Source organism: Astyanax mexicanus, chromosome 4 (assembly GCF_023375975.1).
Source record: "Astyanax mexicanus isolate ESR-SI-001 chromosome 4, AstMex3_surface, whole genome shotgun sequence".
NCBI lineage: Eukaryota > Metazoa > Chordata > Actinopteri > Characiformes > Acestrorhamphidae > Astyanax > Astyanax mexicanus.
The window spans coordinates 1,273,270-1,334,217 of NC_064411.1; the positions used below are offsets into that span (position 1 = coordinate 1,273,270).

General features: G+C 37.8%; 1 protein-coding gene across 1 annotated transcript; it reads left to right on the forward strand.

Annotated features, from left to right (window-relative positions):
- The first annotated feature begins 45,689 nt into the window (after nt 1-45,689).
- Nucleotides 45,690-58,092, forward strand: LOC125801639 (uncharacterized). The gene is made up of 6 exons (XM_049478417.1): nt 45,690-45,753; nt 53,127-53,426; nt 53,779-54,033; nt 55,426-55,466; nt 55,629-55,745; nt 57,997-58,092. Exons 1-6 carry the CDS (start codon nt 45,690-45,692, stop codon nt 58,090-58,092), a joined length of 873 nt encoding a protein of 290 aa, XP_049334374.1.
- Nucleotides 58,093-60,948: the final 2,856 nt, after the last annotated feature.

Below are 60,948 nucleotides of genomic sequence, written 5' to 3' on the forward strand. Positions count from 1 at the left end.
ACAGAGTTTGGCCGTGCATTTGTGTAAATGAGTGGCAGCATTGTGTTTTTTTTTTTATTTTTTAAACAATATCTTTATTCGATTTTTAAAATGACAGCAGTTGGAGCCGTTTCTTGCGTATATTCGTGCGTAGACGTAGCAATGCCAGATTAGCATTAGCATATTTGTTATGGAGAACGAAAAATTACAGTAAAAGTAAAATTAAATATATGCACATATAAATAAATAAATACATATACAAATAAATACACACATAAATTATTCTATATATATAAATAAATACATTTTGTCATGAGAAAGGACACTCTTAAAATTATATCAAGAATCACTTTCCATATTTCCATGCATGAACCTTTATTTGTTCTGCATTTATTTACTCATTCATTTATTTATTTCAACATTTCTTTCTTTCTTTATTACTTTCCACATTTATTCTTTTATTTAATTCTGTATTTTTATGTTAATTAGGTAGGCGGTCCTTTTCTAGCTCTAAAGCAGGATTGGTCAACTGGTGAATCAGACAGAAGCTACAGGTTTCTGAATACTCTTAACGTGCTGGGGTTCCACCTCTGCTGATTTAGTTAAATACACAAATACCGCCGCTGGCTTTATCAGACAAAACCTTATTTATTTAAAGCATGATGAGCAGATAGCTAAAGAGGATTTAGATTAATTATATGATTTTATTTACAGTTGTTGTGTTGGTGCAGAAAGAAGGACAACTTAACTTGTCTGTAAGCCAACAACTGCTTTACTGAACTCTCAATCTCCACATCATAACACAGCTCTACTTCCCTTCTCTCCAGTACTAACCCTTGCAGTTTTCTAGTGCCCTCTAGTGGAGAAAAGGAGGAATATTCAACAGTGCATAGTACTAGGGTATTCTTAACTGCATAGTAACCTAAGAACACAACAACAGTATCTGCTTGGCTTTATTAGTGGAGTAAACCAGCGATTGGGTGCCAAACCTTAAGCAATTTAACATCCAGTTCTTATAATTCTGATGAAGAAATGTTTACTTTGTTTCCTGTAAACCTAAACTCTGCTATATAACTCTATATAACTCTTTTCAGTTAATGATGTTTTTATTCTGTGTTCTCATGTTCCTCTAGGAACCAGAAGTGGAGGAAGAACCCCATTATGTAGACCAGATGGGTGGACCTACATCAGTTGTGAGATTTATTATATAGGCTGTTAATATTGATGAATAATACTCAGTAAACATATGACCTTGCTCCCTCAAGTGTTCCAAATTATTAGGAACGTGATATTTGTGCAAACGACAGTCAAATTCTGTTTTACTGAACAAACTGAATAATAATTATTTTTTAATGAAAATTCTAAATGCACTGATCCACGTTATTACGCACAACAGAGTTTTAAAAAATATTAAAATGCAAATATTCATTTTTTACATTTGTAGCGTTAATTGGTCACATTTACTGAAATCAAAAGCTATTTCAATCTAAAACATCCTCACAGGCCAAGTTACCTAAGCTTTTTGAACCACCTTCATAATCCTTGCTTATATTGAACTTGTGAGTTTTTAAAGAGTTTCTGCATGATGTCAGAATCTCCTCTCAGATCTGCTGTTTAGATGTGAGCTGCCTCCACCCTCACAGATCTGCAGCTTGATGATGATGCTCCACTCTAAAGCTTCACTATAGGCTTCAGGAGGTCACTTTCCATATTTCCATGCATGAACCTTTATTTGTTGCTGTTTCTGTATTTATTTACTCATTCATTTATTTATTTCAACATTTCTTTCTTTCTTTATTTCCACATTTAATTATTAAATTTAATTAATGAATATATCTAAACATACACATGTAGTACATATATCAAATATAGCTCTCGTGTCTACAGATCTACGATGAGCCAGTAATACTTAATGCGAGGGATCCAGTGAGTAATGGAGCATCAGGACCCAACACTCGAATCATGGTAAACATGTTCAGCCTTTCAGAGATTATTTTATAACTTTTCACAGTTACAGTGATTCTGAGCAGAAGATTTATTAATACTAAATTAATAGATGGTTTTGCATATTAAAATAGGTTGTGTATCTGGAGAATCTCCTGTTTGATGTCTGTGATGTTGTGATATTTGCGATGATGCTCAATTCAAATATCCAGCTTTTAAAAATGTGTGTGGAGAAGATCCAATTTTCTAATTTTCCTTTGTGCTCAGCATTACAGAAGGCACTCTTTATTTGGTTCCTTTTTATATATAATATTAAAGGGGACATGAAACATTTCAGTTTGTATAAGTTTTCTAAGGGATTAAATATAATGGAATTTATTTGGGGGGGATTTTTGTATATAAAATGTTTACACACTAAATTATAATATATTTATGTTTGCTACGTTTGAGCTAGGGCGCCGCCATGTTGCCCGTGCAGCGCTAGTGACATCACGAGGTTGGTTGGTTTAAGATCCCAGGCATATAGCTAGAGGAAAAGCGCTTGTTGTTTGTGGAGATTATGGATGAAGACTAAGCTGAACTAGGCTAACATGGAGCATTTACTCAGAGATCTTTCCTGTATAAACCTGAGCAGAACTTTTCAGATGCTTTTCTGAGAGCGAGACGTTTTGGAAGTGTTAGAAAGCTTACTGGGTACTTAGCTTCATCTAGTTAGTGTTAGCTAGTTAGCTAGCGTTGGCTAGCTATGGTGAGATAGCTAGAAAAGTAGCTAACGCTAGCAATGTTCTCTTTAAATTGTCATTTTATCTGGACTTTCGGTAACGGTACCTCTCGCTGCTCTGCTGGGTGAGCGCGTTGTTCTCGTTCCGTGCGGCTACAGCTGCTGCTCTCATAGTAACGTTACCCTCAGTCTGATGGTCTGTACATCTCAGCTGATCAGAGGAAAAATAAAAAACGGAGGAAAAAAGCCTCGGACTGCAGCTTATTTATCCGGCGCTAATGCCCCTGACTCAAACCCCTCTCCTTCACATAGTCCTGGTCTAGAAAGTGTTCGCCACTAACCCCTAGCATTGAAGCTAACTGGAGGATTCTCACGCTTCAGCGCTGCGAGCCCCGCTGAAGGTATGAAAGTGAAAGTAAATATTTCTCATTCCTCACCCTATTAAGTTTCACTACTCCCAGTATTACTACACACAGGGGCAATACAAAAGTGCCCCCCCGCTCTGCATTGAGTTTTGGTTTGGATTTTATTATCTATTGAGGAATTAATTTACGGTATTCTCATAGATTATAGTAGCGAGGCGTTCGGGAACCAACCTCGTGACGTCACTTTCAGCACTGGGACAAGATGACGCTGCCCTTACTTAAAAAAATAACATTTAGATTGCTCATTATTTTAATTCCGCTTCACTGACAACTATTAAACTTATCAGATTTGTTAGAGTGAAAATACATCTTGTGAATTATACTAAATACTTGAAGTGTGTCATTTCCCCTTTAACTGTAGGGATGCACCAAATGTTTGGAAACTGAAAATATTCTGGTTGGTGTTCGGTCGAATAAGAGAAAAGACCAGATAATTCATACCGAACGCTGACAAATTTATTTACTGGTAGTGAAATTGCAGTGTTTACTCTAACGACACACCCCCACACTGCACAGCCAATCAGGGTTATAAAGCAGTTAATCACACTCTTATCTACTGACCTCAAGCTAATCCATCACATTGTTTTCTCAGCTAGCCTAATCCTATATGATCTAACGTACCTTTCCATCTAAAGGTTTTACACCTGGACCTCACAGAGTTTGGCCGTGCATTTGTGTAAATGAGTGGCAGCATTGTGTTTTTTTTATTTTTTAAACAATATCTTTATTCGATTTTTAAAATGACAGCAGTTGGAGCAGTTTCTTGCGTATATTCGTGTGTAGACGTAGCAATGCCGGATTTGAACTTTTAAAACACTGCTGATCTCTCGCCAGATTTTGGATTAGCATATTTGTTACGGAGGACAAAAAATTACAGTAAAAGTATAATTAAATATATGCACATATAAATGAATAAATACATATACAAATAAATACACACATAAATAATTCTATAGATATATAAATAAAATAAATACATTTTGTCATGACAAAGGACACTCTTAAAATTATATCAAGAATCACTTTCCATATTTCCATGCATGAACCTTTATTTGTTCTGCATTTATTTACTCATTCATTTATTTATTTCAACATTTCTTTCTTTCTTTATTACTTTCCACATTTATTCTTTTATTTATTTCTGTATTTTTATGTTAATTAGGTAGGCGGTCCTTTTCTAGCTCTAAAGCAGGATTGGTCAACTGGTGAATCAGACAGAAGCTACAGGTTTCTGAATACTCTTAACGTGCCGGGGTTCCACCTCTGCTGATTTAGTTAAATACACAAATACCGCCGCTGGCTTTACCAGACAAAACCTTATTTATTTAAAGCACGATGAGCAGATAGCTAAAGAGGATTTAGATTAATTATATGATTTTATTTACAGTTGTTGTGTTGGTGCAGAAAGAAGGACAACTTAACTTGTCTGTAAGCCAACAACTGCTTTACTGAACTCTCAATCTCCCCATCATAACACAGCTCTACTTCCCTTCTCTCCAGTACTAACCCTTGCAGTTTTCTAGTGCCCTCTAGTGGAGAAAAGGAGGAATATTCAACAGTGCATAGTACTAGGGTATTCTTAACTGCATAGTAACCTAAGAACACAACAACAGTATCTGCTTGGCTTTATTAGTGGAGTAAACCAGCAATTGGGTGCCAAACCTTAAGTAATTTAACATCCAGTTCTTAAATTCTGATGAAGAAACGTTTACTTTGTTTCCTGTAAACCTAAACTCTGCTATATAACTCTATATAACTCTTTTCAGTTAATGATGTTTTTATTCTGTGTTCTCAAGTTCCTCTAGGAACCAGTTCCAGCCTCTGTTCCAGTGGAACCTTCAAAACCAGAACCCCTTTATGTAGACCTGACTGATGAACCCACATCACCTGTGAGATTTATTATATAAGCTGTTAATATTGATGAATAATACTCAGTAAACATATGACCTTGCTCCCTCAAGTGTTCCAAATTATTAGGAACGTGATATTTTTGCAAACGACAGTCAAATTCTGTTTTACTGAACAAACTGAACAATGATAATTATTTTTTAATGAAAATTCTAAATGCACTGATCCACGTTATTACGCACAACAGAGTTTTAAAAAATATTAAAATGCAAATATTCATTTTTTACATTTGTAGCGTTAATTGGTCACATTTACTGAAATCAAAAGCTATTTCAATCTAAAACATCCTCACAGGCCAAGTTACCTAAGCTTTTTGAACCACCTTCATAATCCTTGCTTATATTGAACTTGTGAGTTTTTAAAGAGTTTCTGCATGATGTCAGAATCTCCTCTCAGATCTGCTGTTTAGATGTGAGCTGCCTCCACCCTCACAGATCTGCAGCTTGATGATGATGCTCCACTCTAAAGCTTCTCTATAGGGAATATATATATATATATATATCTGTTATTATTTTTTGTTTATATGTTTCATTATATGAAAGAGCGGGCCTTATTTGCCTATAGGCCTTATTTGTTTTATTTGTGGTGTTCATTTGTTTGGGGTTGGTTTCTTTAAGTGTGTATATTGGGACTTTTCAGTTTTCGTTTGTCTTTTTGGTTTATTTTATTATTTTGGGTTTTTGTGGTCTGAATTGGTTAGTTTTCTTTAATTTTGTTTAGTAATTTCTTTTCTTTTTCATCTGTTTTGTTTAATATTATCTCTTTCTGTTTTGATTTCTCTAACTAAACGAACCTGGGTTGTTTTTTATTTACAGTTAGTATTTACTAATCATCATTTACTGATATGAAATTCCTGGGGTGGTGTATTGAGATTATAATTAAAGGGTATTTCTTTATAACCTCATTTTAGTGGCTATTTGTCTGTTATAGCTTTTGTTCTTATTTCCACGTGCATCATTTATATAGAACTGGAGCACTATGAAAATACATTTAATTTTTTTTTTGTGAACATGAGGAATGAATTCCAACCCGACGACCCAATTAAAACCTGATTTTTTTTAAGTGGAGCGTCAGAATTACTTTTGTTTTTCAATCTGTTCAGAATGGTGTTGAAGAAGACCTATTATTTAAAAAATAAATTGTATTAATAACAGATTTCCAAAAGATTAAAACACCAACAATGCGAAATATGATCCACAAAAATTGTCTGAATGACCCTCGTCCAATCTAATATAATTTAACATGGTTTAAGAATCTAAAATACTTTCTTAACAAACGAACATTTTAATATTTAGCATATAGCCTGTCCAAAAACACAAAAACGGCTATGCCCTGCACACTTATTAAACCAAAATAGGCCAATAACAATAATTTATAATTAATAATTTATTGATTAATAATTCATTTTTATTTATTCCAATTTATAAATATATAATTAACAATGTTTAAGAATTTCTGAACAAACTATTTTTTTATTTTATTTTAAGCATATAGCCTAATTTTATAGCCTTTATTTTAAGTGTATAGCAGCTTAACACACTGTCACTGTCTTTTTTGAGCACATGGCATTGTTTTGTTATTGTTCTGTCTCCGCCCTAGCCCCGCCCTAGCCCTGCCCAAGCCATTAGTGTTGTCACCTTGTGTCTCATTTGTAACTCCGCCCCCTCATTACTTCCACAGGTGTCCCTAGTGTGTGCCTGTGTATAAATACCTCATGTGATCCATTGTTCTCTGTCGTGCTTTTTGTTTGACTGTGTTCGTTAATCTTTCCAGATCGTGTTTAAATGTTTTGTTTAGCCTCAGACCTGTTGTGTTGTTTGTCCTCAGTGTCTCAGGTTTGCTTTATTTAGTTTGTTTATTTGTTTGCTTAGTTTGCTTGTTTGGTTCAGTATTTTAGTTTATCCTCTGTTTCATAGTGTTTTGTTTTAGTTACCTTTTCTTTTTATACTCCCTAGTGTTCCTTTCTTTGTTAGTTTAATTATGGATAATAAAAAATACTTGCACTTGCATCCTGCCTCCTCCTCCTTGTTACACACACTCTACGAAGCCGACACACGTGTTGTTTCTATCAACAATTAACTTGAATTAGCTCCATATCTCTGACTGTCCTTCGCATTGGACCAAATTTAGCTCACCTTATGTAATGTTTCTCCTCACTTCAGAAGGCTCCGTTTTGTTGGCTGTTTAGCTACACACAGCTCTGCAAGACAAGTGCGTAATGCGGAGTGGAGGAGCGCATGTGTGAGTTCGGGTCGAGAATCGGGTCAGGCTCGGGCTGATAATCTAAACTCTACTGCTGTGGAAGCTCGAATGATGCGCTGAAAATCATTTATTTTTATTTTTGCAAATCCTAAAGACGCCTCTGTTTACCAACCGTAACTATAGAATAAAATACACTTAAAATGTGCACAGTAACTATTAGTTACTAGCTATAATTTTTCTGACATTTATAAAGATTTATATTTATGCTTTCTACACGGATTTACTCCTAGATTAACATGGGAGATGTTTTGCCGTTTGAGAATTAGACAGATATACACCTGATATTTATTCTCACGCATTCTCTCTCACATCGTGAAAGTGCAGTTTTGGAAATAAAATTGAAAAGAAAAAAGCTCTTTGACTGAAGATAAATCTATTTTCACTTCGCTATTATTTAACTGTGTTACGCTCCCACTATTTTATAGGCCATGGTCTATTGCAGTAGAGCGGAACCAGTAACATTATTAAGATATGGATCGCTTAAGATGGAATTTGAAACTGGTATCTAAGGAGTGAATTGACTGGAGGGCAGGCAGCTTAAAGCAGAACAAGTAAGTTAGATTTATTTTGGCTTTTCTTTACTGTACACTTATGCAGCAACAAACAAGGGAAACATCAGATACTGACATGAGATGGATTAACCTCACCTCAGAAAGAGAAGATAAACGGTACCAAAGGAAAGAACAGGGGTGGGTTTCCCGAAAGCTTCGTAACGCTAAGAACTTCGTTAACTCGTACTTAAGATTAATCGTTAATTAAAGAGTGTTTCCCAAACCCGTGCGTAACTAAAGTACTACGTAAACTCGCTCGCAGATTAACGAATGCCCTCAGCCACTCGTTATTCTCAAGAGCTTCTTTAGGGGATCTCGACCTGCAGTTCAGCACCTTAAACAGGGACCGCCAATTTTGAGGGAGAAAAATGACAATTTCCGTGGTTGAAGCAATTATATTATATTACAATTAATAATAATCAATTATATAATTATTATATTATATTATATTGTATTATATTATATTATATTATATTATATCATTCCCCGTGTCTGCGGGTGCTCCGGTTTCCTCCCACAGTCCAAAGACTTCAGGCTAATTGGATGTCGGATAAAAATTGCCCCTTAGGTGTGAGTGTGTGAGTGGATGTGTCTGTGTGTCTGTCTGCCCTGCGATGGATTGGCGGCCTGTCCAGGGTGTATACTGCCTTCCGCCCGATGCCGGCTGGTATAGACCCCCCCACCCCCCGCATATGGAATTATCTAGTAAACAAAAAGGTGTATGGCCTTCAAAATCCTCTGACCTACACTGTAAAAAAAAAAAATTTTTACAGAAAATAACCGTTGAAAAAAACAGTTTTTTTTTGTATTTTATGTAAAAAGAGAATATACCTGAAAATAATAGTAAAAACATATATTTTAATAAATCAGCTGTGAAAGCACAGTCAAAGTCTGTAAATTTAAATGACCAGAATCCTCCATTTTTTAACTCAACTGTACAATTTTTTTAAGGGTTTGAATGTTAATTTATGGGGGTCTCGGTGTACAAATACACTCACTGACGTATAAACACAGTATTTGGTGTAAAAATACACTCATTGACGTATAAACACAGTATTTGGTGTAAAAATACAGTCACTGACGTATAAACACAGTCTTTGGTGTAAAAATACACTTGCTGACATATAAACACAGTCTTTGGTGTGAAGATACACACCAGTATTTCTACATTTCTTACATTTTGCTGTAAATAAGAAGTAACATTACAAAGCCATATGAATATTAATTTAACAGAACTGTCCCATAAAATTACTTTCAATATATTGTAATACAAAAATAACTGCAAATCTTATTTTAACAGCAATTAACCTTATTAAATGTGGAATTATAGTGAAATGTTAATGATTTATATGCACTATGTTTAAAAGTATTTGTTAACTTATACAAATTATTGAATGCCTGTTCCAGTAATTTCCATGGTCAGGTGTATAAAACCAAGCATCTATGAATTCAGACATTTAGAAACATTAGTAAAAGAACTGTATCCTCTCCTGTCTGCACTGTTTTTAAAACATAAGTGCAGAAATAGCTTGTTAAACTCATGCATTGGATAACAGTGCAACAGAACTGAACATGCTTGCATTGAAGCATGTGCGCATACATACACTCACACAGGCTTATACAACTAGACATACATTTTAAAGTTTAGGGGAGCCAATAGAGGCTGTTTTGTGCACTACCTTTGCTCTCTACAATTTCATTCCCTATTGTTTTTATTATTATTAATATTATTATTATTATTATTACTGTTATTATAGCACCACAAAAATAGGCTGATGACACAATTCACTCCAGTACAAGGAAGTTTCACTCCAATAAACTTCCTTGTATATTACTTGGCTATTTTAGCCTATATATTTGAATTTAATTAATTAATTTATTTCATGGAATGACCATTAAAAAAATGTGACATGAATTCTCTATAAAACCCTTCTTGGCTATCTGACTAAATAATTAAAACTATACTAAGTAATAACAAAAAATCCAGCCTTTCCCATTGTGGAGATGTGCAGAACTTAGATAGGAAATTAGCATATATACATAATTTTAAAAATAATAATAAAAGAAAATCATACTTTTCATTGCTCAGGCAAGCAGTTGGAGAAAATTCATTCTCATAGCTGTTTAATATAAATGTTACCCTTATTTTACCATATTTTTTACCAGTAGTTTACTATTGTTTTATTGTTATGAGGGAATACATCATAAATAATTACAATTATAGCATACTTACAATTAACAAATTACTTTATAATATTTCCATAATAATACCAATAATATATAATAGTAATATATATATATATATATATATATATATATATATATATAATACAAAATACTACAATAATATATTACAATAATAAAATATCTATAATAGTATTATAATATTAATAATATATTAAAATAACAATAATTATAGCTAATCTAGCAAATTCACTCAATGTCCTGTTCTAAATGTTACCATTGGTGCATGACAATCCGTGTATCATTCGTTCATTTGATATTCAATTGAGAATCAAAATCGGAAAATTGAAAAACCAATTCGTTTTTTCGTTTTTGAATATAATACCAAAAAACGAATAACGGCTTGTATTTTGTATTTTTATTTGGTTATCCAAACAAAAATTGGAAATTTAAAAAACGGACCAGGAGCCGAATTTGATTTTGATTTTGAACTTGACCCATTTGTGTGCCCCGGAAGTTACTGATTTGTTTATTCTTGGTGGGTTTCTGTTGCGCGGGAGTTCACTGCAGTGTTATCTACACAGTCTGTATTGCTGTAGGCTTTGGATGGAGTTGAGGATGGAGAGTTTTATCTTGTTCAGAGGAACTAAACGCGTTGCAGTGAAAGAAGACGATATGACAACAGAAAAAATCGGCAGGATCTTTCAGGTGTTTGTCTAACGTTCCGTAGCTAAATGTCATATTTAGTTAATGTTATTCTGTGAATTGCCGCCTACATACTTTTTTATATACGTGACTAGCTGGCTAACTAACCTAGCTAGCTAGCTGGTTAGTCTATACATGGTGTAGTAAAGATCTTTAATTAGGCCAGAATGTGGTTCCAGTCCGGCCATGCTGCCTACAGCAATACAGACTGTGTAGATAACACTGCAGTGAACTCCCGCGCAACAGAAACCCACCAAGAATAAACAAATCAGTAACTTCCGGGGCACACAAATGGGTCAAGTTCAAAATCAAAATCAAATTCGGCTCCTGGTCCGTTTTTTAAATTTCCAATTTTTGTTTGGATAACCAAATAAAAATACAAAATACAAGCCGTTATTCGTTTTTTGGTATTATATTCAAAAACGAAAAAACGAAAAAACGAATTGGTTTTTCAATTTTCCGATTTTGATTCTCAATTGAATATCAAATGAACGAATGATACACGGATTCATGACGTCACCTGAAGAGTTGCTCTCCTTTTTTGCTTACATATGGACTATTGTTTGAGTATCATGATAATCAAATTTGTGTTCGAAAGCTGCATGATTTTTGTCACTCTAGAGAAAGAATGGTCTTCATGTTAATCTAACAACAAACTTGGAATGCAAAAATAAATAACATTTTAATTATAATATTTAGGTCTAAACACAACATATAATTATCATGTCAAATGGGTCAGCATTCTTATCTTATTTTAATTATTAATCAGAATTAAATTAGTTTTCACGAAACAGTAAATAGTTCTATGATTGGGCAAAGTCGTGATTGTCAAAACGGTTGAGCCAATGAAATCCTGAGAATCTCTCGTTTGAATTTGAGCGCCAACTTCGCCTATAGACGTCACGTTCAGTCCGCCGCTGACACGCCCATTTAGGAGATTGGCTTCAATCCACTAGAAGAGACAACTGCAGGCTGTGCAGAGGGAGACGTTCTGGTTGTATCTGAAGTGTTTGGGTTCTACCGTCGTCACTCTGGACGTATTTAGTCATTTCTGGTGAGTAACAATCTGTACTTTTATTTTTTTATGAGCAATTGATAACAAAATATGGCTAAAAAAAACTTAAATTAGCGAGACAGCTAACTATTAGTTTAACTATTAGTAGTTAAATATTAACTGGCTGCAGCGTTAGCAGCTATATCTCCTATAATGAAGTTACTTTTAAAATAACCATGATGAATAAGTAAAACATTAACGTAAATATTTATAGAGGCCCTTTCTATTTGGGAATTTAAAGCAGAAGCAGGACACACACACACACATATACACATATACACACATATATATATATATATATATATATATATATATATATATATATATATATATATATTTGTGTGTGTTTGTTTTATATTATTTAACCTCTTAACACGCCCTGGCCCGCCGGCGGGCCAGAAAAATATGATATTTAATATCTGGCTGTGTTTATGAATAGTTATAGGTTCAATATAGACACCCAATATACCATTTTAAAGCATAGAATCTCTGCTTTTCAGATATATAGCCTATTTAGCTGTATCTCCTTTCAGAAAATAAACATTTAGGGCGAAATATGCCTTGGTTATGAAAATATTAAATCATAATTTTCATATTTCCGTTTATCGGACGTCCATATTTGATCGAATGCGGACATGTTATACACCATTCGAACCGCCTGGCTCTCCGGAACTGTGCTCCGTTTTAGTGTAGGATGTACGGTCCCTGAATTAGAGCTGAAAGAGCGCGTTGCAGCGCATGTTCAGAGTTGAAAAATGCACAGGTTTGGTCCTGTATCTACCTACAGTCACTCCCCCCACCCAACACCCATCAGCGCGTCCCCCACTCTCTTACCTTCAAAACGAGTCCACACGCAAGAAAATCCATCAATCCAGTCTCCTATAATCCACAGTTATATCCACCCCGCGCGAGGAATAATGTGAGACGGAATCTTAACTTTAATTACGAATTAAAAGCATTTTATTCGACGCTGCTCCGATTCTGGCCCACAGCCAGACAGGGCGGAGCCTACTGGACATGACGGTATGAGAATGAGGTCTCTCAGCCAATCAGGTGGCGAGCTCGGCCAGCTGAAAGGCTAAGCAGAGCCATAGAGAGAGAGAGTTGCGTCAACTCCGTTCACTCCAATGGACCAGTTTTTTACAGCAATGGCGGACCGTGGAGCCTGTCAATAGTTCCCGGAAGTTAGCAGCAAATACTATCAGCACAGTGAAGCTGGAGCAGGATACACCATGTGTGGTCCACTTTTACAGGTTAGTACGCTTAAATAATCTGATTGTGTTTTATCAGGACATCAGAATCAAACTAACATGTGCACTGAAGCATTTTAGTGAATTAACCCCCTCTTAAAAAGCAGATTTAGGGGAGTAAATCTATGCCAGGACAACGCGAATACAGTTACTGGCATTTAACATTTAATGACTGAGAGCCTATTAGTTGTAAATTCCTAAATATCTTAATATATTATATATCCAGATAGACAATGCTGACCTAACTAAGTAAATATCTAATATATCAATATATTATATATTCAGATAGACCATGCTAACCTAACTAAGTACATATCTTAATATCTAATATATCAATATCCTATATATCCAGATATACCATGCTTAACTAATTAAATATCTTAATATCTTATATATCCAGGTAGACCATGCTAAGCTAACTAAATATTGTAAATATCTTGTATCTCCAAATAGACCATGCTAAGCTAACTAAGTAAATATCTTATATATCCAGGTAGACCATGCTAACCTAACTAGCTAGGTAAATAAAGCTTAACTCTATTCATTTCAGAAAGAACTTTAAACACTAACAAGAGATAAATGCTTAATAAATACAGACTGCTGTGGAAACTAAGTACTAAGTAGTACTGCAGAATTTAGCTAAATGATAGCTACCTATTGCTCAGGTAGCTAACGCTAACTAGCTATCTTACTGTTTGTCTTAGTAACTACTAATTTAACAGAGATATGATTTAAGGTGATATGACCAATATTTATTTTATTATATATGTTTGATTAAGGATATAGGCTATATTGTTAACAGTAGGGAAAAACACTTTCCAATGCATGTGTAATTTAAGATAGCATAATTAGTTATGTTTAATAGTAGTGCATCTCAAAAGAAATGTTTAATATTGTTTAATTAACAGTCATCTTTTGTATTAATTATGCTTACAGTGACACATCTAACAATTTATATTTTAAGTTTTAAATTAAATATTTTAGGGATTTATTATTTCTGTTTTTTTCATGAGCTTTTAGAAAAGTAAAACAAAAACAGTTTTGGGATATGTCTCTTTATATGTAGTGATTATAAAATTTGACAGATTTTTTTTTAATAAACTATGATAGAAAAAAATTCATTATATTCAGGTTTTCTGAGATGCACTAGTAATAGTGTGCCAAAAACAAACCCAATAAATATAAGTGTGTGTTATTGTTTGTTTTATATAAATAATAAGTAAATAATGAATAATAAGTAAATAATGAATACAAAATATAACAACTTTAATACAATCATCTTTCTTGTCTTCATTTTATATTAAATAATAATAATAATAAAATGTAGATAATGTTTCCAAAATGTTTAATTGTATTCATGTATTAAATGCAATCATGTCTCAATTTTCTTATTCTCTTCCTGCTTTTGTATTCCCCAGGGTTCATTCTTCCGAACTACACAAGTAAACCCCATTTTATGTAATCTGTGCTGATTCTTTGGTTTATTTACATGTGCAATGTACTATTTTCCTTTAGTTGATTTACATGTGTTCTGTACTTTGTTTTTCTGTATGTAGCCTCTCTATATTCTGATATCAGTCTTTAAAGTTATATATCATCTCATGTTTGTTGTAAAAATAATAAAGCTGTTGCAAATAATGTGGTTCCTCTTTCTTAATCCAAATAATTCTGCATGAAATATTCAGGTGGTGACTTAAGAATATTTGCAGATCTTTGTATCCTTTGATTAAATTATTTTTGCAGTAAACTCTAAATATATGCAAGCCAAAACTTCTCCATCTTCTTTTGAACCTAAAATTTTACTTGTAGCGACTGCATTTGCACAGTGTCATGAAATTAATATTAATTAACATACAAATTTAGCCTATAAAAACTCTCTTATGGATTACAATATTGGATTCACACAGAATAACATAAGCCTTAAATAAGTCAATATATGGTCACAATAATCCTCAATGAATTATCTATGTATAATGAAAAAAAAAAAAAAAATAATAATATATATATATATATATATATATATATATATATATATATATATATATATATATATATATATATATTATTTCATTATACATAGATCATTCATTGAGGATTATTTATATATTATTATTAGTGCCCCAAAATCGCAATCTCTGTGTTTATGGGCTCAAATTGCCCACCAAGAACTTCCTGGAACTATCTGAAATCTCCATGAATCACGTGACCATCAAGGATTTTGAACTTCCGTTGTCGCGACTCTCTCTCTATGGCTCTGGGGTCAAGCAGCTGTCATGAGCAGACGGCGTCTCTGGAAGAGTGCGGAAAAATTAAGATAAAAAGCTGGATTTAAGTGATAAAAACTGCAGTTTTAGCGAGTAAAGCCCTAAAGCTACCTAAACACTGAGCTGGCTGGAGCTGAGAAACACTCTGTGTCGAAGGAGAAGCTTTATTAGCTGAGAAACACGGAGTTTTACATCTGTGAGGTAATTTAATAATATTCACGGCGATAGGCGACTATGCTAAGCTAACCATGTATTTCAATGGGATTAATGTGATGCCTGTGCTTAAACGAGTCAATATAACCTCTAAAAATGAATTCTGACACGCGTTACTGAGACACAGATTAAGAGTGGGCTCTGTAGAGGCTGAAAATGTGTGTTTTTGTGTTATTTGGGTTTATATTTTCAGCCTGTGTAGGCACAGGTTGGGCCGCGGGTGACCCGCGAAAATCGCGCGCCACATACACGCGCGCAGCACAACAGGCGCGTGCTGCAGGAATTTAACCCCTCGTGCCCCAAGCGGTGCGTTTATCTTTATTTTCTCTGTACTTAAGTTCCAGATATAGTAAATATGTTCAGTTTATAGTTAAAGAAAGTGAATATGATGTGAATATGTGTAGTTAAGTGTAGGCCTGTCACAATAAGAATTTCTATATATTTTATATTTATATATCGTCCCAGAAATTATTGCGATAATACAATATTTATTATAAAAAAACATTTAATTAAATATTTATTTAAAAAAGCAATAAATGCCACTAATATAATAACAGAATAGCGTGAAAAAGCAATCAGTCACTTTTAAAGACACTTTTAAAAATGATTACCATTGGGCATCAGGTCCGACCCCTCATTTTCTGTTTTCAAAAAAAAAAAAAAAAAAAAAACTATTTCTAGCATTGGGCTTTTTTTTATCTAATTAACATTTTGTGTTGTTGTTATGTATTTGGTGTGTTTAGTTTTTGTTTCTCTCTTGGATTGTAATTGTAAAGCATTTTGGTTTTAAATGTGCTTTTTAAATAAATTTTACTTACTTTACAAAATATCTGGTAAAATTTGGTGAAGGTGGGATCATTTTAAAAGTGCCATGTATATATATATATCTCGCCGAACTACAATTGTTTTTTTCCAATATCGTGCAGTCCTACACACAACCAGTGTGTATTTTCAGAACAGAGGGTTTTTGGAGAAGCTAATAATTACCGTAATTAACAATTTGTACATTTTAACATCATGAGAGTACCACGATCCCTAGTGAAAAACAGTAGATTTAAAGTATACTAATTATTATGCTATAGTGCACTAAAGTGTTCTTGTAGCCAGATTATTAATTAGGATATTTAAAGAGTGATAAAATTGAACATTTTTTTTGTACTTATTATACTTTAAGTCTTACTAAGTAAAGTGTACTTAACTGTACTAAAATGGAACTATTTTAAATATACTTAAGTAACATTTAAGCATTTAAACTACTTCATGTATGTAACCAAATATTTTTTTTTATTTTTATATATTTATAATATATGTAATGAGTAGAGTATTACAACTATCACTATTTATGATACACCAGGTATATTAGATTAGAAATGTACTAAGAATTGATGTTTAACATATGTGATCTATATTTACATTAGAGTACAAATATTCTTCTTGTTCCCGTCTTTTGTAAGTAGCAAACTTCCAGTACATTTTGTTGGATGTAAATATATATTTTAATATACTGTACTACAATTTCCGTGTTACAAATTTCAATGTAGTAATTTAATTAACTTTCTAAAACATTACAAGATTCATTCACTTTAAGTGAACTACTTGTTTTTAACACACTTTGCTAAAAATGTACAAAAGTATATTTGGAAATAAGTATTTTAGAAGTATATTGAACTACATTTAACTAAAAGTGTACTTCATAGTAGTCTAGTAGTCTAAATACAGTACAGTATATTGTACTTTTTGAAAAGTATGATCAAAGTTTACTTTCAAACATTTGATGAAAGTATTATATTTTACTTTTAATATATTTTACGTAAATACCTAAATCTGTTAGTATATTTACAGCATACTTACACATTTCTCAATATGTTTAAGTACAATTAGATATATTTTTTTTCAACAGGGGTAATTAGTTATTATTACTGTAAAAGTTACTGTAAATTATAGGCACTGTGATTAAATATACAGTTTAAATCTACTAGAGCTTCTAGCTAATTTCTGTGTTACTTAAGTAGTTTTTCTGAAGCTAATCAGTTCTACAGATGTTTTTCTGTAATATTTTAGTACTAATATTATTATTTATCACAAATAGGTTTAGTTAAATCCTCTGTATTCTTACCGACATAAGAAAAGCTTCTCAAACCGCTGCTTTTTTACATCGTCCTACTGGAAGAATACAGCATAAACCAGCAGACCAGACCAGTACCAGACCAGTTTAGAGCTTTTAGATGAAGATGGAGTTCATACTGGTCTGAGCTGTTTCTCTGAGACAGATCTCTCAACATTTTGATTGGTTTCATAAAGACATGAAGATTTTTGATATTTGGTGTAAACACCAGATACTGTTCTGTTTTATCTGTTTATGATTAACGCTGTGTATTTAGGCCTGTTTCTGTTTGTAATTGCGAAGTATTGCCAATAATTCTAATAAAAAAACCTTTTGATGAAGAAATCCAAACTTCTGCAAGCTAATGAACATGATTGTATTCTTTAAAGCCCCAGAAATGTAAATAAAAACTGTGTAACACCTAATCTAATATAACGCTGAGATAATGTGGCGACTGTAAAAAATAAATACAGCACAATATTAAGGAAATACAGAGACTCACCAGCAGAGGGAGACACACAGAAACAAAACGCCCTCAGTGTTCAGTATTAATCATTATCACAATAATGTTCCTTTTGTTCCTCAAAACTGAGTTAAACAACTTAATAGTTTTAATACTTTTTATTATTATATTTATTCAGAATACACATCATTCATATTTTCTATTGTATGCATGTGTCTATCCCGTTACAGTGAGCTGCACAGCAGTGTTAATTGTTTTAGGGAAGAGTTTAGTGCTGCAGATGTGTTGAATGGTTCGTGGTGACTGTTTGTTCTTGTTCTTTTTAAAGATACCATTGTGGAGTTTTTTAAATTTGTGATAAAAAAAAAAACAAAACTGATATTTTACCGTGGCACTGTGAACAGTTTAAGCTCTACCCCAGCTATGGAGTATGGAGAGAATATGAGAAATATTAGGGTAAATATATATTATTGATTAATGAACATGCAGCAAGTCTCTTCAGACCCTTTAAATTTTTTTATTTTATTTTTTTTACGTGGAGCAACTAAAGTCTGCTTTATTTATGTATAATATGAAGGCATTTAAAATAATAACTCTAAAAGTTTTGCTATTTCTCATTTTACTGCATATCTGCAATATAATATGCACATACACATACATTACAGCAGATCAAGCCCTGACAGTGTTCTGCCTCTGCACTGAGTTTAGTTTAGGATTCAGGGTATTTTTATTCATATTAGACTGAGACATTGAGACACTTAGACATATTGACTGTGTGACGTCAGCGTTTTGGAAAAGCTCTGTTTTAATGAATTAAAAATGCTGTTTTTGGGGGCAGCAGGCAAAAACTCTATAGACTATAACCATCACAATTAAAAAATATAGATTTTTGATAAAAAAAAATGAAGCACAACAGCTAGCTGCTTTCATCGTTAGCACCACCTGTAGCGCTGACCCAACACTAAAGAAATGAGAAAAATGACATCAGCATGTTTAAAATCAGAAACTGCCTAAAAAAAGGTGGTAAAATCCTGCGGCATAATCCCAACTTTATCATCAGTAATGATCAGTGTTGGGCATGTTACTTTGAAAAAGTAATTAGTTATAGTTACTAGTTACTTCTCTAAAAAAGTAACTGAGTTACTCCACTATAAAAGTAACTAGTTACCAGTAAAAGTAACTATTGCGTTACTTTTGTGTTACTCGCCCCCGTAATCCCCCCCCAACTCTGACAGGCAGAGTAATTAGTTAGATTACTCATTACTGAAGAAAGTAACGGCGTTAGTAACGCCCTTTATTTTAATGCCGTTACTCCCATCACTGGTAATGAATGGTAATTCAGGAGTGTTAAATTACAGCAGTTTGAGGCGTATAACATCTTAAAGCTCATTAAATATGTGAATAATAATGTCGCCATCTGTCCTGTAAAATAGAGTCCTTTAGAGTCCTTTATCTGGCAATTAAATATTGCTTCCCATATTGAACCAATATGCAAAGTGATTTGTTCCATATTTCCATATTTTATATATATATATATGGTCTGGACTCGATACCCTGCTCCTGAGTGATGCTACAGTATTAAAGTTTCATATTTATGATTTATGTTCGGTCCTTTACTCCTCCAGACCAACAGCGTTCTGATTACCGGCTCCGTCCCGCCCGCTCACCAAGTCTTACAGCCCTATTTTAGTGATCTATATCACATCAGTCAATAATATATCACACAGCTGGATTTTGGTGCATATCTGTGTATTTTTAGTATCATGAGGGTGCAAAAAATATGCATTGCGCAGCTCAAAACATGAAAACGTGTGAGATAGCAAAGAGCATCACAACGCACCATGTGCACGGTGTACGATAGAGACCATAGTCTATCTGTAAACTGTCTTACTTTTTAGGATTTTGTGATTGGGACACAATAACATTTAATAGACAAAATTTTTCATGTTTTGTGCATCATGATATACACTGGCATGAATCAATACAAACATGCAAATACAAAATCTTGTAATTCCTTTATTTGGTAATTAAATGCATTTTTAATTGTGCATTGAGCAATACAGGACGCGATTTGTTCTGTATCTCCATAAATGTTCAAAACACAGGTCTGTCACACACACACACACACACACACACACAAACACACACACTAAATCTAACAGTTTGTGGGTGTGTGGGCTGTTGTCATGGTTCAACACAGAAGGAAATGTGCTGTTAGTGCAGGGGTGAAATAGCACTCAGTACCAGGAAACCACAAATCAAGTTTAGTGGGTGAAGGTTTATTAGTGCAGCATCACTGAGACACATTCTGTGATCATAAACAACATGTGACTCTTCTATCACATCTTTACACATCGAGACAAAGAGATCATGAGATTATTGCTTTGATGTTTTTCATTAAACTGCTTTAGAAAACATCCTTAAAGCACTTTGAGTCTCATGAAGCAGAAACTTATTCAATTCACTCTTTTATCAGCCTTTAACTTTCTCTACCTCCACCCTGTAAAACTGAAGTTTATAAATGTGTTCATTAATATTACATGTTTTATTTTATTTCTCTGTAGTTTGTGTGTAAAAAAAGAGAGAGAATGAAAGAAAAGTAAAGTAAGAAAAAAGAAGTAAATTAAAAAGAGGAAGAACTAAAGAGAGATAACGTGGGAAACAAGAAATAGTGCAGAGTATGCAAAAGTTCCTGTTATGTGTGGGTTGTGTGGTTTTCTAACCTCTTTTCTCAGTTTTGTCTCTGTGCTATATTCTCTACAGGTTGTTTTGGACTAAAGAAGCTGCATTGCAGTTTGTCTGTTTCTATTGTCCAATCAGAATCGCTGCTGGTTGCTAAGGGTTTTCTTTGATGTACAGGTGCTGGTCAACGAATTAGAATAATTTGAAATAGTGCAATCATGAAATTCTTTGAATGCATTTTTTGTGCAGAAAGCAAATCAGGTGTTCACCGCACCTGTCCTACTCGTTAGACTAATCACAGAACTCGTTACCTGGGAAAAAAATTGCTCAGCTGAGCTTTCCAAAAGGCCCATTTAGGCCATTTAACTGTGACACTGTTGTTTTATTGAATTAGAATAATGGAGAAACCGTTTCATTGAATTAGAATAATTTTTATTATAATTACAATCATCACTTTCTCAGTATTTTGTGGCTGCCCCCTTGGCTTGTATGACTGCCTGAAGTCTCCGCGGCATCGATTTGACCAGCTTGTCGCAAGTTTCCGCACTCACAGCTTCCCAGGCAGTGGCGATGTTCTGCTTCAGTTGGTCCAGCGTAGTAGGCTTTCTGTCGCGAATTTTCCGCTTGACGATGGCCCAAAGGTTTTCAATGACATTGAGGTCAGGCGAGTTGGCCGGCCATGCCAAAACTTCAAGCTGTTTTTTAGTGAACCAATCTTTGGTCGACTTTGCCGCACGAGTCGGTGCAAGATCCTGTTGAAATATGAAGTCTTCTTCGCCGAACTGTTCCTCAACAGTCGGAATCAGGAACGTTTCCAGAACATCTTGATATACGGCAGCATTGACAGTCTTCTTGAGGAAGCAGAGTTTCCCTACACCTCGAGCGGACATGCATCCCCAGACCATAACGCTCTGGGGAAACTTGACGGATCTTTTCACGCACTCGTGGTTGTAGGTTTCGCCACCACGACGCCAGACACGAGGACCTTGGTCACCGAAGGAGATGCAGAAGCGTGATTAGTCACTGAAGACCACTTTCTGCCAGTCTTCAGCAGTCCACTCGCCGTGTTCTTTGGCCCACTTCAGCCGTTTCTCCATTTGTTTCTTGTTCAGCATCGGTTTTACTGTTGGAACGCGAGATTTGAAGCCGAGTTCGCGCAGACGACGGTAAGTGGTTGATCTGGAGACGTCGGCGCCGGTCTGCTTGTTCCACAAGTCGGTGAGCTCGGAAGTGGACTTGAACCGGTTGCTGACTGCGATCTTTCTCAGCTGCTTGTTGTCGCGAGCAGAAGTTTTTCGGACGCCGGAACAGTTGGTGCGCTTGCTGCAGTTTTTCTTGAGAGCTTTGCAGACTGAAGACTGGCTGATGCCGAGCTGCTCAGCAATTTTAGTTTGGGTCAAGCCTTGTTGGCGAAGGGCTTGAATTTGAGCCACTATTCCGGTTGAGAGGTCGCGCTGCTTACCCATGATTGATTTTACAACTTAGAAATTCTACTCAACCCTGACTTTATACTGCACAGTGAACACTCTTCACAGAAAACAAAAATTCGAGCATTTATTCTAATTCAATGAAACGGTTTCTCCGTTATTCTAATTCAATAAAACAACAGCGTCACAGTTAAATGGCCTAAATGGGCCTTTTGGAAAGCTCAGCTGAGCAAATGTTTTTCCAGGTAACGAGTTCTGTGATTAGTCTAACGAGTAGGACAGGTGCGGTGAACACCTGATTTGCTTTCTGCACAAAAAATGCATTCAAAGAATTTCATGATTGCACTATTTCAAATTATTCTAATTCGTTGACCAGCACCTGTATAAATGAGTTCACCTGTGAGAGCGTTGGTGTGGTGAAAGGTGTTGTGGTTTGAACCCATGAGATTATTTGTTAGATACAGCAGGTAAAGATTATAACTCATATTTAACTCTTTAGCTTTTCTCTGTATATTATATTTATGTCTCTGTCAATTTTACTGTCCTACATCACCTGCGTTGTAAAAATATTAAAATAACATTGTTTAAAGATGTGATTACTGATGTCCTGATCCTTCTCTTCTATCCATCACCACACACCTCATATTACTCCTCTCTACCTCTAGTTACATCTTTTACATCAAAATAATATTGCTGTTCTCGTAAAAATGCGTCAACGAACAGGTCAGTTTCCTCTGCTCAGAAGTGCAGCAGCGCTGTGCTGTTAAAATAGCAATACGCCAAAATCAAAGCGAACCGAGTCTCTTAAAAGGAATGATGAGCAAGAGATGCTCTGATTGGTTTATTTCATGTTATGCTCAAAATTAACCACACCCATGATTAATTAAATAAAGAGAATTAGCACATGCCTTTTGTGCGTTTTGAGCTACGCATGGTGTACTTTATCTGTCGTTATGATAGCAGACACAAAATCGAGCTGCACGGTGCACAGTTGATGGCTCGTCTATAGATCACTAAAATACGGCCCTTAGTGTGAATGGGCCTAATCTTACTGAGATTATTATTTAAGTGTTAAATATACAGTTATTTTTAAATTATTATTCATATTTTCTAGGAGCTTTGTAATGTTATTCACCTCGAGATGCTGAGAAACTACTGGAAAAAAACAACAAAATTAATATAAGAAAACACTTCCCAGTTTTCTCAGTCTCCAGGTCATGTCAGTGAATAGAGTTTACTTTAAGACACATGGAAGAGAAATCGATCACATGACCCAAAACATTATGCATAAATGAGTCCTTTAGTCTGGGTAGTTTTGGATTTCACTCTGTAGTTCTGTAGTGACTGAGAGAACTAAGGAACTTTAGTGCGTCAATAAACAGGTCAGTTTCCTCTGCTGAGAAGTGCAAAAGCATTGCTCCATTAAAATAGCAATCCGCCAAAATCAGAGCAAACCTGACTCTTAAAGGTAATGATGAGCAAGAGACGCTCTGATTGGTTTATTTCATGTTACGCCCAAAATGAACCACACCCATGATTAATTAAGAGAATTAGAACAGGCCTTTTCCATGTTTTAAGCTGCTCAAGGTGTACTTTTCATGTCGTTACGATAGCAAAGACACACTGAAACGCCCTCAACCAAGCTGCATAGTGCACGGTTGATGGCTCACTACAATACCTAAGGCCCTTAGTGTGAATAGGCCTAATCTTACTGAGATTAAACATTTATTTTTTGTAATGTAACGTTTCTAATGTTCGAGATGCATTAATTAAGATGCATTAATTAAGATGCATTAATCTAACAAAACACTTCCCAGTGTTAAAGCTAAGATCTAACCTTTAGAACTGATCTCTGATCGTCTCTACGTGTCATGCCTGGGGCTGTAAGCATGTTAGGGACTCTTATCTGAGGGACTCTTATCCGGGCGGGGTCTGTCCTTTAAAGGAAGTGACTCTTGTGAATACGGAAGGAGCATTCCAGAGGTTATGGTGTTGTGGCTAGGGCGTGTGTAGCGCTACTCAGTTAAAACACTCAGGTGAGTGCAGCAGGGATCTGAGGATGTGTGGGCGCTGTTTTATGGGTTCAGGGAGAACCTTTGTTGAGTTTGACTGCGCGACGGCGGAGGCGAGAGCGCGGCGTGTGTTTTGACTGAGGACTGATCGCGCCGCAGGTTGCGTCGAGAAACTCCGCATAGCCTGCCCGGAGCTGAAAGCTAGAGTTATGGGATGTAAACAGTGGTTTTAATAAGCTTCTTGTGCTCTTTCTTAAGTAATCAATGCCTTGTTTTAAATCTCTGAATTCTACCAAGGAGGTGTGGAGCTAATTTGAGTCTGAATAACAGTGGAAAAAAAGCAATTTTTTGGGTCAAAATATGCCCCGATACGGCCGTTGAGTGCTGGGCAAAAAGCACAAAAAAGGTAAGAACTTTTTATCATGTTTTACTACAACAAAAGTCCATTTTAACACTTAAAAGTTCTCCTTTAACACTGGGGCTAAAAATAGAGCTAGGAATATATTTGTTTGAATATTTTACAACGAAATGGCAGAATACTTTGATGTCTGCATAATTTAATGTATAATTTAATTTAAAATATCAAACACTCAGAATGTGTCTTGATAAGACACACTGGAGAAACTCCACTTGTAATTCTAATTGCGTTCACAATGTTGTTTGTTTCACCAAATTCTACAATTATATTATTATTCACTATTATTCCCCTCCTTCAAAGCAGAGTTTGTAACACGTTTACATGTATCTGTCTCTCTCTGTTTCTGTCTCTCTCTCTCTCTGTTTCTCACTATCTGTTTTTTTCTCTCTCTCTTTTCACTAAAGACCCTCGAGGTGCTCCAGGATTGGCTCCTTTTTTGAATGTTTTCCTAAAGCAGTCATGTGATTGTGTGCCGAAATGGAGCTTCGAATGTCATTGGTCACGTGATCAGTGTAGAACGAATCAAACCCCGACGCACACCTCAAAGCTTCAGATTCAAAGGAATGATACATTTTTGATTTATATTTTTGTTGACTATACCTTCGTCTGTCCCTTTACTTAATAAAGTCACGTTTTATCTGCATGTGTCTCTCTGTGTGTGAGTGAGTGTGTGTGTGTGTGTGTGTGTGTGTGTGTGTGTGTGTGTTACATTGTATTCTGTACTTTTATTCCAGGTAGTTTTGGATTTCACTCTGTAGTTCTGTGGTGACTGAGAGAACTAAAGATCTTTACTACATCCTGTCATAATCACCTATGCGGGAGGAGTCTCCTAATACTCAACACTGATTGGTTTGAATCCTGTGTTATTTATTCTGGATGAATGGACCAACAGAAATGCTGTAAAGTTATAATGTAATAATAAAAATCTTTACTTCAGATTGACTTTAATGTAAAGTTTCAAACATTGCTCTCTTCTCCTGTGCAGTCAGCGTTTTTGTTTAATGTTTGTAATTAATCAATTAATCAACAATATTCTGGTTTACAGACAAAGTTTCAAATTAGCAACTGCCTAAATCACTTAAATTTATCTCGGTTATTCAATTTTAATAACCGTATTTATCCTGTTGTGATAAACTGTATATAATAACTCGTAGGTGATTACAGATTACAGATGTGTGAGCATATAAAATAAATAATGAGCAACTTCTGACTGTACCAACCCGTAACAAAACGATACAAACTGTAAAATATTTAAATATTTTGTTTGTATTTTGAAAGCAGCATGTTAAATATATTTCGGGTATGTCACTTAAAAACACTGTCGGGATGGAAAAAGAAGAACCACTCTTCTCTCACCATCAGCAGCCATCACTATTGCAACCACCTTTAGACTGAAAAAGTTCATGTTTCCGAGCAGTGTGTGACATGTAGACAGGATATGGCTTGCAGTAAATATAACCACAGTAGCCGTGTCACAGTGAAGCGAAGGCCTAAACATTAACTTTAAAGCATAGAGATAAAATATACAGTCTCCTCTAAAAGTATAAGAACAGTGATGCTGATCTCTTTATTTCTGCTGTAGACTGAAAACTTTTGAGTTTGATATTAAAATATAAATACGAGACAAAAGATCAACATTTCAGATTTTATTTGCAGATTTTATTTACATAGTTCAAAGGATTTAGCACCTGTAGCAGGTGAGTATAGACCTGTGACTTTTAGGTGCTTTTTTAGACAGGCACATATATGGGCAACTAGGGGTTCTAGTTAGCTGTAGCTCATTAGCTGTTGTAGGTGAGTTTGGTGGTGTGACCTCTGATTGGTTGACCTTTTGCAGGTAATTATGGACAGGCACATATATGGGCAACTAGGGGTCCTAGTTAGCAGTAGCCCCGTTAGCTGCATGCACATGGTCGTGACCTTGGCAGGAGAAGGAGCAAACACAGGATAATATGATTGTGGTGGATGCGCTGTCCGGATAACTACATACCGGTATGAGCATGCTGTAATGCTGTAATGGTAGAATTTGTCCACAGTGGTGAGAGTAAAGAAGCTAAGGTATGTTTCAATGGGTTGCTGCTTATTTATTCATATTGTATAGATAATTAAAGCTTTTCTTAGTATTGTAAATGTATTTTAGGGATGTCCAGAAGTCCTGTCCAGATAGGTGTAGCTGTGCTTTGCTGTAACGTGGGGCAACAAACTTCTGTGGTTTTTAGGAAGTAAGGAAGCTACAAATAGGTATGAATTATTTGTTTGTTTTTATTATATGGTCTCCCTGGTTGATATTGTTTTCATGTAATGATTAATATATATTTTTTTACTCTTAAGCTGAGGATATCAGTACTCTGTAACTAGGCTGAACATGTGGGGGCCTATGGACAATTGCTGCCTGCTAAATTGGTATGTACAGAGGTAATATGGGTGTTTGGCTAATGGTGTATTTTTTTTTTTTTTTTTTTTTTTTTTTAACTAAGGTTAAAACTATGTATTATATTTAATTCTGTATTTTTATAGTACAATTTAACTCATAATGTTACTGTGAATATGTAAAGACCCCTAACACTTAATATACTGCTGTGTTCTTTTGCTGTTTGTGTGTAACAGAATTCCTGTGACCTGCTGCTAGCTGCTGTGTTCTTTATTCTTTTAAGCTATAAAATTGATCAGGCCTATTTTAAGTGATTTAATGAAGTGGTATGTACCAATTTGGTAATGCTGCTCTGATTCCCAGTACTTTTATTTCATTTTTTTTTTTTCTTTTTTTTTCTCTTAATATTAAAGTATACTGTATTGCAGTCTAGGGATTATTATGTTAAGTATTGAGCATTGGTAATGAATGCTATTTGTTGAGTGGTGTGTAATGATTTGAATTTGTAGTAAAAAAACTGTATTTTGGATTTTTACCGAATTAATAAGGGTGTGGTCAGGTAATATTTGCTGAAAATTGTAGAACTAATTAGCTTTTTCCATTCCCATGCTGGTATAAGACTCTCTGGTCTGTGGGCAGATGCTTGATTTTTTTTTAAATGTCTTATTCATTAAACTTAAAATAAGAAAGGTTATGTGTCAAAACAGAAGAGAGAAGTAAATGAAAAGAGGAAGAGTTAAAAAAAACAAGAAACAAGAAGTGGAAATTATGCAAAAGTTTGTTACGTGTCAGCTGTTTTTTCCTCTGTGCTATATTCTTTACAGGTTGTGTTGACCTAAGAAAGCTAATCAAAATTGCTGCTGGTTGCTAAGGGTAAGCGGTCCTTAGTGAATAAATGGGATCACCGGTGAGAGTGTTGGTGTGGTAGAAAGCGTTGTGGTTTGTACCTGTGAAACTGTTTTTTAGATACAGCAGGTAAAGGGCTGAGTGTCACCGGTTGTGTTTCTCTTGGTTAGTTTAGACCTGGTTTGGCAGGTAAACTGTTTATTTTCTTTTTATTTCTTTGGCACAGTCCGTTGTCCACCTTCACCTGGAGGAGAGCAGTTAATTTATGCGTAATATTTTTTTTTTTTTTCAAAAATATCTAATTTTTCCCCCCTCATATTTAGCTTTTTCCTCTGTATACTGTAATATACCTCTGTCAATTTTACTGTCCTTAATCACCTTTATTCATAAAATATTAAAATTACATTGTTTACAGATGTGATTACTGATGTCCTGATCCTTCACTTCTGTCCAACACCAAACACCTCATATTACTCCTTTCTACCTCTAGTTACATCTTTTACATCAACAACAACAAAATAGAATAAAGTAATATTGCTGTTCTCGTAAACATGCGTCGATGAGCAGCTCAGTTTCCTCTGCTGAGAAGTGCAGAAGCGCTGCGCCGTTAAAATATCAATCCGTCAAGTCGTGATTTATTAAGAGAATTAGCACATGCATTTTGTGCGTTTCAAGCTGCACAAGGTGTCCTTCTCCCGCCGTTACGATAGCAAAGACACAGTGACACGCCCTAAATCAAGCTGCACGGTGCACGGTTGATGACTCGCGTATAGATCACTAAAATAGGCCCCTTAGTGTGAATGGGCGCTGATCTTTGAGCTGTGTAATGTCATTCACATCGAGATGCTAAGAAACGTCTGAAAAAAAAAAAAAAACATTCATCTAAGAAAACACTTCCCATTTTTCTCAATCTCTAGGTCATGCCCATGTATTTCGAACATAGCATGTTAAATACAGTTCAGGTATGTCACCTAAAAACATTCATAAAATAATGAAGACAATTTCTATGTGTAAAGTATTTATCACCCAAAAAACACTCTTTTTAAAACATTCTCTTGGTGGAAAAACAGCAAGTGGCTGAAGAAACACTCTGCTTACACCATCAACACCACGCGTGTTGTGTAAAAAGAATACGGCTTGCAGTAAACATAGCCACAGCAGTGTCACAATCTGTAAAAGTAGAGGGTGGAAGAGAAAAGATGGAGTTACTATCTTTTTATTATGAATTGGTCATACGTACCTTAATAGAACTCTCTCTTACGGGAAAACATTAAGATGGTCTATGTTTAGAATGTTAACAACCAGAGAAAGTACAGCATGTCCTTTTAGACTATTTTTTTAAATGTTATAAAGAAAGGCAAGAACTCTTTTCAGAGCTTAAGAAACTGTGTATGATAGTGGTGTCAGTAGGGACAATTTTAGAATTCGGTCGCCGACATTTTTTCGTCGATCGCCAACAAAAACTCTGCTCGGAGGGGAAAGATGCCCGTCAAATATTCAACATGTTTAACATCTGCCTCAGTCTGCAACTAGGAGTCAGAAACAGCGGCTACATACAGCCAATGAGATCACAGAGAGAGAGAGAGAGACACACCAGAGCTGTTTATAGAGAGTCTGACCACCCTTTCATGCCCCCTGTTATATCATTAAAGGACTGTTAAACTCTAGAGGGAGCTGAGAATGAGTCCTCTATGAATGGAGTGAATGGAGATAAAAGCTAAAAACTTCAAATAAAAAATAATTATGAACTACTTTTTCTGAATATTTCTTTAATTTTAGAAAGTAAAATAATGTATTTTACTAAAGAACTAAGAAAGTGTGCATGTATATTTCAGTTTATCTACAGTAGCATTGCTGCTACTGTTAGCTGATTGGTTGGTGAGCTGATCCAGAGCTGAGATACAGGTAGAGCATGTTTCAAAGGCGTATAACTGGAGTTCAAAGTAAAAAGAAATATGTCTGCAGTACAAAAACATTTGATATAGTTCTTTGTTGAGGACATCAGTATAATTCAGTATAAAACTGATCAGATGTTTATAAACTCTGATTTTACTCAGTTGCTTCATATGAACTTGTTAGTGTTGTATCCTCCTCTATACAGATTCTCTGGTGAAGTGCGGACGCTGAGTGTCTTCAGAGCTCTATAGCGGAGCAAAGCGTGCAGCGAAACGAGACAACTCTTTGGATAAATGCTGGGCTTTGTCCCGCCCATCGGATGCTCAGCATCTCTGAGGGTCTATGGGGCAGTGTTTTGGTGTAGACATCTGAGCTGGGAGCCTTTAATTTTAAGTTTAGATGGAGACTTTTTGACTTCTATCAGTCTTTCTGACTTCCAGCCCCTTCACCGTCACAAAGCACTCACAGGTGGACACACTTCAAACTAGCCTCCCGCCAGTCCCTAGCTAGGTAGCAAGCTGCACATAATGTCAGACAGTTTTAATGTTTTAATGGAGCGGATTTGGGAGAAGCCATTTGATAGTCTTCCTTACAAAGAAAAACTTAGAATTAAACAGCAGCAGGGCAGATCAACTGCTCAGATTAATTTGGTGTAAAAGGTGGGAAATGTAACAGGTATTTTCAGCTGTTCTGGTGTGATAAAGTGAGCTGGCTGACTGGAAGTGCTGTAACAAATAAAATGTACTGATGGCCATTCCTCTTGATGAAACTATCTCAGGGAGGGTAAAATTTATGTATAAATAAACCGACACATTTTAAGATGTAGACCGAAACTGAGCTTCCCCTCCTTGAAAGACCAGCCTCCGCCACTGGACTGAAGACTCAATTCAATTAAATTCAATTTTATTTATGTAGCGCTTTTTACAACAAAGGTTGTCACAAAGCCGCTTTACAAAAAAAAAAAAAAAACAGGTCCACGCCTCTTATGAGCAGCACCACAGAGATGCCAATTTTATGGTGACTCAGTGGCAAAGAAATTATTTGGATTTATATTTGCTGGATAAGCTGTAAGATAAGCATAAGAGATACTGGACTTATAAAGAAAATCTAGGATGAAGGTGAAATGATCCTGAAGGGGGCAGCAATGCAACAATTTGGATGCCAGCTGCCATAAAACGCCACAGAAGAAGAAGAGGGAAAAAAGCGCAGATCCGGGAGGAGCAGCGATAGGTGGGACAGGTGTGCCACTGAGCGGCATCTTCAGGAGCGTAGCACAGCGTGAAGGAGCAGCACAGAGTGGTTTACATGCCGGCGGGGGTGAAACGGCGCTGAAGGAGCTTGGTTGAGTTGGCGCGGGTGCAGCAGCATATGGAGGAATTGCATGGGTGGTTATGAAAGCAGCAGCTTGTGGAGCGTCTCCAGAAGATTGAGGGTTGTCTTATCAGTGTTGCCAACTTAGCTTCTTTGTCGCTATACTTACCGACTTTTCAGACCCTCTAGCGACATTTTTAAAAAAAGCGACTAGCAACAAATCTAGCGAGTTTTTTTGTGGTGTTATTGAGACTTTTGGCGACTCTGAGATGAAACACATGCTCTTCAATAACTGTCCTCAGCGAGCAGCGGGTGCTGCCGTCAGCTGTCTCTCACAGTCAGAGCAGAACCACACCGTCTGTCTTTAGATGTTGAGAGGGAGTCAGACTTTAGTCTGTTAAAAGTCTTTTAGAGTCTTTTTTTCAGGGTCTTGTAGTGTATGAACAGCATAAGGAACGCTGCCGTAGCAGCTGGTGCCAGGAGGCAGGCTATGTGGAGTCTATGTTTATATATACGTCTGTCATTATCAGTACAGTAATGGCAGCGCTCGGAGCTGAAACTAGTAGCGTTGTAGGATGTAAACAGTGGTTTTAATAAGCTTCTTGTGCACTTTTTAAGTTATTAATGCCTCGTTTTATATGTCAGGGCTCTCTGGATTCTAGCAAGGAGGTGTGGAGCTACTTTGAGTCTGAATAACAGTGTAAAAAGAGATTTATTGGGGCAAAATATGTCCCGATACGGCCGTTGAGTGCTTGGCAAAAAGCACAAAATTATTGGATCTCAGAACACTGTGAGACAGCGAATGTGGGCTATTTCACAAAGGTAAGTACTTTTTATTACTTTTTATCATGTTTTACTACACCAAAAGACCATTTTGCACCAGAGTTCTCCTTTAACACTATACTCGATATATTCATCTCTAAAGTCTCTTAAAACTACATAGGAGGGCTGAAATAGAGCTAGGAAAATATTTGTGTAAATATTTTTAAACAATAAGGCAGAATACTTTGATGTCTGGATAAATTCATGTATAGTTTTTTTATATATAATACACTCAGAATTTATCTTGATAAGACACACTGTAGGAACTCCACTTGTAATTCTAATGAGGTTGTTTGTTTCATTTCACCATATTATTAATTTGTTAATATATACCAAATTCTACAATTATATTATTCACTATTATTCACATCCTCCCAAGCAGGGTTTGGAACACGTCTACATCTGACTGTCTGTCTCTCTCTCTCTCTCTCTAAATAAAGAAACTTTATTGGCATGTTCATAGTTAATTAGAGTATTGCCAAAGCATTAATTAATGAAATGATTAATTGAAGAAAAAAAAGAACAACAATTGATCAGTTATAACGTATAAATAAACAATTTACATATACATACATAATTTGTTACATTTGATTAGACATTAATTATTATTGTAATTGATTGTTTGGATATTTTAGATTTTTTTTTAATTATATGATTATCTGTGTATTAATATAACCTGAACTAGCCTCTCTCTCTCTCTCTCCCCGCTAAAGACTCTGGAGGTGCTCCAGGATTGGCTCATTTTTTTAATCTTTCCCTAAAGTAGTCACGTGATTTTGTGCCGAAATCGAGCTTCGACTGTCATTGGTCACGTGATCAGTGTAGAACGAATCAAGCATCGGCACAGTGATTTGAACCAATGCATGCTGTTTTTTGGCACACACCTCAAAGCTTCAGATGAAAGGGAACATCACTACTGACCTGTGTTTGACCTCCGAACTGTTCACTACTCTGGTATGTTTTTCCCTACTGCTGCTGTTTGCCCCTGTTGATACGTATTTGTTTGATTATCCCTTTGTCTGTCCCTTTACTTAATAAAGTCACGTTTTATCTGCATGTGTCTGTGAGTGTGTGTGTGTGTTACATTGTATTCAGTACATTTATTCCAGGTAGTTTTGGATTTCACTCTGTAGTTCTGTAGTGACTGAGAGAACTACATACTGCCATCATCACCTATGTGGGAGGAGTCTCCTAATACTCAACACTGATTGGTTTGAATCCTGTGTTATTTATTCTGGATGAATCGACCAATAGAAATGCTGTAAAGTTATAATGTAATAATAAAAACCTTTACTTCAGATTGACTTTAATGTAAAGTTTCAAACATTGCTCTCTTCTCCTGTGCAGTCAGCGTTTTTGTTTAATGTTTGTAATTAATCAATTAATCAACAATATTCTGGTTTACAGACAAAGTTTCAAATTAGCAACTGCCTAAATCACTTAAATTTATCTCGGTTATTCATTTTTAATAACCGTATTTATCCTGTTATGATAAACTGTTTATAATAACTCGTAGGTGATTAAAGATTACAGATGTGTGAGTATATAAAATAAATAATGAGCAACTTCTGACTGTACCAACCCCTAACAAAACGATACAAACTGTAAAATATTTAAATATTTTGTTTGTATTTTGAAAGCAGCATGTTAATTATATTTCGGGTATGTCACTTAAAAACACTGTCTGGATGGTAAAAGAAGAACCACTCTTCTCTTACCATCAGCAACCATCACTATTGCAACCACCCTGCCTTTAGACTGAAAAAGTTCATGTTTCCGAGCAGTGTGTGACATGTAGACAGGATGTGGCTTGCAGTAAATATAACCACAGCAGTGTCAGTGAAGCGAAGGCCTAAACATGAGCTTTAAAGCATAGAGATAAAATATACAGTCTCCTCTAAAAGTATAAGAACAGTGATGCTGATCTCTTTATTTCTGCTGTAGATAAAAAAAAAACCACTTGGGTTTAATATTAAAATATAAATAAGACACAAAAGATCAACATTTTAGCTTTTATTATCAGGTTTTTATATCTGGATCTGATACACAGTTCAGAAGATTCAGCACGTTCTGTCTGAACCCACCCATTTTTCTTGTGAGTAAAAGTATTGGATCATGTGACTCTCAGGTGTGTTCTGTTGCCCAGGTGTGTCCTGATACATGAATTAATTAATTATTTAAATAATAAACAGCGCTGGATGTCTGAACGCTCAGTTTCAGGTTCGGGTTTCACCAAAACCACTAGTAAATGATATGTGATATTTGGTAAGTATTTATTTATACCTGGTGAATTCCTGTGATTCAGATCTGGATTTAAACTCTTTTACTGCGTCTTGTTTACTCATAACGTTTCCTTCTTCTGAGTATGAGTACATTTTTCTCGTCACTGTCGGCATGATCACAGTGGTGTTACTCATGAGATTCTCAGACCTGTATCTCTGTAAAACTGCTTTGAGAGAATATTTGTTGTTAAAAGCTATATATAAATACATTTGAAAGGAATTGAATGTGCATCTCTGATCTCCTCTGAATGGGTTTGAATGATGGAAATGTGATTCCGTAGAAAGTTTTCTGTTGAACGCCGTCAAAGACTCGGCTTGAAGGTAAATCGGGGATCTCTCAGCGCTTGCACAGTCACGTAGTGTGAACTACTGAAGCCGCTCATCAAATATTCAACATGTTTAATATCTGACCCAGTCGGTGACTGGGATTCAGGAGCAGCGGCTACATACAGCCAATGGGATCACAGAAAGAGAACCCTGGGTCCAAAACACACCAGATCTTTTTATAGAGTTTATGTTATATCAGTCAATCACTGTTAAACTCTAGAGGGAGCCGGCGAGAAAGTCCTCTATGAATGGGGTGAATGGAGCTAAAAGCTAAAAACTTTAAATTAAAAATAATAATGATCTACTTGTTCTGAATATTTCTGTAATTTTACACTGCTGTGAGCTGATTGGTTGGTAATCTGATGCTGGAGTCACAGGCAGAGCTTAAGTTTAAAAGGCTTATATATGGAGTTTAAAACCAGCTACATGCAGCCAATGGGATGTCTCCAGTACTGAAACATTTGATATAGTTCTGTAGTGTTGAGGACATAAGTATATATTTCAATATAAAACTGATCAGACATTGCTTCATATGAACTCATTTATTTTGGACTCACTTAAAGTGCGTAACCTCTAGAGCAGGGGTGTCCAAACTATGTCCCGCGGGTCATTTGTGGCCCGTTTTTTTTTTTTTTTTTTTTTTTTTAGTCGGCCGTGAGGTATTTTAGAAATAAAAGGAAAGTTGGCCTGCTGTTAATCAGGTTTTATTAATATGAGATTCAAAGTTTGAACACTAGGTGTCACTATAAAATAAACACAAACTAAAACGCTCCTCATCTCTTTTTTTTTTCTTCATTACGCCTTAATTAATGTTCCTGAGCTTTTGGAAAAAGATGGCAGCTCCGAAGAAACGGAAAATAGACAGTGATGCTGCTGCTGTGCTGGTCTGCTGCTGAAAGCTTGCTTTAATCTTCAGCTTCTACACTTTTCTCTGTTTTCTTCTCTTTTACTCTCTTCACACTTACTAATCCACTTTTAGTCTGCTTCCTCTTTGCTCTACACACCTATTAATCCACTCTCAGTCTACTTTTATAGACTTTTTCATCAGGTTTGCTGGATTAGCTGTTTGCTGCTGCAGTTTGTTTGTGTAAGTTTCTAATTTCAACTGAAACAAGGTGAGTGCTTTTTTCTCCATGGCTTCTGCTCAGGTTTACACCTGTTTAGAGTGTGGCATGTATAGCTTAGATCCCTTATCCACCGATACTGGTAACAATAGTGGTATTTGTACTAAGTGTGAGATAGTTAGCTCCTTGGTGGATAAGGTGAACAAGTTAGAGCTGCACGTCCGGGGTTTAATAAGGGATAGACAGCAGGATTCACTGTTAGCAGCCCCGGGTGTCTCAGGGAGAGTTAGTACCCCCTCGACTCCGGCCTTAGAGCCCTCACAGCGGGGCGAATGGGTAACGTCTCGGCGGCATAGTCGAAAGGCTAAGGCTAATGCTACCGCAAAGGCCACAGCCAGCCCACCTGAACACCACGCTCCCCCAGTTCACGTGTCAAACAGGTTTGCCCCGCTCAGTGAAGCACCAACTGAGGAGCCTGTTAAAGGTACTCTGGTGATAGGAGACTCTATCGTCCGACACGTGAAATTAGCTACTCCTTTAGGGGCACCAGCGGCAACAGTTACTTGTTTACTGGGAGCCAGAGCACCGGACATTAGTGGCAACCTCAGGCTGTTAGGGAATAGGAGATATTCGAGGGTAGTAATTCATGTAGGGGCCAATGATATTCGTCTGCGGCAGTCTGAAGTAACTAAGGCTAATGTTAAAGAGGTGATTAAACAAGCCCAGACGCTGTCCGAGGAGGTAATCTGCTCTGGCCCCATCCCAATGAGGCGTGGTGATGAAGCTTACAGCAGGCTTTCTTCGCTGAACCGCTGGATGTCCAAGTGGTGTGCAGAAAATCATGTGGGCTTTATAGATAACTGGCTAAACTTTGAGGGCAAGCCTGGTCTTTTAGGTAGGGATGGTGTCCACCCCACACGGGAGGGTGCTGCCTTACTTTCATGCAGCATAGCTCATAGTCTTTTAGTTAGTCGGCAGAGTAGCATTAGAAGCTGCTGACAATCCAGAGCCGGGACCAGGCCGCAGACAGAGAGGCTTAACCGACCGTCTGCGAGCTGCAAAGAGACGTTACCTAGATACCAATGTATTCAGACTGTGTCTGTCCCCCGAGTCAAACAAAAACATCAAAAAACTAAAACAGTAAATCTAAATAACTTAACTTATATTAAACAATCATATCCAGACTGTAGTACTAACACTTCAAGCCTAAAGATTGGTTTACTTAATATCCGATCTCTAAATTCAAAAGCAGTTCTGGTGAATGAAATGATAACTGATCAGAAATTCGATGTTCTGTGTCTGACAGAAACCTGGATTAGGCCAAATGAATATGTAGCATTAAATGAAGCCGCCCCTGCAGGCTATAATTATATACACAATCCGAGATTGTCCGGTAGAGGAGGTGGGGTCTGCATATTTTTCCAAAGTACCTTAGTTAGCAATCAGAAACACTATGATAATTTTACTTCTTTTGAGCTTCTTTACACCAGTATAATTAATCCAGTTACAAAAAAGAATGCATTTTCTTTAATTAACATCTACAGACCACCAGGGCCCTATTTAGAATTTTTAAAAGAATTTAGTGATTTTGTCACAGATTTAGCAGTAAGTAATGATAAAGTGATTATAGTTGGAGACTTCAACATTCATTTCGAAAAATTGGATGATCCATTAAAAACACATTCACATCGATTTTAGACTCAGTTGGTATTATTCAAAATATAACAGGACCTACTCATTACTGTAATCATACTCTGGATTTAGTTTTGACCCTGGGTGTGAGCATAGATAACCCGAATATTCGTTCTCAAACCTACGCAATTTCAGATCATTACCTTATTTCATTTAAATTACATCTCAGTCATAATATACGTACATCCCCTAGCTACTCTGTAAAACGTTCAATTACGCCTTTTACAGCCCAACAATTTACAGATAAGCTTCCAGACTTATCAACTCTAATGTACTCTCCTATAGACCCAGTAGAACTAGACAAACTAACCGAAGGTTTAGAAAATACCTTTCGCTCTACCTTAGATGTTGTAGCACCCCTTAAACACAAAATAGAGAGACAGAAAAAGCTCGCACCGTGGTACAATGATCAAACTCGTACCTTAAAGCAGTTAGTACGAAATTTAGAGCGTAAATATCGATCAACTAAACTGGAAGTGTTTCACTCTGCGTGGAAAGACAGTCTTGTTAAATATAGAAAAGAACTTAATAAAGCCCACTCAGTGTATCTGGCCTCACAGATCGAGATTAATAAAAATAATCCTAGAGTTCTCTTTAGTGTTATTTCCAAATTAACTAAAAACCAGGCAGGTACTGAACCTCAGATTCCAGCCATTCACACCAGCAACGATTTTATGGACTTCTTCAATAGTAAACATTCGGGATAAAATTAAACAGATAAATATTACATCCTCTCTGTCATCTGGTCTGGCTGATCTAGAACAAAACTCTGTTACTGAAGTTAGGTTGGAAGTCTTTAACCCACTTCCACAGCTAGAACTAGAGAAAATGATCTCCTCTTCAAACAGCACAACCTGCACACTTGATGCTGTTCCCACAAAATTACTAAAACAGGTACTGCCAGATATAATTAAACCTCTGTTAATGATAGTAAACTCATCGCTCACCCTGGGCCATGTACCCAAAGCCTTTAAAACAGCTGTAATTAAACCTCTGATCAAGAAACCAAATCTTGATCCTAGTGTACTGTCTAACTATAGACCTATTTCAAACTTACCGTTTATTTCTAAGATTTTAGAAAAAGCTGTAGCCCAACAACTTTGCTCTTACCTGCAAAGAAACCAGATCTATGAAAAAATTCAATCTGGATTTAGGCCTTATCATAGCACTGAGACAGCTTTAGTTAAAATAACAAACGATCTACTTATAGCCGCCGACCAAGGCTGTGTTTCCCTACTGGTACTTCTGGATCTGAGCGCAGCCTTTGATACAATAGATCATACTATCCTTTTAGAAAGACTAGAGAACATGGTCGGTGTAACCGGAACTGCCTTAGCATGGTTTAAATCGTACTTAACCGATCGCTATCAGTTTGTGAGGTTAAATGATATGTCTTCCAGTTATACCAAGGTAAGATATGGAATTCCACAAGGCTCTATATTAGGACCGTTATTATTTACATTATATATGCTCCCACTGGGCAAAGTTATTAGAAAACATGATGTGAATTTTCATTGTTATGCGGATGACACTCAGCTCTTCATATCAGCCAAACCTGATGACAGAGTGAGATTAAAGAAAATCGAGGATTGTGTAGAAGATGTAAAATCATGGATGTCGCACAACTTCCTCCTATTAAATAGTGATAAAACAGAAGTTCTCCTATTAGGCCCCAAAGCTGCTAGAAATAAATTATCAGACTTAATGCTAAATCTGGCTGACTTCTCAGCCACACCTGGTTCAGCAGCTAAAAACCTTGGAGTTATTATAGATTCAGATCTAGCATTCGATAAACACATATCTAATGTTACTAGAACAGCTTTTCTACACCTCCGTAATATTGCCAAGCTAAGAAATGCCCTATCACTGCATGACGCAGAAAAATTAGTACATGCCTTTATTACCTCAAGGCTAGATTATTGTAATGCGCTACTGTCTGGATGTTCCGGCAGTAACTTAAATAAACTTCAGCTAGTTCAAAATGCTGCAGCCAGGGTCCTTACTAAAACTAGAAAATTTGACCATATTAGTCCAGTACTATCAGCACTGCACTGGCTTCCAGTCAAATTCCGCATAGAATATAAAATTCTCCTGTTAACGTATAAAGCCCTACACGGGCTCGCTCCTGAGTATTTACAAGACCTCATCTCCTGTTATGAACCACCACGATTACTTAGATCTCAGGGTGCTGGTTTCTTAGTAGTCCCTAAAATTCAGAGGAGCTCTGCAGGAGGAAGAGCTTTCTCTTATAAAGCGCCTCAACTCTGGAATAATCTCCCCGAATATGTTCGGGACTCAGACACAGTCTCAATCTTTAAGTCTAGACTGAAAACTTACTTGTTTAGTTTAGCTTTTGGTAATTAATGTTTTTACCTTTAGATAAGGCTGCAGATTCAGGGGTTCATGGACAGAGGGAATTGTGGGTAAACTGAATGCTGATGCTGTTGTTCTCCCACTGCACACGGTCACTCAGGTTTGTGGACGGTGGAGTGGGTGGATGCTGGTGTTTCAGGGTGCCTCCATGTCTATGTTACCTTCTGGCTCTCTGCCTTTAGTTAGGCTGTTTTATTTAGATCTGCCGGAGTCATTAGCCACACTCTGATAATGTTTTATATTCTCTGTTTTACATAAATCCAGTCAAAACTAATTCCATCTCTCTGCCTTCCTCCGAGTTACTGACTGCCCACCTGTCTGACCCGATACCGAGGGATGTTGGACCCTCAGGCTCTCATGTCCTCTGTCTGGCCAGACTGGAAGTTTCTGAAGTCAGCTCTTCTCCATCCACCACCACAGATCAGCTGCTCATCATCCATCTTACTCTATAAGCCATTAGTGGAGCTGCTATACACCTGAATATATAAAACCTATGACTTTTTAAAATTAATTTAAAAGCCATTGACCAGTGGTAGGATGGTCCCCCCTTTAATGTGAGTCTTGGTTCTCCCAAGGTTTCTTCCTCCTCCTGCAGCTCTGAGGGAGTTTTTCACTGGGGGTTCTGTATTCTGTATTTTCTATGTTTAATGTTTTGCCTGATTCTTTGTCCTGTAATCATGTTTCTGTAAAGCTGCTTTGTGCCAACACCAGTTGTAAAAAGTGCTATACAAATAAATTTGATTTTAATGGAATTTGATTTGATTTGATTTGAAAACAACACGGTGGAACTAGAGCTCCTCTTGAAACTTGTGCTGCTGATCCTCGGTGGAGCACTGTTAAATCATTTTCATTCATTTAGCTGCTTCTGCTGCTCTTAGCTGAGAATGGAGGAGAGGCTTCATCTTGTAGCTTCCGGCGCCGACGCGAGTGGCTGCCTGTTCCAGTAGCTCCGTCTCTTTGTGTGTTTTTCTGAGGTTTTTTACGTTTATTTATCGTCTCTGTGCTACTACACACGTCTAGTGTGCATCTTATTTATATCCTAAGGATATTTTTGGTGTAAATATGCGGGGCAGCGAGGAATACCGTGTTTATTCCCGGGAAGAACTGCTAGCCCTCCGACCCGCGGGACGTGGGGGCATTGTCCACACAATACCGGATGATCTGAGAAGGAGGTACCGAGGTTGCAGGGCCGGCGCTATGCTAAAGGCTAAGCTAAAGGCTAAGAAGTCGGAGCAGCGCTGGAGGTACAAACCCTCAGTTCCGTCGGTGGTTATGGGGAATGTTAACTCACTGACCAACAAAACCGACGAGCTAGCCTGTCTGGTGAAGAATCAGAAGCTCTACAGGGAGTGTAGCATGCTGTGTTTCACCGAGACCTGGCTCACCCCCGACACGCCGGATGCTAACGTGCAGCTACCCGACTTTTCTTCAGTGAGGGCGGATCGGGACCCGGTGCTTTGCGGGAAGCGGAAAGGTGGAGGAATCTCACTGTTTATTAACAACAGATGGTGCAACCCTGGACATGTGTACGTGAAGGAGGCGATCTGCTGTCGGGATATTGAACTGTTAGCGGTGAGTCTCCGACCTTATTACATGCCGCGGGAGCTCTCTCACGCGATCCTCGTGTGTGTTTACATCCAGCCGAGAGCGGACATGCAGGCGGCGTGTGACGTCATCCACTCCACCGTCGCAGCGCTGCAGACACAGCACCCTGACGCCTTCTATGTGATCACTGGTGACTTTAATCACGTAACGCTGGACTCTACCCTGCCTGCCTTTTTCCAGTTTGTGGACTGTCCCACCAGGAAGAACAGAACCATAGACTTGCTGTATGCTAATGTGAAGGATGCATACAGGGCTATTCCACTACCACCGCTGGGGAAATCAGATCACAATCTGGTGTTCCTGCAGCCTCAGTACAAACCACTGGTACTGAGGCAGCCCACTACCACACGCTCATTCAGAGTCTGGTCTCCTGAAGCAGAAGAAGCCCTAAGGGACTGCTATGACACCACTGACTGGAGCGTGCTGCTGCACCCACATGGTGAGGACATTGAGGGGGTGACTCACTGTGTTACGGAATACTTGAATTTCTGTATGGATGTTGCTGTTCCCACAAAGACTGTACGCTGCTTTCCAAACAACAAACCCTGGATTACCAGCTCCGTCAAGGACCTCCTCAACCAAAAGAAGAGGGCGTTCAAAGACGGAAACTTGGTAGAGCTGAAGCGCGTACAGGGGGAACTCAAGGTACGTCTTAAAGAGGCCAAGGAGTCTTACAGGAAGAAGGTGGAAAGAAAGCTGCAAGACAACAACATGAAGGAAGTCTGGGGTGCAATGAAAACCATCACTGGGTGCAAGAACAACAACGGCAACCCAGTAGATGGCGGTGTGGACAGAGCAAACCAGTTCAACAACTTTTACAACAGGTTTGACTGTCCTGCTCCTGCTGCCCCCTCCTCCTACCCTCCTGCAGCATCACCAACATCTTCTCCATCTCTACCATCATCACCACCATCTCCATCACCTTCAACTCCAACTCCACCATCTTCATCACCACCACCATTACCCTCACCTCCATCTTCATCAACATCATCACCGTCATCATCATCACCACCACCACCACCACCCTCACCTCCATCATCATCTTCATCACCATCAGCACAATCACCCTCACCTCCACCATCTTCATCAGCACCATCATCACCCTCACCTCCACCATCTTCATCATCACCACCATCAACACTATCAACTGGCAGACAAATCATCTCCTCCAGTCCACCAACCTTTACTGCTGACCAGGTCAGGAGACAGCTGAGGAGACTTCACCCCAGGAAGGCAGCTGGCCCGGACAGAGTGTGCCCCAGAATGCTCAAGGCATGTGCTGTTCAACTGGGTGAGCCCCTCCAACATGTTTTTAACCTGAGTCTGCGTATAGGGAGAGTTCCTGCCACGTGGAAGACAACCTGCCTCATTCCTGTTCCCAAGAAGGCACACCCGAAGGAGCTGAATGACTACAGGCCTGTTGCTTTGACATCTCATGTGATGAAGACCATGGAGCGACTGCTGCTGGACCAACTCAGACCTCAGGTCCACCATGCTGAGGACCCACTGCAGTTTGCGTACCGGGAAAAGGTGGGAGTGGAAGATGCCATCCTCTATCTCCTGCACAGAGCTCACTCTCATCTGGACAAGGGGGGAGGTGCTGTGAGGGTCATGTTCTTCGACTTCTCCAGTGCCTTCAACACCATCCAGCCCCTACTACTGAGAGACAAGCTGATGGAGATGGAGGTAGATATGCACCTGGTCACCTGGATCACTGACTACCTTACTGGGAGACCACAACATGTCAGGATCAGGGACTGCTCCTCTGATACAGTGATCAGCAGCACAGGAGCACCACAGGGGACTGTTCTCTCTCCAGTCCTGTTCACACTGTACACATCAGACTTCAAATACCACTCGGAGTCATGCCACATGCAGAAGTTCTCTGACGACACTGCAATTGTGATGTGGTGCAAGATGAACCATCTGCAGCTGAACATCTCCAAAACCAAGGAGATGTGCATAGACTTCAGGAGGTCCAGGCCCTCTGCTCAGCGGCCAATCTCCATCGAGGGGGTCGACGTGGAGGTGGTCAAATCCTACAAATACCTTGGTGTGCACCTGGACGACAGGCTGGACTGGTCAGTGAACACTGACTCCCTCTACAGGAAGGCCCAGAGCAGACTGTACTTCCTCAGAAGGCTCAGGGCTTTCAACATCTGCCAGAAACTCCTCCTGATGTTCTACCAGTCTGTGGTAGCCAGCGTCCTCTTTTACACTGTTGTGTGTTGGGGAGGCAGCATCAGCAAGAGGGATGCTGGACGACTGGACAGGCTGGTGAGGAAAGCTGGTTCTGTGTTGGGACTAGAGCTGGAGTCCTTAACACCACTGGCAGAAAGGAGAGCCCTCAGTAAGCTGCTGAACATCATGGACAATGTTCACCACCCTCTGCACAGCACCATCACCAGGCAGAGGAGCTCATTCAGCGGCAGACTGCTGTCCCAGTCCTGCTCCACAGACAGACTCCGAAAGTCTTTTGTTCCTCAGGCCATAAGACTGTTCAACTCCTCTCAGCACAGCAAACTAAAGACTCTGTGAAACTTTTTCATTCCGGCCACTCTGGCCACACCATGGACACACCCCCAGTTATGGACACACTCTCAGACTTGCTGATGCCTAGAACACTTTTTATAGTTCTACCATATTTTGCACTAGTAGTTCATTCACTAGTTAATTCATCTACTGTTTACGTATCTTTTGCACTGCTTAATTTAATTTAAATTATTATATAACTGTGTATTTGCACTTTCTGTTTGGCTGACATCAGTTATCCTCACATTATGCACATCAACTAGTGTTCACTGTCTATTCTGTTCAACTGCACTACCTCCATTCTCCATCTCCATTACACACACACACACGAAGACTGTACATTTACACTGTATATTCTATTTCTTATTTGATTGTATTTATATGTATCTTTATATTTTATATTTTATCTTTTTTAACTTTGTGTATTGTGTAACCTGCTGCTGGATGCCAAGAATTTCCCCCCGGGGATCAATAAAGTATCTATCTATCCATCTATCTATCTATCTATCTATCCCTTTGGCCGCTCGCGTCACAGGTTTGCTGGTTCCAGACCAGTAAGATTGTGGGGCCAGAACAGAACCGGCTTTTCTGGCCCAGAACCTGTGATTTTGCGGAGGAAACGCAAAGAACCGTTCGGGAACCTGGCACCAGCACTGGCACCATGCCGGTGGAAAAGCGCCCTGCAGAGCCAGAGCTACTCAACTGGGTAATGTAATGGGTACTGTGGTAAAAACCATAAACCGATTGAAATAAATTCATTCGAGAGCGCTCAATCACAGAGAATTCCGGGTGTTTGTGTCCGACATTGATGCAGAATATGGCGATGTGATCTATCACACCGATGTGCCCCAGCTTTGTCGCGGCTCGGTTCTACAGCGTTTCTTTTCACTGAGATCTGAAAATTAACTGGTGAGTGGAAATAAAAAAATCTTAATTTACACAACATTCTCAAAGATAGATAAAAGTAGCTCAAATAAAATGATGTGTAAATGATGGTGATTAAGAACATTTATTATTATAAATAGTATATTATATTATTAGTTTTATTATAGAGTCTGTGGCCCGTGACTGTAAATATATTTCTTCTTCTGGCCCCAACAAAAAAAGTTTGGACACCCCTGCTCTATAGAGATTCGCTGGCATGGTATTGCTTGAGTTTTCGTGTTGAAACATGTTTTTTTACAGCTATGAGGCAAGTCGGCAATTTCCTGCAGCTAGAAATTGTGTAATTTGTGTCTCGCTGATCAGTCCTGTAGTGTGAAAGTAGAAGGACTCGCAATTTGTATTTAAAAGTGTAAAATTTGTCTTTGTTAATATTTTTATCTTGAGTGAGTTTACACATGGGTGTGTGGTTTGATTGTATTCAGATATAATCCTGATTCTACAAACACATGAAGTGATCAGGTATAAACAGGGTCTGATTACAGTCATCAGTGATCTCCACCGAGATAAAAGCAGAACGACATGTGGATCATCTTCAGTGATGAGTCCTGCTTATATGTCGAGTGAAGACAATCAACAACCAATCAGACTGCAGTGCTTTATTCCAGCAGGACGATGTGTTGGATGTGTTTCTATTGCACGCCCCATTAACACTCCTATACCCCTACCATCCAATCTGCAGGAACTGTATATAGAGAATACTGTAGTTATTATGGGATGGATTATCTCAGGAGGAGCATTAGGAACCTCTACAACTCTCTACATGCTGAGACGTCTGAGATGTTGTAGCATTACATAGCTATAATAAAATGGATATACTGGATCTTAAACATTTTGACTGAAAAACGGTTTTAGTTTGATTTTGTTATGCAGAGAAATGTCTGTATATTAAAGGTAACGATTGTTACTACTCTAAAACTAAATGACTCAGTAGCACCTCCTCTTATTCTTCAGTTAAACGCTCCTTCCTCTCACAGAATAAAGGAAGTGAGGTTGAGGTTTCATTATACATCATGTTCAGCCCGTGTCTCACTCAGTCGGCGCTTGAACCCACAGTAAGATGGCTGCTGCAGCTGTTTTCGCACAGTTGATCGTTGCTCTGTCCATCCTCTTCTCAACCGCAGGTAGAGATTACTTTAATCTTCAGTATTTCTGTTTCAGTAGTTCCTGCATTTTAGTTCAGTTTAGTTTTGTGACTAAAGGAACATACATACAATCAATTCCAGTCATGAATAAAGGAGATAAATCTTTTATTGATGCAGGATGACGGCAGTGTGTATAAACTATATTAAGATATATTTGACAAAAATACAAAGAAAGGTAGTATCATTTTATAAATATACGATTATAAGACTTAGGTCCAACCGTACAGTGTAAAAATTAGGGAAAAACATAATATAATGCATTGTTTAACGGTTATATATAAGTGGTTTATATAAAGCTTCTTTAGTTCTGTAACACTATATAAAATTTAAATAGCTGACATAAGTAATAATAAAGTAATAATATTACAATGTTTTAGGATGTTTATTTAATAGGGCAGTTTATATTATAATTTAGATCAATTTGATAATTTGTTTCAATACCATTTGTTAGATGTGATCAAACGTAATATTAAAATATAGGACATTACTATCATGATATATTCTTATCCTGTTCATTTGTACTGATAATGTACTGATAAACATTAGACTTTCATATATTTTACATTCATTACACACACCTGAAGTAGTTCAAGCCTTTCATTGTTTTAATATTGATGATTTTGGCAAAAAAGTAAAGAATCTCAAAAAATTTGCATATTTCATCCGACCAATAAAAGAAAAGTGTAATACAAAAAAAGTCAACCTTAAAAAAATTATGTTCAGTTATGCACTCAATACTTGGTCGGGAATCCTTTTGCAGAAATGACCGCTTCAGTGCGGCGTGGCATGGAGGCAATCAGCCTGTGGCACAGCTGAGGTATTCTGGAGGCCCAGGATGGTTCTATAGCTTAAGCTCATCCAGAGTGTTGGGTCTCACGTCTCTCAACTTTCTCTTCACAATATCCCACAGATTCTCTGTGGGGTTCAGGTCAGGAGAGTTGGCAGGTATTACGTCCTCTAGGGGTAGAACGCAATAAAGGTTTCAAGTGAGTGCCCACTCAGCATCAGATCAAGCAAAAACAACTCAAAATAATTAAGTAAAATTTTATTTTGCTCTTAAATGACACATTTGACCATTTTCCAGCTTCAAAACTAAAGAGACAAAAAAAGACAGGGTCCAATAACTTCAGGGTGACCCCAGGCCAAAACAACAAACAAAAACATCTAAACAGGAAAAAAACATTTAACTTACCCTGAAAACAAAGAAAATAGAATACAAACAATCTACCCTGCCTACTCTCTTCAAAAAACAGAGCACTCTGGGAACAGCCTATTCGTTCAGAAATTTCTTTCTGTGTCTTACTGTGTCTAATACAAAAAGTATTTCAGGATTGAGTGTACCATTGTAGGGGATGCTTTGTAAGTTGGACTATCTGCTGGGAAATATTTTGAAATATTATAATCTGAATAATATTTTATTAATACATGTTAGCCCTATATTGCTAAATAGTTATTGAGAACTTAATAAACACAATTCTACATTGTAGAGATCTTTGACACGCATATAATGCTTTACACTTTGATCTTCATAAAATTTATACACACAGTCATCCTGCATCAGTAAAAGGTTTATCTCTTGTATTCATGACTGGAATTGATTGTATATCTGTTCCTTTGGTCACAAAACCTGGACTAAAAGGCAGGAAATATCCACGCAGGAGCGCATGCTCTCCCCACAACGGTAGGTTTCTCACGGTGGGGGAAGCCGACGGCTCGTCTGCGCCACCACGGCTAAATCTGCTTTTCTGTTTTATCTAACTGTGACACTATAGCATTAATAATTAGCAGGTTATAAATGTAGATATAGTTTTGAGAAAATTATATGTTTAAATGTATGTTTAATTTACATTTAAGTTGCATACAAGTGTAATTTAGACTAACATGTCCCTCAAAATAGTACAACTCTTCTTATATTATGACATTAATCTCGTAAAATCACAATTTTAATCTCCCTCCCCCACCGTTTCACCTTCCCCACCGTTTCACCTCTCCCACCATTTCACCTCTCCCACCGCTTCACCTCTCCCACCGCTTCACCTCTCCCACCGCTTCACCTCCCCCACCGCTTCACCTCCCCCACCGCTTCACCTCTCCCACCGCTTCACCTCCCCCACCGCTTCACCTCCCCCACCGTTTCACCTCTCCCACCGCTTCACCTCTCCCACCGCTTCACCTCCCCCACCGCTTCACCTCTCCCACCGTTTCACCTCTCCCACCGCTTCACCTCTCCCACCGTTTCACCTCTCCCACCGTTTCACCTCTCCCACCGTTTCACCTCTCCCACCGCTTCACCTCTCCCACCGCTTCACCTCTCCCACCGTTTCACCTCTCCCACCGTTTCACCTCCCCCACCGTTTCACCTCTCCCACCGTTTCTTCTTCCCCACCATTTCACCTCTCCCACCGCTTCACCTCTCCCACCGCTTCACCTCTCCCACCATTTCACCTCTCCCACCGCTTCACCTCCCCCACCGCTTCACCTTCCCCAAACGCTTCACCTCTCCCACCGCTTCACCTCTCCCACCGCTTCACCTCTCCCACCATTTCACCTCTCCCACCGTTTCACCTCTCCCACCGTTTCACCTCTCCCACCGCTTCACCTCCTCCACCGTTTCTTCTTCCCCACCGTTTCTTCTTCCCCACCGTTTCACCTCTCCCACCGCTTCACCTCTCCCACCGTTTCACCTCCCCCACCGCTTCACCTCCCCCACCGCTTCACCTTCCCCAAACGCTTCACCTCTCCCACCGTTTCACCTCCTCCACCGTTTCACCTCTCCCACCGTTTCACCTCTCCCACCGCTTCACCTCCTCCACCGTTTCTTCTTCCCCACCGTTTCACCTCTCCCACCGCTTCACCTCTCCCACCGTTTCACCTCCCCCACCGCTTCAACCCTCCCACCGTTTCACCTCCCCCACCGTTTCACCTCCCCCACCGCTTCACCTCTCCCACCATTTCACCTCTCCCACCGCTTCACCTCCCCCACCGCTTCACCTTCCCCACCGTTTCACCTCTCCCACCGTTTCACCTCCTCCACCGTTTCTTCTTCCCCACCGCTTCACCTCCCCCACCGCTTCACCTTCCCCACCGTTTCACCTCTCCCACTGTTTCACCTCCCCCACCGCTTCAACCCTCCCACCGTTTCACCTCCGCCACCGCTTCACCTTCCCCACCGTTTCACCTCTCCCACCGTTTCACCTCTCCCACCGTTTCACCTCCTCCACCGTTTCACCTCCTCCACCGTTTCTTCTTCCCCACCGCTTCACCTCCCCCACCGCTTCACCTCTCCCACCGTTTCACCTCCCCCACCGCTTCACCTCTCCCACCGTTTCACCTCCTCCACTGTTTCTTCTTCCCCACCGCTTCACCTCCCCCACCGCTTCACCTCTCCCACCGTTTCACCTCTCCCACCGTTTCACCTCCTCCACCGCTTCACCTCTCCCACCGTTTCACCTCCTCCACCGTTTCTTCTTCCCCACCGCTTCACCTCCCCCACCGCTTCACCTCTCCCACCGTTTCACCTCTCCCACCATTTCACCTTCCCCAAACGCTTCACCTCTCCCACCGTTTCACCTCCCCCACCGCTTCACCTCCCCCACCGTTTCACCTCCTCCACCGTTTCTTCTTCCCCACCGCTTCACCTCTCCCACCGTTTCACCTCCCCCACCGCTTCACCTCTCCCACCGTTTCACCTCCTCCACCGTTTCTTCTTCCCCACCGCTTCACCTCCCCCACCGCTTCACCTCTCCCACCGTTTCACCTCTCCCACCGTTTCACCTCCTCCACCGCTTCACCTCTCCCACCGTTTCACCTCCTCCACCGTTTCTTCTTCCCCACCGTTTCACCTCCTCCACCGCTTCACCTCTCCCACCGTTTCACCTCCTCCACCGTTTCTTCTTCCCCACCGCTTCACCTCTCCCACCGTTTCACCTCTCCCACCATTTCACCTTCCCCAAACGCTTCACCTCTCCCACCGTTTCACCTCCCCCACCGCTTCACCTCCCCCACCGTTTCACCTCCTCCACCGTTTCTTCTTCCCCACCGCTTCACCTCCCCCACCGCTTCACCTCTCCCACCGTTTCACCTCCTCCACCGTTTCTTCTTCCCCACCGCTTCACCTCCCCCACCGTTTCACCTCCCCCACCGCTTCACCTCTCCCACCGTTTCACCTCCCCCACCGCTTCACCTCTCCCACCGTTTCACCTCTCCCACCGCTTTACCTCCTGGGGAGCCCCTGTGTTCAGTGTGGTGAGTCCAGCAGCCAGCTGCACAGTGATGTGCTCAGCCCCAGACTGTCCAGTTTGTAAATGAGCTGTTGAGGGGATGATTGTTTTGAATGCTGAGCTAAAGTCAATACAAATGATACATGGTTTTAAATTTGTATTCTAACAAAAACTAAAAGTGTAACGTTCAAGGTTTTCAGCCCTCTTTACCCTGAAACCCATATACAAGGGCCATCACGCCTTCAGAAGTCACTTAATAAGTTAAGAGTTTATCCAGCTGTGTGTAATTTAGTCTCAGTATAAATACAGCTGATCTGTGAAGACCTCAGTGGTCTTTAGTGGCTGTTGTAGCTACAAGTCATGTAGAAAAACAGTAAACATGTGGAAGAAGTTCTGTGCTCAAATCGGAACAAAGTTAAACAATTTGTCCCAAATATAAAGCGCTATGTGTGGCGTAGAATTAACACATCTCATCACCCTGAACACACACCATCCCCACTGTGAAGCATGGTGGTGGCAGCATCATGCTGAGGGGCTGCTTCTCTTCAGCAGGGACAGATTTAGGAAGCTGCTCAGAGTTGATGGATGGAGATAAATAAATACAGAACAATCCTAGAACAAAAAAGACTTGAGACTGGGAAGGAGATTCACCTTCCAGCAAGACGATGACCCTAAACATACAGCCAGAGCTACAGTGGAATCATTTTTAAAGAAAAATGGGTGGTAGATGGTAGATTCAAACCCCAAAAGACCTGCAGCTGAAATTGCAGTGAAATATGGCTCTATTAATATTGATATAGGGGCTGAACACTTTTTTTTATTTTAAAAACCATGTATCATTTTTGTTTCACTTCACAATTATGTCACTTTGTGTTTGTCTATCACTTAAAATCTCAATAAAATACATTTAGGTTTGTGGTTGTAAGGAGACAAAATTTAAAAAAGAGCAAGGGGTATAACAACTTTTCTATAGGCTTTATATTTTCCTTTGAAGCTGCAACAGCGCCCCCCTGTGGTTGTGTTTGACCATTCTATTACAAAAACTAACTGGCTGCGATTCCACAGAGGCCTGTCTTTGAAAAAAGTCACATGAATTCTGATGTTTTTTTTGGGTTTTTTTTTTTCATGTTTTGCACTCTTAAATGTTTCAGATTATCAATCAAATTTAAATATTAGTCAAAGACAACACAAATTAACACAAAATGTTTTTAAATGAATGTTTTTATTATTTAGGGAGAAAAAAATCTAAATCTACATGATACTGTGTGAAAAAGTGTTTACCCCCTAGTTAAAACATAATTTAACTCTGTTTTATCACATCTGAGTTCAATTTCTTCAACCACACCCAGACAGGATTACTGCTACACTTGTTCTCAATAAATACATCACTTAAATAGAACCTGCCTAATAAAGAGAAATAGACATCATACTAATATCCAAATAAATTCAGGAAAAATTAAAAAGAAAGTCATTGATCATCTATCAGTCTGGAAAAGGTTATGAAGTCATTTGTAAAGCTTTGGGACTCCAGAGAACCACAGTGAGAGCTATTATTCACTAATGGCAAAATCGTAGAACAGTGGTGAACCTTCCCAGAAGTGGCTGACCAAAATTACCCCAAGAGTGCAGTGATGACTCATCCAGGAGGTCGCAAAAGACCCCACAACATCATACAAAGAACTGCAGGCCTCACTTGCCTCAGTTAAGGTCAGCGTTCATGACTTCACTGTAAAAAAGAGACGGGCAAAAATGGTCAAGATGAAAACCACTGCTAAGCTAAAAGAACGTTAAGTCTCAACTAAGTCTCAATTTAAGACTTTTGGGAAATACCATGCGTGAATGACGAGACAAAGTTAAATTTTGTATGTGTGTATAACACTGCATTTCAGAAAAAGAACATCATGCCTACAGAAACACATGGTGGTGCTAGTGTGATGGTCTGGGCCTGCTTTGCTGTTTTTGACCTTAAGGTGAAAGGAACTTGGGTTCTGCAGCAGGACAATGACCCAAAACACACCAGCAAGTGCACCTCTAATTGGCTGAAGAAAAACAAAATGAAGACTTTGGAGTGGCCTAGACAAAGTCCTGACCTAAATCCTATTGAGATGCTGTGGATGATCTTAAAAAGGAGGTTCATGCTGAAAAACCCTTCAATGTGGTGGAATTACAACAATTCTGTAAAGAAGAGCCTTATATTTAAATTAGTTTGATGATCTGAAACATTTAAGAGTGAGAAACATTAAAACCCTTTTTCACACCATTGTATGGGAAATGCATCAGTAATATGTATCAGATTTCACTACCATTTATTGAAGTGCTGCGAGAATGTAGCCCTAACTTGATACAAATGTAGAAAAAAAGTGATCTGTAGCACACCAGTCACAGAGCTGGATTTAGATGCATGTCTGTGTTTTTGGTTTCGTAAGAGCACAAAAAATACGCCTTGCGCAGCTCAAAACACCCAAAAGGCATGTACTAATTCTCTTAATTAATCATTAATTAATCATGGGTGTGGTTAATTTTGGGCGGAAAGTAAAATAAACCAATCAGTGTGCCAGCTGTCATTCCCTTTAAGAGTCAGGTGTGCTCTGACTTTGGCGCTTTCGTATCTTAACAGCGTGGTTTTAGCTTTTGTGTGTCTCAGCAGAAGAAACTGAGCTGTTCGTTCACACTGTGAAGATACACCCGCAGCTCATTTAAGAGAACAGTAATGTTATTTTATTCTTTATTCTGTTTATTGTTGAGTTAAAAGCTGAATTTGCTCTGCAGAGTGTCCACGTGTGTAATAATCAAGAGTGTACACATGCATGGCTAAGAGAGGCGCACCTGTAAGATGGATAAGACAGTAGAGCTCCTGTGTTTTCTGCCGCCAACATAAAAAACACACCAGAAATTTACCTGAACACTTCCAGACCATAACGCCCATCAGTGTAGATTTATACCTAAACTCCCACATTATTTTAACAGCACGGTGACAAGGTATATCTATACCAATACCCATCTTAGGACCCTTTGTGTATGCTTTAGAACTTTTGTTTTATACTACAGATAAACATAAAATATAAATGCAGATTAAACACAAACTGAGTAATAACTATGAAATAAAGTGTTTTATCTCTTTTCTCTCTGCAGGATCCAGTGATCCAGTGTTCAGAGTGGTTGGAGATTCTCTTAAGCTGGAGATAAAGGGATCTGTATCAGAGTTTGTTGACTTTACCTGGACGTTTAACGCAACTGTTAATGTTCAAAAATATTATAAAGAATTGAAACATATTCAACTTGGCCCCTGTTATAAAGACAGAGCGAAGTTTAACAATAAAACCTGCAGTCTGATCCTGAAGAATCTAAAGAAGAATGATAGTGGACTGTATGAGGTTAAAGCATCCAGTGCAGCACATATAACTACTGCTATGTACAGACTCTCTGTTTTAGGTAAGTATTCTAGTGTAATAACTAAACGGAGGGAAATTAAGTCAATTAAGACAATGATTAAAAATAATTACCCATAAATAGTTTATATTTCTGCTGCGGTTGTTCAGACTGGAAGAGAGGGGGTGGAGCTATGTTAGCCTTGTGATTGGTCAGGGTTCTGTTGACATCAGCCTGACCACAATTACTACAACTATTTAAAACAAAACTCACATTTAGCTTTATATATATTGTCTTTTGCTTTATATATATATATTTAAATTGTTAGTGTTGATTGTTGGTGTGTTTTATTGTTGGTTTCAGTGTGTGATCACTGGAACTAAACTAATATATTTAATGTATGTTTTTATCTCAGATCCAGTGGAGCCTCCAGTTCTGACTGTCTATAACACCACTGACCCCTGTAACATCACCCTCACCTGCAGAGGTCACGACCTCTCTATCAACTCCACCTGTTATAAAAAGACCTGTGAGGAGAAGGAAGTGACATCATCTGGAGGCGTCGCCCTTTCCCTGTCAGTGCGGGACGGCGCCATCATCTGTAACTGTAGCAACCCAGCTAGCTGGAAGCAGGAGAATAAAACATTTACACACATCTTTGCTTATACAGGTACACACACACACACACACACACTTGTACACACACAGTATATTAAGGTTAATATGTTACAGATTATGGGCATACTCAGCTCAAACCTGATTTAGTTAAGTTCCCTCTAATGAATAAAATAAACCAAGTATCAAAACCTGAAACATAAATCCAATCACTTCCTCCCTCAATATTAGTTTAATATCAGTGATATCGTCTATATTTCTGTGTACATTTGTTTACTCACAAGAAGCTGACGAGAATAAGTTGTTATGAAACTGGAGAAATCCTTGGTGATACACATCAATTAATCTGTTAAACGTTCAGTCAGTTACAGGTAATCAATCTGAGAGTTTACTGAACGATTTACAATCTGATTAAATTCACAGTCACTTCATTACATGTTTGTTCAAAAACCTGGTTTATTTGTATTTCTGTTGAAGATAACTGCTAAACATTTTTATCTTTATGTACAGAATATATGGAAGTTCACTCAAGATCACACTGGACAGGGATCCTGATTGCAGTGGGTATCCTGGTTATCCTGGGTGTCCTGGTTGTTGGATATCTTTGGATTAAACAGAGAAGAGCAGCAGGTAAAAACACATTCTCAGTATAAATATAAATATCTCTCCACATCACAGAGACTGGTAGCTGGATAAAGAGATTGTTTAATTTTAGAGGTTATTTTAGAGAAAGATTTGGACACTTTTTATCACAAGAAATGTAGATTTATTCATTACAGGGAGGCTAAGCACTGACTAGGGGGGTCTAAAAGTAATCATTCTATCAGAGTAAAAAAAAGGTCCACGTTATTAATTTATTAATTTATTTATATAAAACACAGATTTATGTGGAGAAACATTTTCACCACAGCAGATTTCTGTTAGGTATAGAAATTATTACTTAACTTTCTTTACTCATATAAGAGGCTCAGATAAAGCAAAAACACCAATAATAGTACAGGCAACAGCAGTTCGTCAGTACTCAATATCAAATTGTTTAATATAAAACTGTTTTCAAATATTAACAAATCAAAGTTCACTATTCTGGTAATGTGGCACCACTGCCCTGTGTGTTTTAGTGTTCTGCTTAAAACAGGTGTAATAACGTTCATGCAGGACCTGATTACTGTAACTTCAGTCTGTCTCAGTGACGGTAATGATGATCTGGAATCGTATTAAATTGCACCACATTCCAGAACACACACCTTCTGTACATATGATAATATACTGTTAATATTACTGAAGATCATGAAGACAAATCAGCCAGTATATTACAGTCTGATACACCTAACCATTCTTTATTTCCTGTTGGAGGATTTCTTCTGAATGCACCTAATGAAGGGAAACCACATCCTTAAAACAGTTACTGTTTATCTACAACAGAAATTATTCATTTTTCATTTTCTAGATGCAGAACAGCGTGATAACCCCCTCTACGCAGGAGTGGAGGTAAGATCACTTAAGACATTTATACATTATTAATGTGTTTATAATTATTTAATCTAAAGCTTACAGTGGCCATATATAATCCCCTTTATTTAATTTCATTAATGAACGTATCTAAACATAAACATATATTACATATATTAAATATAGCTCTTGTGTCTACAGACCAGTGATCAGCCATCATCACCTGAAACAATGTTGAAGAAGGATTCTGCTGTGTACAGCACTGTAATCTCCCAGCATCCCAGTAATAAAGAAAAAAGACACATCACTGAAATCAAGGTAAACATGTTCAGCCTTTCAGAGATAATTAATAATAATTTATTAATAATACATTGGTTGACGGTTTTGTATATTAAAATATGTATATCATTAAAATATGTTCTGTATCTGAAGAATTTCAAGTTTGCTGTTAAGTTTGCTATGATGCTCAATCCAAATATCCGGCTTTTTTAAAAATGTGATAGTTATCTCTCTGATCGAATGTGTGTGAAAAAGATTGGGTTAAAATAGTTTTAGTGTTAAAACTGTAAAGAGTCCAGTTTGCATATGTGCTCAGCATTTTGGAGGGCACACTGTTTATTTGGTGTACGTTTTTGGTTTCTTTTTTACATAAAATTAACCGTAGGGATGCACTATGCAATATTTGGCAACTGAAAATATTCTGTCTGGTGTTCAGCTGAATAAGTGAAAACACCAAAGACTTTATAGTGAAACACTGAAACATTTATTTACTGCAAGTCATATTGCAGTGTTTATCGTGTAATTGTATTGTTTATTTACTTTTTAATGTATTTATTTATTTATTTCCACATTTCTTTTTTCTTTATATATGTCTGCACTTGTATGTAAATTAGGTAGGCGGTCCTATCCTAGCTCTAAACAGGATTGGTCAACTGGTGAATCAGGCAGAAGCAGACGGTTTCTAAACCTTCAATTTTTCTTATAATTCAGGGTTTCCGCCACGTTCATTTCAGTGCGGCGGTCCGCCACGCCTTCGTTCTTCCCCGCCACCCTTCGTGAAAATTCGGAGCCCGGCGTTTTTCCCGCGTTTGATCAGCGTTGCCCCTTCGGGGGTGGAAATCGGTAGTTAGTCATGCAGTGCCAACATAACGCGCGCGCGAGAGAGAGTGTGAGTATAGGACACAGCGAGAGAGAGAGACTGAAACATAACGCGAGAGAGAGAGAGAGAGAGAGAGCGCGCCTGTAAATAGCGAGAGAGAGAGAGAGAGAGAGAGAGAGAGAGAGAGAGAGAGAGAGAGAGAGACTGAAACATAATGCGCGCGCGAGAGAGAGATGAATTAAACAGTGATTAAACAGCTTCAACTTACGCAGGTGTCCACTCAGGCTCACTCACCTGGTGGAGTGAAAATCACGCTATGTTTCTGTTTCTGGAGCTGTCATAAAGCAAGGATGTAGGGCCCTAGAATAGAGGCACCCTAGAACAGCTCTGTGATGCATTTGTTTTCACGGTCCAGTAAACATTTTATTGTAATTAAATTAAAGATTAAAGATATTATTTGTCTGTTTTAATAAGCACAATTTTTAATTAAATTCAATAATATTTTTTATTTTATTTACTCATTCTCACATTTAAAATACCTAATACAGATAAGAGCGAATAAATAATACATATATATTCTGTTGTGCCCTTTCTCCTCTGTTATGTATAATTTAACATTTTGTGTTGCACACTTTTACGTTTACCGTATCTGAAAAAAGAACAATAAGGATTTATTTTAAAGAAACCTACTTTTTGCAACTTTTTGTTTTAAGTGGGCATTTTTCAGTGACAGTTAGAAATAAAGAAAATAACTGGAAACATGTGTAATTGTGTTATATCGTGATATCATTAACGTGATATAAATTATCGGTTCCCAACCGGGGGGTCCTGCCACCGCACCTTCAAGGAAATCCTGGGGGAAACCCTGTAATTAATATATATTTAAACAATATATATTTTTCTTTTCTTGAATCCATTTATTCAGAGATTACAAAACCCAGTAAACCTGCAAATGAAGACCGGATGGATGAACCTACATCAGTTGTGAGATTTATTATATAGGCTGTTAATGTTGATGAATAATGGTCTGTAAACATATGTCCTTGCTCCCTCAAGAGTTCCAAATTATTATGGACGTGTTATTTTTGCAAATGACAGTCAAATTCCGTTTTACTAAACAAGCGTCCCAATGATACGATTTTTTAAATTAAAATTCAAAATGCACTGAATGCACAACAGAGTAAAAAAAAATAATTGTAAAAAAAAAAAAAATGCAAATATTTATTTTTTGAATTTGCAGCAATTGGAGGTCACATTTACTGAAATCAAAAGCTATTTCAATCTAAAACATCCTCACAGGCCAAGTTACATGTTAACACAGGAACCATTCTTTGATATCACCTTCACAATTCCTGCATTCATTGAACTTGTGAGTTTTTAAAGAGTTACTGCTTGAATTTTTCTGCATGATGTCAGAATAGCAGAATCCCAGCTCTGCTGTATTGATGTGAACTGTCCCCACTCTCACAGATCTGCAGCTTGATGATGATGCTCAACTCTAAAGGCTCTATAGGCTTCAGGAGGTCAGGGGAAGATGGAGCCTCACCAGGAGATTCTCTCCTTTAATGCTCATAGCATCCAATCACAGAGCAGAGTTATTCTCTGCAGCATGAGATGATTCACATGCATCATCCTGCAGGAAGATGATTTTGCTCTGGATGGCACAGTTCTTCTTTTTCAGCAGCTTTAAATACCTGTTTGCTGCTTCGGATTGGACGAGAAGAACCCACATGCTATTGTGGCTGATGGTATTTTGATTTTTATAGTAATGGTACATGTTAATGGCGTGATGGTCGCTTTAACCCGCAGCTCGTTCTTCTATCGGTGCCGGCTCCTCATAGAGCTGCTGTGTCTTTAAAAGGTTTTTATTATTAGATGCTTCTTGTAAAGTATAGTAGTGTGAATATATTGTGTTTTCTAGACGTGAACAGACCAAGTTCTGTTTAAAGGAAGTAAAAGTCTCTGTAGCTGATGCTCCTTCTGCACTGCTGCTGCTGTTTTTCTTCATGTCTTGGAGAAGCTGTATATTCCAGCCGTTACGATTCTGAGATTAGCACTTTATTTCCTGTTAAAATGGTGGTTTTGTTCATTTCAATGTTTTTGGTTAATTCTTTGTTTGGATTCCTCGTCTAGACGCAGATTATTCACTTTGGGATATTTGCGTTTTTTTTATTTGATTTTTAATTGTTGTAAAAATTTGTTAGATTGTATCTGTTATTTTTCAATTTTACATGTATTTTTCTGTTATTTTTTCTATTCTTTCAAAGAGCAGGTCTTATTAGATTTATTTGTGACGTTTATTTGCTTGAGGTTGGTTTCTCTAAGTGTATATATTGGGCCTTATCAGTTCTCGTTTGTTTATTTTATTATTTTGGGGTTTTATGGTCTAAATTGATTAGTTTTACTTTGAGTTTATTTTGTGTTGTAATTCCTTGTTTTTATTTTTTATTTGTTTAATTTTATCTCTTTCTGTTGGGATTTTTCTAATAACAAGACAGACAACTGGGTTTTTACTAGTCATCATTTCCTGAGGTGAATTTCCTCAGGTGGTGTAGTCGGATTATAATTAAAGGGTATTTTTTATTTTTAACATCATTTTAGTCTGTATTATTCCTTTATATCTATTGTTCTTATTTCCCACGTGGATCATTTATACATCTACCATCTTTACACTGAGTAAAGCCTGTGTTTATTCTCTGGTTGATCCTGATCTGTCTTATTATTTTTTACTGTATGTTAATAAATCTAATTTGGATTGAATCTTATTGTCTGTCTTGTTATTAAATAATGTACTTAAGATAATAAAATTACAAAACATACTGACCCTGAACTCTTAGCCCTCAGAATCTGATTCAGTCATCAGTATCAGAATACTAGTCATTGGTTGAAATTATGATAGTGACTTAATAATGAATAACTTTATATAATTTGTAATTGTAATATTAATTAGAACTACAAAGTTTAGGTACTTTTAGGTATTTGTGTGAATCTGATTACTGTGATAACTGTTTTTTTATTTTTTATTAGTAACAGCTGAGTTTTGGTCACATTGTTTTTGAACACCCCTATTTTTAAGGAGTCCAGTAGCTGCAGTGCTGTGTGGTAAATTTTATTTTATCTTTATCTTATAAATGACTTTATTACTGCAGTTCTTCTTCTCCTGTCAGATTAATTCTAATTCTTCTCTTCTCTGCTGAAACTGAGACTCAGTCCTTAATCATGTTAATCTGAGCTAAAGGCTAAAGCTGCTGTTTCCATGTGGGTCAGCCAGACGTCTTCCTGTAGCAGTTTATTTTCTTTATTTGAAGGAGTAGGAAACAGTACTCACCGCTCTCTGACTTCATCTGTAATTTCTTTTTTTTTTACTGAATCAATCCTTTCTTTTAGTAAACTTTACTTCATTTCTGCACACAATATAACCTAATTACAATTACTTATTGTACTTAAAATTACTATACAATATTACTCAAATAATTTATGAAACATAATATATTATAATTCCTGAAATTTAAATATTTTAAGTTAAAACACACATTCAAATATTTACATGATCTAAGAATAAAAATAATATAAAAATGTATTACATGCCATTCATGTGTTGAGACAGTGTTATATGCGTTTTAACTAAAAAATATTTAAATTTCAGAAATTATAATACATTATGTATCATAAATTATTAGAGTAATATTGTATGAATTAAGTAATTTTAATTAGGTAATATTGTATGCAGAAATGAAGTAAAGTTTACTAAAAGAAAGGATTGACTGAAGTTCAGTTCACTTATTTACCCTGTGTAACATTTAAGTCTTGAAACTGAGTTGAAGTTACGTAAATGTATCTGAAATTAAATTTACTTAAACAAAAATAACACAAATGCAGAAACAAAACTAAAATTAAAAAAATATCTTAAGGGGAAAAAATGGGCTGCTGTAAAAAAAAAAAAAAAGTCCAGAAACTTTAGCTTTTCTGTCTTTCCCTGGAAGAAGGTGGAGGAGTAAATAAAGAAGAAGAGGAAAAGGATGAGGAGGAATTGGGGAAATGGTAAAGCCTATTCTTTTAAGATATGATGTTGATTACAAATGAACTTAGCCAATCACAACGCTTGCTTTCAGCACACGCCTAATACTGCCCAGCCAATCACAGCTGCTGGACAGAGCCCCATATAAAAAATATGAACAGTTCACTTTGAGAAATCAATAAACCCAATTAAAAATTCAAGAGATCATAACTTAATTTAGATAAAACAGAGACAGCCAAAAAGCTCATTAACACTTTTTTTTTTAATAACAATATTTTACGCAGTGTGGTGTGGTCATGTTATAAGTTATTACTTATAATGCTCTACATGGCGATGGGTTGGGATTAAAGAGGAAACAGCGCACACTTTATTAAAAATCAAGATTTTTTGGGGGGTGTTCACCA

Coding starts and splice junctions, on each gene's coding strand:
- LOC125801639 (XM_049478417.1), top strand. CDS start 45,690: ATGGCTGCTGCAGCTGTTTTCGCACAGTTGATCGTTGCTCTGTCCATC. Junction 53,427..53,778: donor GTACAGACTCTCTGTTTTAG/GTAAGTATTCTA, acceptor TTTTTATCTCAG/ATCCAGTGGAGCCTCCAGTT. Junction 55,746..57,996: donor GACACATCACTGAAATCAAG/GTAAACATGTTC, acceptor CCACTCTCACAG/ATCTGCAGCTTGATGATGAT.